The 72,089-nt window shown below is 39.3% G+C and overlaps 1 non-coding gene across 1 annotated transcript; it reads left to right on the forward strand.

Annotated features, from left to right (window-relative positions):
• Positions 1 to 22,421: 22,421 nt before the first annotated feature.
• On the forward strand, positions 22,422 to 22,585 carry LOC115509537. The gene has a single exon (XR_003967422.1). It is a non-coding gene; the product is annotated as a U1 spliceosomal RNA (small nuclear RNA).
• The last annotated feature ends 49,504 nt before the right edge of the window (positions 22,586 to 72,089 follow it).

Raw genomic sequence — 72,089 nt, forward strand, 5'->3', positions numbered from 1 at the left:
TACTTAAAAAATTAATGGAATCACACTGAGATTCCTTCACACTCCCTAAGATGGCTATAATAAAAAAGACAAACAATAACCAGTGTTGGCGAGGATGTAGAGAAATTGGAACCCTCATACGTTGCAGTTGAGAATAAAATGGTTGCAGCTGAGGATAAAATGGTACAGTCACTATAGAAAACAGTTTGGCAGTTCTTCAGCAAGTTAAACATAGAGTCACCATGTGACCCATAAATTTCATGTCTATACATATACCCAAAAGAATTGAGAACATACTTCCACACAAAAGTCATAAATAAATATTCATAGCAGTATTATTCATAATAGCCAAAAAGCCAAAACAAACCAAATGTCCATCAACTGATGAATGAAGGGTTAAATAAAGGGTAGTAAATCCGTACAATAGACTAATATTCAGCCGCAGAAAGGAATGAAGTACTGAGATATGTTATGATGTGGGTGAGCCTTAAAAATATGCTAAGTGAGGGATGCCTGGGTGGCTCAGTTGGTTAACCATCTCAGGTCATGATCTCATGGTTCCTGGGTTTGAGCCCCACATGGGGCTCTGTGCTGACAGCTTAGAGCCTGCTCAGATTCTATGTCTCCCTCTCTGCCCCTACCCCACTCGTGTGTTCTCTCTCTCTCAAAAATAAATAAACATTAGGGGCGCCTGGGTGGCTTAGTCGGTTGGCCGGCTGACTATAGCTCAGGTCATGATCTCGCGGTCTGTGAGTTCCAGCACCGCGTCAGGCTCTGTCCTGAGCGCTCGGAGCCTGGAGCCTGCTTCCGATTCTGTGTCTCCCTCTCTCTCTGCCCCTTCCCTGCTTGCTCTCAGTATCTCTCTCTCTCTGTCAAAAATAATAAAAAAATAAAAAATAAATTTAAAATACATAAATAAATAAACATTAAAAAGAAAACATGCTTTGAGGTGAGCACTGGGTGTTACATGTAGGGGATGAATCACTGGATTCTACTCTGAAATCATTATTGCACCATATGCTAACTAACTTGGATGTAAATTTAAAAAATAAATAATTTAAAAAACAAAAATAAATAAAAATAAAACATTTTCCTCTATTATTTTTTGCATACAATGAAAATAATGGGTCATTACTAATTTAAAAAAGAAAAATCTATATATTTTAAAAAGAAAATATATACTGCCAAAGTAAACTAGAGTGTTGTTTGCTAATCTATCCAACAAAATATTTTGTGTATCCAAAGAAATTCTGGGAATCCAGGTTCACATATGCATGTTACACATTTGAATTACAAATGTCATTTATAACACCAGAAAAAAAGGCCAGAATTTGCAGCTTTGGCTGGTAAAATATTGTAACACTCAGACACTGTTTCAAATGGGCATGTTAATATTTCTTCATTTATGCAAAATAAAAGCTATTTTCAAGTTCAAGAAAAAAAAATAAAGAAAACATACTAAGTGAAAGGAGCCAGATACAAAAGTCTAGATATTGCTTGATTCCTTTTATGTGAAATGTCCAGAACTAGTAAATCCATAGAAACAAATAAACAAAGATAAATGGCTGCCTAGGACTGGGGAGTTTGTAGATAAATGGAGAGTTTGTAGATAAATGGAGAGTGACTGCTAATGGTTTAGGGGTGTTTCTTTTATGGTTGATAAAAATGTACTGAAATTAGATAGTCATGATGTAGACACAACTTTGTAATATACTAAAAAAGTCATTGGACTGTACACTTCAAAAGGATGAATTTTAGGGGCACCTCGGTGGCTCAGTTGGTTAAGCGTCCAACTTCAGCTCAGTTTGTGGGTTCAAGCCCCGCGTAGGGCTCTGTGCGGACATCTCGGAGCCTACAGCCTGCTTCAGATTCTGTGTCCTAACCTCCTCATGCTCACTTGCTCTCTCTCTCTCTCTCTCTCTCTTTCTCTCCCAAAAATAAACATTAAAAACTTAAAAAAAAAAAAAAAAGATGGATTTTATGGCATATGAATTATATGTCAAAGTTATTTTTTAAATGTTTACCTTGGGGCGCCTGGGTGGCGCAGTCGGTTAAGCGTCCGACTTCAGCCAGGTCACGATCTCGCGGTCCGTGAGTTCGAGCCCCGCATCAGGCTCTGGGCTGATGGCTCAGAGCCTGGAGCCTGTTTCCGATTCTGTGTCTCCCTCTCTCTCTGCCCCTCCCCCATTCATGCTCTGTCTCTCTCTGTCCCAAAAATAAATAAACGTTGAAAAAAAAAATTAAAAAAAAAAAATGTTTACCTCAAGGACTTGAAATCTGATTGAAAATCATATATAAAGGGGTTATTGTTCATTTTTGATATGATAATACGTTTTTTTAATCTAATTAAAAAATTTTTAACACGAAATTTAATTTGGGGTATGACAGTACTGTAATAATGTTTTTAAAACAGATTGAACAAAGACAATCATGATATACATAAGAATAAATTTTTTTTAAATTAGTTGCCAGCACATATCACTGAGGTAATCCCGTTACTGGATTTCCATCACATGGTTGTGGACTCTAACTCCCAGATTAGCGCAGTGTTCTCAAGAAAAGTACTTAACTGCTACAAGACTTAGTTTCCTCTTCTGTAAAGCAGAAATTGTTGGAAGGACTGAAAACTCCCAGGGCAGTTGTGAAAGCAGGTAGACCACTGAGAAATCATAGTTGCTGTGGGTAGGGCAAAGGGGTGGAGAGAGTAGCGCTTATCTTCGTGACCTTGATCCTAACACACATTTTTTTTTTTTTTCCATTTTGGAAACTCTGAGATTGGGATGCATCAACTAACCAATGGCATATCATAGCTTAATTGGAAATATTTCTTAGTGGTACATAAAATGAGCATCTTATACTCGATACTCAATAGCTGCTTATACTCTGTGAATAACAGTATTTCTGGTACTATTATCACTACGCTTACTATTGAGACAGAGATGGTTTTCATATTCCGTCCTTTTGGCCAGATGCTCATCCTGACACATTTGGTCCTCAAATAATGTAATTAATTTCTTCTGTCTTTGCCTCTTTTGCTATTTCTTCTCTCTTGTTTCCCCATTTATTATTCCATGATCCAACAATTACAGTCAATGTGACTATAAGCAATCAATTCAAACTTCTTCAAAAGAGGTAAATATGAGGGATGATGGAGGTGTTAATCCTTGTACGATGTACACATACATATACATATCATCATGCCTTTACACTTTCAGTATCTTACAGTTTTGTCAGACCTCAATAAAGCTGTAAAAATTTTGCTTAAAACCACAAAAATAATAAATAAATAAAACTAGGGATAATAATTAAATGCAAAAAACAGATTTTTTTTAGAAAAGAAGCCATAGCTCAAAAAATGATCTTTCTCAGAAATATTTGTATATTTATACATGAAAATTTAAATGTGTAAGCTAGTCTTTATTTTCCAAGGAAAAAGAAACAAGGCAATTATATGTAATTCAAAAAAAATCCTGTCTACTTAAAAACTTCCATTGGTTTCCTTACTATCTGTAAAATGAGGATAGGAATAGCTCAACTCTAGTAAGTTTCTGTTGCATGCGGTGTTCTAGGCACTGGTAATATAGCAATCAACTGTGGAGGCCATACTTTCTCATGGGAAGCCTTCATTCTAGGTATGTGGGGAGAGAAGGACCCTATGTAAACATTTATGATGTCAAGCAGTTATATGTGTTACAGAAATAATTAAATTGAAGAAAGCATTTTGAGTGTAATGAGTTGCTATTTTTTTATGGATGTTCAGGGAAGCCTCTGATTAGGTGACATTTGAATAAAAAAATAATTAATCATTATGAAATTACTCTGTAAACTATAAAGATAAAGAAGAATTTTTCTCAACATGCTACCTGTTGAGAAAATCATCATGTTCTGGGTTAGGCCCTAAGAAAAAAAAAAAAAAAACAGCCCAATGTCTCTCTCATTATGATGTTCGTGGGCTTGTCTGAGAGACAGATACGGAAACAATGATTGCTATGCAGTTTGATAACTACTGATATAGAAAAGTCTGGCACTTCCATGGAAACATATAGGCAACAGACCATAACAGAAGGCTCCATGGATAAAATGCCATTTGAGTCAAATCTTTAAAAATATTTTTTCAGAGGAGTGCTTGGGTGGCTCAGTCAACAGGTTAAGCATCCAACTTAGGCTCAGGTCATGATCTCATGGTTCGTGGGTTCGAGCCCACGTCGAGCTCTGAGCCTGGAGCCTGCTTCAGATTCTGTTTCCTTTTCTCTCTGCCCCTCCCCCCCGCTCATGCTCTGTGTCTCTCTGTCTTTCAAAAATAAATAAATGTTAAAAATAATCTAAAACAAAAAAACATATAAATTTTTTTAGAGAAAGTCATGTAATACAGAAAAGCACACCAGAAAGAAAACAGCACCTCCGTCACATATTTTTAGTTTAGTTTTGTCCTTGAACATGTGAAAATACAAAAAGTCTCCCCCTTCTTACCTCTAGGATTGGCAAACATTGGTTAAAGGCAAGATCATAAATATTTTAGGCTTTGTGCTCCAGACATTCCCTGTCACAGCCACTCAACAATGCCAGTGTAGCACGAAAGCAGCCCCAGACAATACACAAACGAATGTGTGTGTCTGTGGCCCAATAAATTTTTATTTACCAAAATAGGCAGCCAGCTGGATTTGTTCATAGTTTGTCAACTCTTGCTTTAACCCAAACCCCAGAAATCTGTAATAAAGAGTGTTGTGCATGGCCAATTTTTTTTGTTTTGTTTTGTTTTAACTAAGAGTAAAAAGATGCATAGGACTTTTTTAGGATAGGGCGCCTGGGTGACTCAGTTGTTAAACATCTGACTTCAGTTCAGGTTATGATCTCACAGTTCATAAGTTCGTGTCCCACATCCGGTGAGCTCAAGCCCCGCTTGGGGTGAACACGAGCCCCACTTCAGGCGATCCCTGCTTCTCTCTCTCTCTCTCTTTCTCTCTCTCTCTCCTTCCCTCTCTCTTTGACTGTGCCCCTCCTGGGATTCTCTCTCTGTCTGCCCCTTGTTCACTTGCACCTTCTGTTTCTCTCAAGAATAAAGAAAGAAAATAAAGAAAGAAAGAATTTTTCAGGATAGTGGGTCAAGGGAGGACCAGTATGATCAAGACAAATTAAGTCATGTGCAAAGTTATAGCTATGAAAGAAACAAAAACTAACAATTCATGGACTATTCAGAGAACTGAATTAACTAGAGTTAATATGATTAGACCCGGTATTTCACAAGCTAAATCAAACTGCACCCGTGTAATAATAAATTAATGACAATCTTCCATCTTACCGAGGGGGTTTTGGGGTCATGAGATTGAATGACTAGCGATATCTCAATTTTAATTTTTCTGTCATTGTGCTTTTTGAGTCTAAGTTGCCTGTGGGAGGAAGAAATGTTCATACTTCCATTTACAGTCATTCCCTAGTGTTCAGATGTGAATAAAAATGAACATAATAACTTTAACATCTTCATTTCCCACTTGGCTCCAAGTATATTTCTTAAGATCTTCTCTTTAATTCCACCATATTTACTCCTGAAACTTAACATCCGTTAGCTTCTCTGACATCTGTTTGCAAGAGTTTTTTTTTACACATGAGCAAGACGATCTGGAACTTCTGAGTGATTCCTGTAGCCTTGCATATCTCTGCTAAGACTTTTTCTCCAACCACTCATAAATTTTTCTTCTATTTTGGCAAATTACATAAACAAAGACAAGTAATGATATATGCTGCTTAGCAGGAAAATCTCTCAATAGGAAAATGAACTAAATGTTTGCCTGATGTGTTTGGGCAAATGTGTGTATTTTCTTTTGGAGATTGGCCCCTGGTATGATGATAGCAGTTCAGGCATCAGAGACGGATGTAGGTTTGAGTTACATCCTTATAATTATGTAAGTTGAGTGAATCACTTCACTTCTCGGTGTCTCATGTATAAAATGGATATTCAGTTACTTCCTAGGATTGTGGTATCAAAAAAAAAAGAAAACTATTTGGGTGAAAGCTTGGACTGGTCTCCAGCAGGTCATAAGTGCTTACTTAATATTAACCCCCCTCATCCCCATTAATTTATATGTACATCTTTTTATAAGGTTAAATATAGCTTCATGAACTAAAATATGGGAAATCAGTCTTTATCCACAAGTGCAGAATTATTTGATACTGAAAGTAACTTAAATAGTTTGGGTTTTTAAAAATTAAAATATCATTTAAGTCATCTTGAAAAAAGGGGGGGGAGGAGATGAAGGAGAAATTAAAATAACATTCCTACCCTACCTTCTCTTGATTTAGTGCTTCATCTTAAGCTTTCACATGCCTCATAATTTCTAGTAATATATTATTTACTTCCAGCCCAACTTTGTTCTCACTCTTGTTTGTTCTCCCTTCTTTAATTCTGCCTTTAACTCATGTTACTTGTTGTATTTTATGTTCATCTGTAAGCTTCCTGAAATCCTTTTTGGAGCACAGTGGGGTATAAATAAAATAAAATACTGTGCGTTAGACATGGCAACTTCAGAAAAAGAGCCCATGGAAATCAATAATTCTTAACACTGCCTACAACAGTACAGTCCCAGCCTTCATCTGGGGCTCATTGGGCAACAAAGCCTGCGGTTTGCCTTTTCTTGAACCTGGTTTACTAATTAAGAAAATTAAAATGGCTAACATTTATCACATCCTTAGTATATTCTGAATATTAGTGTAAGAACTTTTACTGTGTTTTCTCATATAATTTCCCCGACAATTCCAAGATGCACGTGCTGTTCATTATCCCCAAAGTACAGCTGAGGAAATAGGTGACAAAGAAATTAAGTTTCTTAAGGTTGTACGTGTGGTAAGCGCCAAGCTGGGGTCCCCCTGGAGACGGCCTGACTCCCAAACCCTGACCCTTAGCCACCGTGTAATATGACCCACAGAGGATTTATAAAACACCTGTGAAGGACTTTTACAATTTCTTTCTCTATTTGGTTTTAGCCTCATGGATATTTATAAATCGTATCTAAAAGACCGTTCTCTTATAAACCAAATTATTGCCCTTGAGGTTTATTTCTTGGTCCTTTCTTCACTATATTTTTCAAAAATTTCCATACAAACTTTTCATTGCTAGGAAAGAGAGAGAATGAGTGAAAATAGCCTGCCCCTTGAAACAGTCAAATCAATTCAACAAAATATTCATAGAGACATCACCATACCAGACATAGTGTGAGATCCTCAGGCTACAGGGTTCTTTGGCTTCGTGTTTATTTAGTCCGTATTTCACCCAAATATGAAACATGAAGTAATAATACTGTGATGAGAGATAAGATTGTGGTAATACATGATGCTCTGAGAGCATGAAGGGTAGGTACCACACCCAAATGGATCATTTACAGAAGGCTTTCCCTGGAAAAATTGCCTCAGTAGAGATCTTTTGAAAGAGGAGAGAAGTGACAGTGTTCAGAATATGGTGTATCAGTCTGCTTGAGATAACATAACAAAGTACCACAGACTGAGTGGTTTAAGCAACAGACACTTATTTCTCAAAGTTCTGGAGGCTGAGAAGTCCAGGATCGAGGTACCAGTCAATTCGGTTTCGGCTGAGAGCTCTCTTCCTGGCTTATAGACAGCTGACTTCTTGTTGTGCCCTCATGTGGTGCATTGGCGAGTGGAGAGACACAAGAGAGCACCCTATGGTGTCTTTTCTTTTTTTTTTTTTTTTTTTTTTTCAACGTTTATTTATTTTGGGGGGGACAGAGAGAGACAGAGCATGAACGGAGGAGGAGAGAGGGAGACACAGAATCGAAACAGGCTCCAGGCTCCGAGCCACCAGCCCAGAGCCTGACGCGGGGCTCGAACTCACGGACCGCGAGATCGTGACCTGGCTGAAGTCGGACGCTTAACCGACTGCGCCACCCAGGCGCCCCCCTATGGTGTCTTTTCTTATAAAGACACTAATCCTATCTGATGAAGCCCCCCTCTTATGACCTCATTTAATCTTAATTACCTTCTAGAAGCCCTATCTGTAAATACAGTCCCATTGGCGGTTGAAGCTTCAACATATGAATTTAGGGGGACACATGAAAAGTATTTAAGGAAGACAATGTAGAACTGAGAGGCTGTTCCTTTGAAGGATCTGAACATAAGTCATTAGTTAGGGTGTTTGGACGCTAGAGACAGGCAGGGTACCAAGGTAAGCTGGAGTTTACATTTCATCCAAAGAGCAAGAGTATTGAGAAACCATTGAAAGACTTTCACCTCAGAAGGGATGGAGATGCATTCTTAAAAGACTCTCGTTGTGCTAGGAAGAATAGACTGGGGAGAGGCAAGAGAGAAGGCAATTCGTCAAGGAAAGTATAGTTTTAGGTTAGTGACAATAAGGACAGAAAGAAGTGGACAGTCAGAGAGGTTTAGGGAGTCAAAACAGCACGATTTAGAGAAAAATCAAACACTAGAAGAGGGAAAGAGAGGTGTCAAAGATGGCACCCAAGTCGCTGGCTTGGGCTTCCCCAGCACTTGGCACTGAAGGAAACAGTAGCTACATACAGAACACAAAGAGAGAGCTGTCACTGTGTCCCAGGCAGGGCAGTGTGAAAACTCTCTCTTAGTTGCTAACTGCCCCAAGCGTGGCTGGAGTCTATGACAGCCAGAGCTTTCTGTCACTGAGCCTGCCTTTGACAGCCACCTTTAAGCCCTAAAGTTTAGAGGCCAGTAACACCTCATTGGTGTTTGTTTATCAGCTTTTACCAATTTCCACATAGGCTTGTGTTCTGAATATCCCTTTTATCTTTGGTGTATTTTCTCAGAGTACATGCGGACTCGAGACCTAAGAGAAACCTCTGTGATCTTGTCAGTGTATGTCTAGATGAAGGAGACACAGTCAAATATTGTAGCAACAATGGCAATGATTAATGTTATTGAGTGTTACCGGGTACCAAGCGCTAGGTTAAGACACATGAATATACATCAAGTTTAATCCTGACAGCCACCCTCTGAAGTAGGTACTCATAGGTACCTCATAGGTAAAGACACTGAGATTTTGGATTTAAATGACTTGCTACCAGATCACCCAGCTTACGGTCAGTCCCAGATAGATTGTCTCCTGATGCTCTAACACTGATTTTAATACTGTTCTGTCTCTCCAGTTTCCTCCCTATGACGGTTTAACAATTGAAATATAATTTTAAAGCTTTTACTTATCAAATTGTTAGCATTTGTACTGTGATTTAAAATAACTTTCTAGCTATTATAATAATGGAGCCTTATTGCAAGAAGGTTGAAAAATAAGAAAGAAAATTAAAATAATCCATAATCCTACCACCTGGAGATAAATATTATTACAGTTTTGATGTATTTCATGCTAGTAGTTTTCAGTACATATTTTTTATAGTTCAGATTGGTATCTATACATTTTAAACATGTTTTTTCCATTTAAATTATCAATATAACCCTGTCTCCATGCAATTAAACATGATTTACAAATGTTATTTTCGATGGCTAAAAAATATTTCTTTCTATGGATATCTTATAATTGATGTAACCATTCAAGCATCTTGAACATTTAGTTTTTTCTCATTTTCCCACTACTATAAATAATATATTTGGTATTTCAATTTATTTCTTTTTAATATATTACCAGAAGTGTAATTATTGTTTCAAAAGGGTAGGCACATTTTTATGGCTCTTATTACTTTTGAAAAACAGTGAAACACTAGACACTCTCATCAGTAGGAAATGAGAATTCCTGCTTCCTCATACTCTCACCAGTACTGTTATTATCACTTTTAAATCTTTAGTAATAATTTAAATCTTTTTAATAATTTTATTTTAATTATGTTTTTATGTTGAGAGACACACAGAGTGTGAGTGGGGGAGGGGCAGAGAGAGAGGGAGACGCAGAATTTGAAGCAGGCTCCAGGCTCTGAGCTGTCAGCACACAGCCGGATATAGGTCTCGAACTCACAGACTGTGAGATCATGACCTGATCCAAAGTTGGATGCTTAACTGACTGAGCCACCTAGGCAACCCTGATACTTTAAAATGGCAGTAAACCAGAAAGCCAAGGTCTCTGATCCCATCATGCTAGCAGTCTAGGAAAGGTCATATGGTAAATGGGTTAAAAAAAATTTTTTTTTAACCTGATCATAAAAGACAATGCAAACTACATATTTAAAAGTGATAATATGGTAAAGCAATAGAACATAATTCTCAAAAGTTTTGGTCTCAGGAATTCTTTATATATTTTTTTAATTATTGAGGACTCCAACGTGAGTTATATCTATCGCTATATAGTGTATCAAAGACAAAAACTGAAAAAACTTTAACCCCACAAGGACACTCAAGCACCTATCTCATTAATAGCCATCAGAGAGATATAATCACCTACCATGGAGCTTCTGGAAAATTCCACCATGCACTCATAAGGAAATGAGAATAAAAAGACAAAGAATGACAGCATTATTTAAAAGCAGCTTGACCTCATAGAACCCTTACAAAGATCTCAAGGACCTTTGGAATCCCCACACCATACTTCAAGAATCACTCTGATGGAAAATGGCTTGATACTTTGCATTGGGAGATTAGAGGAGGTCTCTCTGAGGATATGACATTTAGCTCAGGATGCCAGTGATGAGAAAGTAGTGAGAATGTCAAAAGGAAAAGCATTCAGTTTGTAAGACTTCATCAAATCATCCATATATATGACCTGATGAAGCGTGTATATATATATGTGTATACATATACATATACATATTACATACACACAGTTGTATATACATATAGATATGCACCTTTATAAACATTCTATCCTTCAATTAAAATGTTTTTTCAGCAAGATTCAAAAGTACAGATACTAAAAAGGTTAATTTAAAAATAAGGGAAAACATGTATGCCAAGAATGGCTCTACTAGACTCAGCATTTTTATCAATATTAAAGACATGCAAGTCAAATATATGAAGATTTCAGATCATGTGCCTCACCCCTGGAAAAATAAAAATAGACTTGCTCTAAATTCTGAGAGTCTCTATCTCTGGAGGATAAGGTCTTCCTGAGACTCAAGTTCTATAGTGACTCGTGAATTGTTTTGGGCAGAGAAAAAATAAATATTCACAAATTTGGGCCCAGGAACATAATTTCTACCCTTGAATTTAGGGCACCAGATGGTCAAACAACAACTTCTTATTTATTTTCAGTCTCTCATCAAAAAATCGGTGCCCAACAAATGAATGGACTACTTTTCTTCAGTCTTTTCAAAAATCTAAATTTATTTTTACATTATCAAATTAAAATAATGTCAATGAAATTTTAGAATATATTAAAAATATAAAATCTTAAACCCTAATAAATTAAGGTTTTTTTCCTATTTCCTTTTTCTTAAATAGGCCTGATTTTTACCTGATATAATTACATCTCACAATATTATATCCTGCATTTTTTTATTAATAATTTGCTTATTCACTTTTTTAAGCTATAATTATGATTTATTCTATATATGATATATATATATTTATTCTATATATGATATATATATATATATATAGTGTATATATATGATATATTCTACTCCTACTAGAATATAAGTGTTACAAAAAGGGCAGGGGAGTGATGCTTGCTTTGTTCACTAATATTTTTCAAGAGCTTAAAACAATACTTGATACATTATAGGTGCTCAATAAATTCTTTTGTTGATTTAATGTTGAACATATCATATGTATCTTTTCATATTGCTCTAGTCTCCTAACTATTCCTTCAAATAGACTCTGTTCTTTACTCTTGAGGAAAGTAATCCAGAATAAAACCCTCCTCCTCAATATTCTATATTTCACATTTCAAGATACTATCTTGTCATTAATACTCTTCAGTTCATAACTAGCTGCAAACTCAGGTGCCTTTATGAGTTTAGGCAGTTAGGGGTCATGGAAAATCTGAGAGCACATCTCCTACCATATCCACAGGTGGGCCCAGCCATTCAACTCTAACGGATGATAGGTATGCAAGAATTAGAACCCAATGCTACTAGGTCATCTGATTTTTGAGGACAAGACAGATATTTGAAATTTTACCTCCATGCTGCGGATTTCCAGTGTTGCCAATTAAATCAAATTTCTATAAAGCACTGTGAAGCCTACCCATATAGCCAAACAAAATGAGTCCAAAGATATAATAATATGCCACTTCACACACAGTAGAGAAAGCTCTCGTTACCAGAAAACAAAGACACGGGCGCCTGGGTGGCTCAGTCGGTTAAGCATCCGACTTCAGCTCAGGTCATGATCTCACAGTCCGTGAATTCGAGCCCCGTGTCGGATTCTGTGCTGACAGCTCAGAGCCTGGAGCCTGCTTCAGATTCTGTGTCTTCCTCTCTCTCTGCCCCTCCCCTGCTCATGCTCTGTCGCTCTCTGTCTCAAAAATAAATAAAAACATTTAAAAAAAATTTTTTTTAAAGACAGAAAATAAACAAGTGATGGCAAGATTGTGGAGAAATTGGATCCCTTGCACATTGCCAGTGGGAATGCACAATGGCACAGCTACTGTAGAAAATGGTGTGGTTGGAGATGGATGGTGGAAATGCTTGCATAAAAACGTGATTGTAATGAATACCACTGAACTGGACGCTTAAAAATGGCTAAAATGGCAAATTTTATGGTGTGTACATTTTGACCAGGTTTTTTTTTTAAAAGTGAATCCACCTCCAGTTTGGGACCTCCAGTCCAGCTCTCTGTGTAGACCATGTGCCACAAACTGGGTTTTGTAGCCACTTGTGCTGGTACTCGTGCACATGTGCAGGTGACTGCAATGCTTTGATGTTTTGTTTTGTGAGTCACTGTATAGAATGGGCTGCTCCAGAAGGAAATATATCAGTAGAGATAAAACAAACACTAGGGGGCGCCTGGGTGGCGCAGTCGGTTAAGCGTCCGACTTCAGCCAGGTCAGGATCTCGCGGTCCGTGAGTTCGAGCCCCGCGTCGGGCTCTGGGCTGATGGCTCAGAGCCTGGAGCCTGTTTCTGATTCTGTGTCTCCCTCTCTCTCTGCCCCTCGCCCGTTCATGCTCTGTCTCTCTCTGTCCCAAAATAAATAAACGTTGAAAAAAAAAAAAACAAACAAACAAACAAACACTAGACCGGGATGTTTTAGAAAATATTAAATGCTGACTCAGTCTGGGCTTTTAACCATACATCATTTAAGAGCCTTTGAATCCTATTATTCTGAGTGTATTTGATGGCATACAGACTTTTAGAATAATTTGCCTTCCAAATTCCATTTCTGTGACTATTAGTGATTCTATTTGGAACCCTAGGAAAGATGCCTAACTTCTGTCATCATTAAAATGAAGACAATAGTACTTACAAACAAAAATAGCTAGAAAGTGCTTTAGGGTCCTTGAACTAATACTGTACAAGTAGAAAACCATTATTACTATAGCTAACATCTACTGCCCTTCACATGGCTAAATCATACTTAACACCATAATGTACAATAAAAGATGGTCAACAGGGTACAAACTGAAAAGAAAAAGTCATGAAGGAAGCAATAAAAAATTAATAAAACTTTTAAAAATTATGTAGAAGATAAATGTCTCAAACTCAGTTCAACTTTTGGTTTTGTTTTTTCTAGGGCTCCAACTGGATATTCCAAATTTACTGTTCCCATAAACAGGGCCACCATTTTGGCAAGAAGAGACAAATGGAAAGTAGTTTAAAGCAATAATATATAAAAATTGCCAATATCTGAGTCCAGTTGTTTTTTTCTTTAAGAAAGAAAAAGTAAAAGAAAAAATCTTACAGATTACAACAAATTGGAACAAGTTCCAAAAGGGATCTGAAATTTTATCTCGTTTTTCTCTCCTGTTTGCTTGCCCTCACCCCCCTCAGAAAAATCCTAATTTTAGCTGGCAGCAAAAAAAAAAAAAAAAGCTCCATGGCTTTAGCAAATCAAATGCTTTTTATTGAAGACAGTCTCTGGGGAGAATGGAGCTACCTAAAAGATTAGATGGAATTTAATTTTTAATCCAGAACTGTGTCCTTAACAGGAATCCTTAACATAGCAGATACCATGTTTTATTATTAATGTAAGTGTTAAGGGACCCCAATGCATGTAATCTCCTCCAAGAACTCTGCAATTCCGTTAACAAGGTGACACTAAGGGAAGCCTGCCTCCTTTTTCAGAGCAGGCCCACAGGGCATTTGCTGAGTTAAAAGAGATGAGAGAGAGAAATTTCTATATTCTGTAGTGGCAGAATATTCTGTACAGAGAGGAAAGAAAAACACAATTTATCTGGGTTGTCTTTTTAATCTATGATTGGCTTAATAGTTTAATATGCAGGTGAAAGTGGAGTATTTGCTTTCAGACATATTGGTATTCCTTTGTTTAGTGGATTTGAAGTCTGTCAAACATAGAAAGATGACCAATTCTAAGACTGAAAATACAAGTATTATAAAGCAGGTTTATGGTTTTTGTTTTTTTTTTTTTAGGTAGGAATTAGAAATGCACCCAAAACAGAATAAGGTTTGTCAAAAAAAAAAAAAATTTTTTTAAGTAATGATCTCTACCCCCAACGTGGGGCTTGAACTTACAACCCCGCAATCAAGAGTCACATGCACCACCAAGTGAGTCAGCCAGATGCCCCAGTTTGTCAAAAATTTTATTTGAGATAGGAAGAGTAAATATCTTCATGTTTAGAATCAATAATGTGATTCTGAACCAAACTGAACATTTCATACAATTTGTTGACATGGTCTCAATGAGTAATGGAAAAAAAAAAAAAAAGAATAAGCAAATGAACTCCCCTCTCTCCCTTGCTTCTCCCAAATTTTGAACAGTATTAGGTTGAATCATACATATTACCATTTTTTAAGTCAAACACACTTGAAACTAGCAAGTTCACATGGTTCAAACATCACATTCCTCTTTTTAAATCATGGAATTTTAGAATATCTGAGCTAAGATACTGCCCACATTGTATATAGATGACCAGGTGTCCCCTTTGTGTAAAGACCATGTCAACTGGACGGTTTTAGGCTCTGGGCTTTGTCAAGAACCACATGTGCTCTTGGAACAATGCATGTGTAGATGTATTTCCCGTTAAAAGAATGTATCATTGTCCTGCCTTAATGCAAAGACCAATTCCAGTAAGGCATGAAAAGTCAAGTGGAGTATCAAGACACAAAATAATCCTCCACGTTCCTTTTCGAAACATTCTGGCTTGTCGTGTGGCACGCTAGGAGCAACAGACCCACCAGGGCTCAGCCTTGTCCCCTCTCATTTATGTTTCAGTGAATCTTGGAGAATGCTGTTTTGCTCATAGCATATCAAAGGGAAGGATCAAGGCCTTGGTATTACTGTGAAATGTAATTTGCACACCACTTTATATGTTAGTAGAATCCAAGAGTGTGAAGTTCAATAAACTGAGCCTTCTATGAGGAACGCTATCTATGAGTTTCCAGGCCCTCACTTACACATGTTTTCAGCTGATAGTGATTTATTTTACTGATCCTTTCGATTTGTCAACCATTTGAGCATAGACTCTCAGTCTTCAGGATTCTCATACCAATCCCATAGCTAAAATTAGAACTCCTAATTATTTGCTGAGTGCCTTTAACTGCTGCAACTCTAGAAAATAAAAAGAATCCAAGATCATTAGTAGGGAGACTAGAGACCTCTTTACTGTTTAGATAGTGTCCCTCTAATAATTTATGGTTCCTGCTTCGAAGAACTAGAATAGCTTGGTCACTTATTTATTCTGCCTCTAATTCTGCCACTTGAGTGAAAATCCAAGTCACTCTTAATTTGTGTTATTTTAGCAACATATAATCTGGCTAATTTGTCCCTTGAAAATTAAGTTCCAAGTCAAACATCTCCCTTTAAGCCAAGGTCCATGTTGTGTCCAAATATCCGAGTAAGTTGAGGGAGGGGAAGGAAATCTACCAAGTATCTGGATGATTCATGTCAGAGAGCACAATATCTAAACAGGTGGAAGCGTTGCATGAATCAGAAGCACTAATCTGCGTGCTAATAGACCATTTATTTGCATTTCATTTTCCTTGGGAAAAAAAGTCCTATGTCAGTCTTTCTAATTTTGAGTGCAATATGCATGTCTGTTGATATTTAAAGAAAAGAGCTGTCCACATACAGGTATTCACATCCCTGAGCTGCATAATTGGTTTCTATTTCAAAATAGAAAGTTACCAGCTAGATGATTCCCATGAGGTATTTCCAAACACTCTTTTGATAAAGTGATTAATACTGTAAATATCTATTCAAGGCTTTTAATAAATGGATGGATTTTGCTAAACATTAAATGACAAGAAGAATCCAAAAGTTCACATTTCATAAAATGCAGAGTTGCTTTATTACAGGAGCAAACCTGTCCACATAGTCGATCCGCGTTGTAGGGGTCCAGGTACATGAATCAACAGTGTTCTGGTTCCAGCTATGCTTTTGTGCCACTTCTGCCTTAAATATCAATGAAAACAGTCCAGCTCCTTTGGCTGCCTGGAACTTTCAGGACTCAAGCATCATTCCAAGAATCTCCCCATTGGCTGGTGCCCAATGCATTTGTATGATTGGGGAGATGACACAAGAAAGAAATTGAAGTTATGGGGCTCTTCTTTTTTTCTGTCATTTACCGAGATTGAGTTGCCTGTTCTATCCATCCCAATTTGAGAATACAAGCCGGGCAGAGAATGAAAGCCAGATACCAACCACATAATCTCCTAATTCACATGCTCGTGGGATTTTACTCTATTATTATTTTCAGTATTGTTTTGATAGCTTTTAAGGCCTTTGGGTGTCCTACTTGTGCTCAGAAGTATATCCTTACCTTCATGTCAGTTTTGGTAGGCCAACAACCATTAAACACCCAGTTTTATGAAGAAAAAAAAAGCTAACATATTTGATTGCTTGCATGCATTACTTCAACCCTATGAGGTGGATAAATTTGTTATTCCTATTTTAAAGTTGAGAAACTAAATTGATTGAGATCACTGTATCACTTTCCTAGGACTGTTGTACTAAAGTCCTACAGATTGCTGGCTTAAAAAAACAAAAATTTATGGTTTCACAGTTCTGGGGGCTGGAAGTCTGTCAGCAGGGCCATGCTTTATCTGAAAACTATAGGGCAATGGTTTCTTGTCTCTCCCTTCTCTCAGCAGCCCCAGTCTTGTAGATATATCACTCCAATCCTCCCCCTTTCAATCCAACATTTTCATATAGTATTCTCCCTGTACGTCTCTGTGTTTTCACATGGCTATATTTTTTTAATTAAATGAGGTATAAGTGACATATAACATTATATTAGTTCCATGTACAGAACATAATGACTCGATGTTTGTATAGCAAAATGATCACAATAATTCTAGTTAACATCTATTGCCGTACAGTTACAGTTATGAGTGACTTTTCAGTTTTACAGTCATAGCAGCTTTCAAATACGCAATACAGTATTCATAACTCTAGTCGCTGTATACTAAGTCATGTCCCCATGACTTGTTTACTTTATAACTGGAAGTGTGTACCTTTGACCTCCTTCACCCGTCTCACCCATACTCTTCCCCCTGCCTCTGGCAACCACCAATCTGGTCTCTGTATCCTTGAGCTTGTGGTTTGTTTGTTTGCTTGTTTGTTTAATTTCATGTATAATTGAGATCATACAGTCTTTGTCTTTCCATGTCTTCCTTAGTTCACTTAGCATAATGCCCTCGACATCCAACAATGTTATCATACATGGTAAGATTTCCATTTTCTATGGCTAAATAGTATTCCATTGTGTACTTTTTTGTTCATTCATTCATTGAGGAACACTTAGGTGATTTCCATGTCTTGGCTCTTATAAAATAATGCTACAATCAATGTGAGGGTGCATATATCTTTTCAAATTAATGCTTTCATTTTCTTCAGATAAATATACAGAAGTAACATTTCTGAGTCATATGGTAGTTCTATTTTTAATTATTTGAGGAACCAACATACTGTTTTCCATCGTGGCTGCACCAATTTAGTCTCACCACCAGTGCCCAAGGGTTCCCTTCTCTCCACATCTTCACCAACACTTGTTGTTTCTTGTCTTTTTTATTATAGCTATTCTATGACAGAGAGGAGGTGTATCTCATTATGGCTTTTATTTGCATCTCCCTGATAATTAAGGATGTTGAGCACATTTTCATGTACCTGTAGGCCATCTATATGTCTTTTTTTTTCCCCCAGAAAAAATATGTGTATTCAGATCACTGCCCATTTTAAACTTGGATTGTTGTTTTGCTATTGAGTTGTATTGAGTTCTTCATATATTTTGGATATTAGCTCCTTATCTGTTACGTGATTTGCAAATACTTTCTTCCATTCAGTAGGTTGCCTTTTCATTTTGTTGGTGATTTCTTTTGCTGTGTAGAAGCTTTTTAGTTTAACATAGTCCCACTTGTTTATTTTTGCTTTTGTTGTCTTTGCTTTTGGAGTCAGGTTTTTAAAAATCATCACCAAGACCAATGTCAAAGAACTTACCACTTACATTTGCTTATAGGATTTTTATTGTTTCAGGTCTTATATTCAAGTCATTAGTTCATCTTGAGTTGATTTTTATGTAGGATGGTAGTCTAGTTTCATTCTTTTACATGTGACTGTCCAGTTTGCCCAATGCCACTTATTGAAGAGACTGTTCTTTCCCCATTGCATATTCTTGTCTCCTTTGTCATACATTAATTGACCATACATATGTGGTTTCATTTTTGGGTTCTCTGCTCTGTTTCATTGATCTATGTTTCTGTTTTTATGCCAATACCATATTGTGTTGATTACTATTGTTCTGTTGTATAGTTTTGAATTTAGGGAGTGTGGTGCCTCCAGCACCATTTTCTCTCAAGAATGCTTTGGCTTTTTTGTGATTACATACAAAGTTTAGGATTGTTTGTTCTATTTCTGTGGAAAATGCCATTGAAATTTTGATAGGAATTGCAATGAATCTATAGATTGCTTTGGGTAGTATGGACATTTATTTTTTTTTAATTTTTTTTTAATGTTTTTTATTTATTTTTGAGACAGAGAGAGACAGAGCATGAACGGGGGAGGGGTAGAGAGAGAGGGAGACACAGAAAAGGAAGCAGGCTCCAGGCTCTGAGCCATCAGCCCAGAGCCCGACCCAGGGCTCGAACTCACAGACCGTGAGATCGTGACCTGAGCCGAAGTCGGACGCTTAACCGACTGAGCCACCCAGGCGCCCCATGGACATTTAAAAAATATTAATTCTTGGGCACCTGGAGATTTTTATGGTTTCTGTGCTGACAGCTCAGAGCCTGGAGCCTGCTTCAGATTCTGTGTCTCCCTCTCTCTCTCTCTCTCTGCCCCTCCCCCACTCACATTCTCTCTCTCTCTCTCTCTCTCTCTCTCTCTCTCTTTTTTCTCTCTCAAGAATAAATAAACATTAAAAAAATTAATATTAATTTTTCTAATCCATGAGCACAGAATATCTTTCCATTTATTTGTGTCTTCTTCAATTTTATTCATCCATGTCTTGTAATTTTCATTGTATGGGTCTTTCATCTTCTTGGTGAAAGGAATTCCTAAGTATTTTGTTCTTTTTGATATAATTCCAAGTGCGAATGTTTTCTCAGTTTATCTTTCTCATAGCTTAATATTTATAAAGAAAGACAGCAAATTGTTGTTTATTGATTTTGCGTCCTGCAACGTCATTGAATTCATTTATTAGTTCTAACAGTTTTTTGGTAGGATCTTTAAGATTTTCACTACATAAAATCATGTCATCTGCAAATAGAGACAACTTTACTCTTTCCTTCCTGGTTTGGATTCATTTTATTTCTTTTTCTTGCCTAATTTCTTTGGCTAAGACTTCCAATATTATTTTGAATAAAAGTGCTGAGAGTTGATGTTCATGTCTTGCTCCTGATGTTAAAGGAAAAGCTTTTAGCTTTTCACCCCTGAGTATGATGTTAACTGTAAGCTTGTCATATATGGAATGGCTGTCTTCTTATAAGGACACCAGTCATGTTGGATCAGGAGCTCAGCCTACTCCAGTATGACCTCATCTTAACCAATTTCATCTACACGATGGTATTTCCAAATTAGATCACATTGTGAAGAACTGAGGGTTAGGATTTCAACATATCTGGGGAGAAGGGAGGAGATAAAATTCAACCCATAGCAGTCACATAGCTAGGAAATGGTATAGCAAGGATTAGAATGTTTGCATTCTTTTTTTTTTTTTTGTACGTTAAAGAAGACTTGTTTTATTTAGTGATTGTTTCCAGATTAAGTAATATATACCAAGAATTAGTGTTAGCTGCTTACACATGGATTATTTTTTTTTAATTTTTTTGTTACATAATTTACATCCAAATTAGTTAGCATGTAGTGCAACAATGATTTCAGGAGTAGATTCCTCAGTGCCCCTTACCCATTTAGCCCATCACCCCTCCCACAACCCCTCCCATAACCCTCAGTTTGTTCTCCATATGTATGAGTCTCTTCTGTTTTGTCCCCCTCCCTGTTTTTATATTATTTTTGTTTCCCTTCCTTTATGTTCATCTGTTTTGTCTCTTAAAGCCCTCATGCGAGTGAAGTCATATGATTTTTGTCTTTCTCTGACTGACTCATTTCACTTAGCATAATACCCTCCAGTTCCATCCATGTAGTTGCAAATGGCAAGATTTCATTCTTTTTGATTGTCAAGTAATACTCCATTGTATATATATACCACATCTTCTTTACCCATTCATCCCTGGATGGACATTTGGGCTCTTTCCATCCTTTGGCTATTGTCGATAGTGCTGCTAGAAACATTGGGGTGCATGTGTCCCTTCGAAACAGCACACCTGTATCCCTTGGATAAATACCTAATAGTGCAATTGCTGGGTTGTAGGGTAGTTCTATTTTTAGTTTTTTGAGGAACCTCCATACTGTTTACCAGGGTGGCTGCACCAGCTTGCATTCCCAAGAATGCTTGCATTCTTAACCTTCTTCTGAAATTTTGGAATATGGAGAAGATAGGTATGGCTGAATGTTAAATCACAGTACAGGAACTATCTAAAAGATTTTGGATAGTGATTTTTCTCAATTGAAAGACATGTTTTGAATATGCTTCCTCTGCCTTAACCTCCTCTAGAAGCAAATATTCTTTTGATGGGTCAATACTTTAGGTCAGTCCTATAACATTCTAGTGTATTCCTTTTCATAACTTTGAGACTAAAAAGAGATAATTAACATTAAAATACAGAAGACAAGTTAAAAGGCCATACAAATTAACACATATAATGATAAAACAGTCCTCCAAACATTTACTAATGCATACTTTTGTTTTCCTACTTTAATGATAATTTTTTTAAGTTTATTTACTTATTTATCTTGAGTAATCTCTACACCTAACATAGGGCTCAAACTCATGACCCTGAGATCAAAAGTCATATGATCTTCTGAGCCAGCCAGGCACCCTGATAATAATTAATCTTTAGCATTTACTATGTCCAGGCATTTTACTGAAACTCTAAAAGCCTTGGTCCATTTGATTATCACAGTAACCTCATAAAGCAGGGATAATCATTGCTCTCATTTTACAGATGTGGACACTGAAGTTTAGAGAAGCCAGTTGACTTGGTCAATATCATAAAATTGAGTTTGAGGTAACCTCTAGAGCTCCGGCTCTTAACTGTTCTTATCCTTGTTTCTCTCCTCCCAAGGTTAGAAATGTTGGTGACAATGTTATGGGACAATGCCTTCAGTAGTTAAAAACAAACAGGCAATAAAAACAAGACCTTAAATCCAATGTCCCAATATTTTGTTGGGGTTGAAGTGAAATTAGTGAAAACTCATTTCATCAAGATTTAACTCCCTCCCCAACACATTGTGTAGCTCTTGGCCATCAATAAGTAGTTTAGGTAGCATTTATCCTGGTCTTAGTCTTCTCCCTTTTCTTATTGAGCTTTCTCTGTACCACAATATAGACTCCTTCTGACGCCCTAGTTGATAATTTTCTTTTTCATCAGTACTAAAATACTAACTGACACATCTTTATTCTTTCTGCAGCTTCTTAAATTCCACTAATGAAATGCATGGGTATTCTGCCTTAATTATAAACTCACAGCTAGTGATCTTTTTTACCTATTATATCATTGCTGCTTTTGCGATTGCATTTATGCTATACATTTTCCTCTTGTCCTCTGTGCATTAGAATATGCTCCAAGGTGGGGTGCCTGGGTGGCTTAGTCAGTTAAGCATTCGACTTCAGCTCAGGTCATGATATCACAGTTCCATGAGTTTGAGCCCCACCTTGGGCTCTGTGCTGACAGCTCACAGCCTGAAGCCTGCTTTGAATTCTGTTTCCCTCTCTCTCTGCCCCTCTCCCATTCGCACTCTCTCTCTCTCTCTCAAAAATAAATAAACATTAAAAAAAAAACTTAAAAAGAATATGCTCCAGGGGTACTGTGTCTTTGTGGTCACTGCCATTGAAAGAAAAAACTCTATACTTACCTGGCAGGGGAGATACCATGATCAGGAAGGTGGTTTTCCCAGGGCGAGGCTTATCCATTGCACTCGGGATGTGCTGACCCCTGCGATTTCCCCAAATGTGGGAAACTCGACTGCATAATTTGTGGTAGTGGGGGACTGCGTTCGCGCTCTCCCCTGAAAAAAAAAAAAAAAAAAAAAGAAAGAAAAAACTCTAATTTGGCCACACAACCACCTTGGCCAAATTCTACTTATCTAAATGTCTTAGTCTACCAGTTCTCATCAGTTTATATGTGATGAAATATTTAAATATATATATACATATATATTTGTGTTAAATTACTTTTGCTGACTTTCTGATTGCTGGTTAAATTCAAGTTGAATCTCATTATGTAATCAGTTCTATTTATAAACATAATTAAGTTAGTTAAATATTTTAAACTGTATTTAGTTTGAACATTTTCTTTTTAAGTACTGCAAATATCTGACAAGATAAACCTCAAATTTAATGAGCAAAGGGGTGCCTTGCTGGCTCAGTCATTGGAGCATGCCACTGTTGATCTCAGGATTGTAGGCTCGAGCCCCACATTGGGTATACTTAAAAATAAAATCTTAAAAGCAAAAGCAAAAACAAAAAACATGGGGCACCTGGACGGCTCAGTAGGTTAAGCATCTGACTCGATTTTGGCTCAGGTCGTGGTCTCACAATTTGTGAGATTGATGCACTGTCAGCATGGAGCCCAGTTGGGACTCTATCTCTTACACACGCATGTGCTCTGTCACACACAATAAATAAATAAATATTTTTTTTAAAGAAAATAATGTTGGGGTGTCTGGGTGGCTCAGTTAAGCATCTGACTTCAGCTCAGGTCATGATCTCACAGTTCACGGGTTCAAGCCCTGGGTTGGGCTCTGTGCTGACAGCTCAGAGCCTGGAGCTTGCTTTGGATTCTGTCTCTCTCTCTTTCTGCCCCTCCCCTCTTTCTGCCCCTCCCTTGCTCCAGCACTCACTCACTCTCTCTCTCTCTCTCTTTCTTTCTCAAATATAAATAAACATTAAAAATTTTTTTTAAAAGAAAAGAATGTTATATGTCAATTATATCTCAAACAACCTTTTTGTAAATACAAAGAGGGTAAAAGTAAAAGGAGGAAAAAAACTATACCATTCAGATAGTAACCATATAAGCAGAACTATAATGTCATAAAAATAGACTTAAAGACAAGGAATATGACTAGAAACAAAGACATTTCAGAATGATAAATAATGTCTCAGAAAGATATAAAAATTATAAATGTATTTGTACCTAAAAATAGCCCTAAAATATGGAAAGTAAAAACTTACAGAATTAAAAGGAAAAATAGACAACTCAACAACTGTAGTTGAAGATTTTATTACTTATATATTCTTCTTTCCCCCCAGTTAGTCATACGTCTTTAAGTTTATTTATGGTGTCTGTTGACATGTGTAAGATGTGTAAGGTTCTATGTTGCTAAAACACTGGTATTTCCCCTTGGGGTTTCTTCCTTTGCATTTCTGTCTATACGGCCTTCTCCACCCTCAAGGCCACAAAATATTCAAATATTCACTTAATTTTCCTTTAAGTTTTATTATGCCTGCATCAAAATATAACTTTATGCTTGACTTAAATATTAAATATCGTGTCCTATGGTACTATCGGGTAAAATAGTTTATTGTTACTTGAACTCAAATAAGAATCCAATCTTATTACCCTGAAACAGTTATGCATATTTTTAAAACTTAAAATAGAACAATTTGTCATGCCTTCTAATGTCAAACTTTTCAATAGCTTATAATTTACCACCATATCTTGGGTCACAGTTTTTTTGCATCGCTCTTTCTTTGCCTTTTCTTCATACACATTTCATATGCCAGATTAACCTACAAATAGTGTTTCTCCTGTACTTAATCTTTACTCCTTGCTATTGCCATTTTAGATAAGTGCAAATAATTCACCAAGCTGAGGATTTAGTCTGCAACCCACATATGCTTGAGAAGCCTGTTCTTAAGTAAATTTTGTGACCATATTTCCGCATTCACTAGAAATAAGAAAATGAAAATGATGAGTAAAATATTCATATTTCTTCTGCCTACAGCTCTGTTCCTGTAATTTTTTTTAAAATTATCATCTGAGACAGTGATTTGAGAATTCCACTCTTCTCTGGGAACAGTGCTTTCCCTCATTTTTTTTTCTTTCTGGAAGCTTCCAAAATATTATGTAGTACTTCTTAGATCTCAAGAAAAAGCAGAAAGCTTCCACTGGCATTTTGAGTCCTTCTGGAAGGTCTAACAGCTTGGAGTTTACACTGATTCAATTCCACATCCAGGCACTGTTAAGTATCTTTCATCCTTAAAGTTAAAAATTGGGGGGGGGGGGGAGGTGGAGAAATGAAGGTAAAATGAGAATATAATTTTTTTAATCACTTGAAACCATACCTCAGGAGACTAAAAACAGAAAATAGCTCCCAAAGTGCCACTTAATTGTCATGCAAATGACTGTTTTCAGAAAGAAACTACAACTATATTATTTACAATATATTGTAAGTATATACCGTATATGCTACCATATATTATAGTGATGGATAAGCATGAAACTGCTGGACTTTTCTTTGCCAGCTCCAAGAGATAAGTATACCTAACTAACATGCTTTTACTCTTTGAAAAAAAAAAAACTTAGCCTTATGGAAGAATGAAATAATGGAAGAAACATGCTTCAATATTGCCAGAATGCATATTTTTATTTGCACAAGTTTTCTTCTCGTTCAGTTTCCAGAGAAGACAAAATTTACTGCTTGTTTCAGAAAATGGCAATTGTCATAATCCCCCTCCTCCTCACTGACCATAGACTTGCCTTTCTTGTAATACCTCTATCATTAAAAACTCATCTTTAAGATCCATTAGTAGCCAACAAAAAAAGGGTGGTGGTCAGTACCACCACTGACATAGTGGGAGAAGAGAAAATTGTATAAAATTTGGTTTCTCTGCCTATATACAATCAGGCTTAAATCACCTGATTCATGATAGGACAGCTGTCACTGTTTATACAACCCTTCTTTTCTCCCACTTTTTTTTACACCCTTTCAAACCAATTTTTAAGAGACAACCGTAACTCCTAATTTGTATCAACTATGAATAGTTTTAATTCTAAACGTATGGCAGATAAAGCAGGAACTTCATTAGACCACTGCTAGAAAATATTTGGTTCTTCCCAAATTCCTAACCGAATTTCCATAAATTTATAGTGTGTTTTGCTTTTCCCAAGAGTTGAAATCACGTCTTTTGAGTTAGCTCTACACATTGGAAAATGAAGTCTTTGGCTGATGATGCCTTCAAGATTTGTGCTGTAGGGAATGCTTTCTGAGGAATCAGAACAGCCAATGACACATTTCTGTGTTCTTTAATTCCATGTCTGACAATGTTTGCCAGTAAGATTTTATTGTAGTCTTGGCCTAATGATGTATTTTCCTAGCCTACCTAACTCAGAAACACATTGGAAGGATGCATATGGGAACAGTAAAATTTGAATCAAAGTAATTACATTTTAAAGATTTGGGATCTTTATTACAATTACAAAAAGCCAATAATATAGTTTATTATTCTCCTATTTCAAGTCTTTGACTTGTAATCCTATAGATTGCTGTACTGATTTATTCCACAGATTGCTTTAAAAAGGGCAGCATCAGTAATATTCATTTACAAATTACTGTGTCTTGTTGTCAGAATCTTCTAAAATATTATTCTCAGCATATGTGATTCATGAAGACAGGCAGATGGTAAATTTCCCTTTGGCAAAATGCATTAAAATTCTTTCATTCTGTCGTCCTTTTGCAAGTTCTTACTGTTGTAAGCTCTTACTGTTAACAAATTGGGTGAGATAATGCTTTTAGGAGTATGAAACTCGGAAGAGAGAAAATAAATTCTTTTCTTTTGGTTATAGCTCAGTTATGCTCACAGCAGCCATAAATCACGAAAATGTTAAAGGTCACATGAGAACCAGCTTGTAGCACATGCTCTCTGCATTTGTTCTCTGCAGCTACAGTTATGCATTTAGCTGACAAGTTAAATCACGCCCTTTTCTGTTAGGTCTCTAATAACATTAAGAGGAAGGAAGTCCCTCTGAGTCTTACCGATTCACAGACAATGGAACCAGAGACCAAAATCATCTGTGAGTCAAAACTAAAAAGATGAGCAGCAGGGTAGTCACCAAGTGAGAAATTTTAAGAAATCAACAGTGTAAATGTTAACAATCACAAGAAGCTCAAATGCCCCACATTTTTCTTTAGAAATGTACTTGGGAGGTGCACCTGGGTGGCTCAGTCAGTTAAGCACCAGACTTCAGATCAGGTCATGAACTCATGAGCTTGCGGATCCTGAATTTGAGCCCCGCTTTGGGCTCTCTGCTGTCAGAGTGGAACCTGTGTCAGATCCTCTGTCTCCCTCTCTTTCTGTCCCTCCGCCACTCTGTCTCTCTCAAAAATAAACATTCAAAATAAAAAAATAAATGTACTTGGGAATCATTGTTCCCTCATCACTTTTCCTGATTTTGTGTTAATCATCTAAAAGGGGAAGGATGTACATGTGTGTGAATGGCTATAGCTTACTCTATCTTGGGGCCAAGGAGATTCCACTGGTGGCTCCCCAGATTTATTCAAGCTTCAACAAAACCAAAATGGAAGGCTTAATGGCTTTGCAACAAGAGAGAACATGAACCCCCAACAATTTTGTTAATATTTCTGTTTGGTTCTGGACCAATTTCCTAAAATCCATTGACAGATGACTTATTTACCAATATTAGGTCTGAAGAATCTTTACAAATAAAAATTTACTAGTGAAAAATAGTTCCATAAGGATCCCTCTTGTCTCCCCTCCCTCTGCTCCACTTTTCTTTTCATTTCCCCTCAGTTTTCAGCTGCAGTCAAAAGCTAGGGCAGGACAAACTGAACATCCCTCAAAATTCTATTACGATTTTTGTACAAAAACAACTACAGTTGTTATGACAATGAAAAGCAGTCAGCTGAAACTAAATAATTAATGGAAACAAGTAAATTGGTTAAATGAGCTTTCACAGAATTAAACAGACTGTTTGCTGTGTGTTCATATCAATCCTCATAGGATGCAGCTATATTCAGGGACAGAGCTGGGTGAAATCTGTACCAGATAATAACTTCTGCAGTCACAAGATGGAAGCTTCCCTCAGTACAATCAGCAAGCGCCCAGCACTATCAGACATTGATGAGGCTTGGTGGTGTGCATAAAATGCAGTGAATGCAGTGAATCAGAGAGCCTACAAATTCGAATCATATGGCCAGGTCCCCAGAGACAGGTATGCTGCAAAGTGTGGAGCTCCAGTTCCTGCTGGGCAATTCCTCCTTAGGTCTAATCCTTCATTTTGTTTCTCTCCTCTCATTATATTGTTCTGGGCATCTGTATTGTACTTTTTGGTATACAAAGTGCTCTCAGAAGAATCCTGTGAGTTAGGTATTATGTTATCCCTAGAGAAGGAATTGAAGCTCAGTCAATTTTGCAACTTGCTCAGCCTCAAACACACAGTGATTGACGGGCCAGGGATTTGAACCTAGATTTTTGAATCTATATTGTACCCCATGTTGACCGCATCACACTACCTGTTACATGACCAGAGACACAAATAGATTCACCACCTTCCTGCACACAATATCTACAAAGCATCACAACAACATAAAACATCACTAGTCACATAAAATGTGGGAAATGCTTCATGCTGTCGTCCTTTAGGAGACTTACTATGTGTAGTCACTGATTAAAGGTTCTGAGAAGTCCTGAAGGAAAGGAACTCTGTTTTGACCTGGTTTTTACAGCTCTTCTCTATTTGTTCAGTCCATAGTAAAAATTTCCCCACTTAACATAGATCAGCATTTCAGAAAGGAATATTCCATAAAAGAATCTCGGGTAGACCGCCAGGTAAAATATAGGTCATCCACTTAGGTATGAACTTCAGATTAAAAAGAAACTTAATAAGTATATCCCAAATATGGCATGGGACGTATTTTTTTTTTTTAATTTTCAAGTGTTTATTTTTTAGAGAGAGTGCGCGCGTGAGTGGGGGAGGGGCAGAGAGAGAAGGAGACAGAATCTGAAGTGGGCTCCAGGCTCTGAGCCGTCAGCACAGAGCCTGACATGGGGCTTGAACCCACAAACCGCAAGATCATGACCTGAGCTGAAGTCAGATGCTTAACTGACTGAGCCACCCAGTTGCCCCTGGTATGGGACATATTTAAGCAGAGTAATTATTTGTTTTCTTAATCTGAAATTCAAATGTAGCTGTATTTTCACCAGCTCCATCTGGCAGCCCTAACCTTGGTCTTTACTGGTTACCATCTTTCCTTTTCTTTAGATACTCAATGAATAATTCAATGTAAGAAAAGAAATTCTAAGGCATATCTAAGATTTTATTTTTTGTACCATATAACTATTATAACAGGTAATATGTTGATTATGAGTGTTATATAGGAATGAGGAAAATTAGCCAGAATATAAGAACCGTAAAACAAATTAACTCTATACTTCTGAAACGTAAATTGGAGTCATTTCTCTTTTTTTAATGTTTATTTATTCTTAAGAGACAAGGGTAGAGAGCAAGCAGGGGAGGGACAGACAGAGAGGGAGGCAGAATCCCAGGCAGGCTCCACTCTGTCAGCACAGAGCCCAATGTGGGGCTCGCCCTCACAAACCATGAGGTCATGAGCTGAGCTGAAACCAAGAGTCGGATGTTCAACCAGCTGAGCCACCCAGGCGCCCTAAATTGGAGTCATAATGACGCCTTATTTCCCCACACATGGCCTTTGAGCATTTTGAGTCCTAGGATAGACTCATGGAGCAGGCACAGAACAAGAGCAGATGGCCGCAAAATGGGAAACTGACTGACTTGGGACCGTAACGTGTTCACGGCACCATCTTCGGTGCCTCCTGGTTCTCTCCAGCTGAATGACCTGCTAGGCCTCAATCCTGCAGCACCACCTTCCCAGGCCCATCATTGAGAAGTGCCGTTGTTGGGGCGCCTGGGCGTCTCAGTCGCTTGAGTGTCCCACTTCGGCTCAGGTGATGATCTCCCAGTTTGTGAATTTGAGGCCCACGTTGGGCTCTGTGCTGACAGCTCAGAGCCTGGAGCCTGCTTCGGATTCTGTGTCTCTCTGGTCTCTCTGTCTCTCCCCCGCTCGTACTCTGTCTCTCTCTCGTTCTCTCTCTCAAAACTAAATAAGCGTTAAAAACATTTTTTTAAATGGTGCCGCTGTGTTTCACTCAGTTTTCTCCGTAACCCTACTTATCTAATCACTTTCTAAGGTCCTATCAGTGCTTCCTCTTAGTAACTTGTGACTCCCCCCGGGGGTGACACCGTCTGCACTGCTTGTGTATCTTCCTTTTTACCTGCACCCTCCTGACAAGTCTCCCTGCCTCCAGTCTCTCCCTTCTGCGATCCCTTCTCTCTACCACTATCACAGTTGCTTTAAAAATCACAGTTCAAGCATCCTTGTTCTGCTCAAATCACACAGTGATTCCCACAGCCCAGATTTGCTTATTAAGGGCCCTTTGGCCAAAACAAGTCATGTGACGGAGCACAAATTCAAAGTGTTGGGAAAACAGGCTCTGTCTCTAACGGAAGGAGCTGCGCCAGAAGCACCTTGCAAAGGGGCACACGTATCGAGACAGAAAAAGTTTGTGACCGTTTGCACTCTCTACCCCATATAGATACTTGACTACAAAATACAGCTGGGACTTTTTGTCTTCCAATGTTCACACTTGTCCGTCATACCACACTGCCACTTCCAGATGAAGCACCCAAAAATACGAATTAGTTCAACTAACTCTTCTAGGAGACCATAAGAATACCAGTCAGCTGAGTTTCAACCGAGGCCTTCATTCCTTACGTCTTTCTTTCTTTCGTTTCTGCTGCTGCTGTGACTTCTTTTAAGTGGCACACATATTTCTGGCTGTTACTTGACTCTGGGATCTGCCTTTTTGCACATATTGAAATTTTGTCTCCGTAAATATTGGGTTTTTTAAGACCACCAAGACCCCAATTAATAAACATATAAAGACCATAATTTGTGAAGGAGTAGCCTCAACTAGTTAACAAATATATGAAAATGTTCAATTTCATTGGTAATTACAAAATTCAAATTAAATCAATGAAATACAATTATCTCTCCATCACCCTCTTCCACTCCCGGTGGTTTGGTTTGTTCCTTGGGGTTTTAGATCAAAAGACCTGGCACTTCAAGAGGAGTATAATTTAGAATAATTGTTTTAGAAAGCTTTTAGGGAATTCTAATCAAGAGATTCTACTAATTAGTACTCTGTGAACCTCTCCTAAGGAAAGAATCCTAAATATGAAAAACAGCTGCATGTACAAAGATGTTTGTTATGCAATTGTTTATATTACCATAAAACTGAAAACAACCCAAAGTTTGGTAATAGTTAATAGGAGAGTAAGAAACCATTGTATGCTAATTGGTAATATCATACACCCATAATATTATATGAATTACGTAAGGATAAAAAACAGTACACTTATAAAACTAAGTGAAAGAAACAGCTGCTAGGATTCTCATGTCCTTATTCTTTTTTTCTTCTTTTTTGAGAGAGAGAGAGAGAGCTTGCATGCATGGGGGAGGGGCAGAGGGGGAGAGAGAGAGAGAGAGAGAGAGAGAGAGAGAGAGAGAGAGAGAGAATCTTAAGCAGGCTCTACAGCCAGCACAGAGCCCAAGGAAGGTCTCGAACTCACAAACTGTGAGGTCATGACCTGAGCCAAAATCGAGAGTCAGCTGCTCAATTGGGCCACTGGGGCACCCCTCACATACTTATTCTTATATATAAAAATAAAATAAGCAAAAACTATCTATAGAATAAATATTAGAATTAAACATCCAGAGTTCACTATAACTCTCCATGTAATTTCCATATTATCGTTCATGGATTTTTTTTAAATCAAAAATTATCTAAGATTTATTCTACATAGTAAAGTTTTATGTTCATTTGTTCCTTTTTGTTTTCAATACTAATACTCATACCTAATCTTTATCAACTTTATAAATCGGTTCTTAAATGTTGACCACATATTGTTTTTCCATGTTGACTTTGCTTTCCGAGTTCAGTCAGAAATTAGAAATTTAGACAGCTCTAATTTTACAGTGAGCTACTGATGCCAGTATATTTTGGATTTAGGATCTTCAGACTATGTAAGTCTCAATATTAACCCCGTAATGTACATCCCAATTTATGTTGAGCATACGGACAGTGTCATGGAAGGGGATTTGTGATAAACAATATAAATAACACTGTTTAAAAGAAAATATATTTTGTAAAAGAAAGATTTAAAAATCTTGTCAAAATTTTGGAATATGTTTGGACATTTTGAATTTTTCTTTTTTTTTTTAATGTTTTTATTTATTTTTGAGACAGAGAGAGACAGAGCATGAGCAGGGGAGGAGCAGAGAGAGAGGGAGACACAGAATCTGAAGCAGGCTCCAGGCTCTGGGCCGTCAGCACAGAGCCGGACGCAGGGCTCGAACTCACAGAGTGTGAGATCATGACCCGAGCCGAAGTCGGACGCCCAACCGACTGAGCCACCCAGGCGCCCCTGAATTTTTCTTTTAATATAAGCACTTCCTTACCTTTTAGAGTTGAAGGGTTTAGTGTGTACAGTTCACTGTTGAATCTCTAATTTGTGTTAAAGTAATTTCTGCTTCTCCAGACATCTTTAACCATCACTTCCCTGAACTATGGCCCTAAGAATCTATTTAAGAATAAACACATAATATCAAAAACTATTTTGTACTTCACTCTGAAATACAGAAACACTGACACTTCACTAAACTTGATTTCCAGATATACATTAAGTTTATTGCCTTGATGAGCGTAGTTATGGGATTTCCAATAATATTTGTCAAGGTTATAAATGAGTAACAGATTAGATCCAGCTGACATCCTGAGAATTGGCAAATGTAATGAGCTAGGTTCTTAGGTGTGGATAACGGAATCTCTTCCTCTCTTGTTTCGATACAGGGATTTATTTTGGGATCTAGGTAGCTTATAGAATCACTGGAGGAGCTCTAGAAAGAAACTAGGGACTCCTGTTCCAGCACCGATATGCAGAGCCACAAAGCCCAAGTGCCCCTTCCCCCCTCCCCCAGTGTTGCTGCACCTGCCACGCTCAGGAAACTGCTGAATCCCAACGAGGAGCCGCCACGAATGCCAACTCGAGCGTCCTATTGCTGCTGCCACTGTCCACGCCAGCACAATGGAGGTTTTGCCCTGTGCTGTTTCCTCTACACAGCTCATTTTTTTGTCCAAATGTTCTGTGAGGCCGCAAGAATCTAAAATCACAAGGCTATTGCAGTATTGCAATTCTTCATGGAAACACTCATTTAAATTGAGAATATAAGGCTGAGGGGCGACTGGGTGACTCCGTCTGTAAGCGACCCAACCTTGATTTCGGCTCAGGTCATGATCTCACGGTGGTGACATAGAGCCCCATGTTAGGCTGAGCCCCATGTTAGCCTGCTTAAGCGTCTCTCTATCTTTCCCTCTGCCCTTCCCCTGCGCACTCACACACACTCTCACTCTCTTTCTCTCTCAAAAAAAAAAAAAAAAAAAAAAAAAGAAAGAAAAGGAAAAAGAAAAAATATATATAAGGCTGAAACATGCTGTTTGGTAGGAAAGGTGGTGACTTCAAATTTACCTTGCTGTTTTTAAGTCTCCTCTCTCCCCAGAGTTGTGAAGCAGAGTCCTTTGGGTTCCTTGAATGTTCATTAAGCCAGATGATATCTCTGCTAAGGGCTATTTCTCTGCCTCCCATTATAGTGCCTTTTTTCCTTGTCAATCATTTCATTAAGTAGGTATCTTTGGTTTACTACCATTTGTCTACATTTTATAAATGTAAGATAAACCTCATTATTTGAATGGACATACTTTGGGAGTTAACTTGTATTGGTTTTGTCCCAAAGACAATAACCACTTTATGCAGACTATCCTATAGTTGATTAAACCATTTTTAATGCATCACTAGCAAGCTATATTCCAAGACTGGTATGATGAGTTGGGTTTCTGGGCCCCTCTAGGGGATCTTCATATACATTTGGGGACACATCTATACTTCTTAATAACCTGCAGAATATGATGTCTGATTGTTATTATTTAAATCTTAAAGGGAAGGGTGACCCCTGAAGTTTAGAAAATTTGAAGACACTTGGGGTTTCAATTTTTAAACCAATGCAAGAGGCATACACTACAATGAACACAAGTGCTTGGTCATTGTTAACATATAACTAACCTGGCATATCTCATGCTGCATCCAGTTACAATAACTTCCAAAACTGATTTCATTATCTCCAGGTGGAATAGGTCATGGAGTTAGTATTTTTCCAGTAGTTTCAGAGGTATTTCAATTAGATGATACCCAGGTGTTTAGAGCAGTAAGTTGAAAGTGAAATCGTTCTCTACAATGCTAGCTTTGCAATCTGCAGATTGAAAAACTCTAAAGCAGTAGCAATGTTGGAATTCGGTAGTTTAAGATGGTTGTAGATTGGCATGTTGGGGAATGATCAAATGATGCAGAAGAATTTTCCTTATTATAGAAGCATTCACTCTTGACGATTACAATCTGGCTTCCTGACCAGTCCATTCAGAGCATTCAGTCACGAATGACTAGTCCTGTCAGTCTATTTAAGGCTGTCTGCTAAGGCTCAGCCAATTTCTATACAAATAGAAAATATGATCTCAAGAAACCAAGAGATCCCAGAAGAATAGTATACTTTATACTCTTGTTGTGATAGTCAAAAAGTTTTATATTTCAAACTGTAATGACCTAAAAATCAATGATCTATAATGGAGATAGTGCAGAACATAGCCAATAGTGAACTTTCCTGATAATTCCACATTGAAATTATCGTGTAGTAGACATTCCTATAAGGCCTATAATGCCAGACTCCAATGTACACATGAATGCCAGTCTTAATTCCCAGATATCTCTAAACAACTTAGAAAATTCTTCATCCTACAAATCCTCTTGCATGATGCCAGAATATATTATTTTTTTTTCATTGTTTGTACATAAAAGATGACCTATTTTCCATGCAGAGAATGAATTTAGAGCTCCTTGGTAGGCATATTTTTTTTCAGTGTTTATTTATTTTTGATAGAGAGACAGAGAGACAGAGTACAAGTGGGGAGAGAGCAGAGAGAGACACAGAATCCGAAGCAGGCTCCAGGCTCTGAGCTGTCAGCACAGAACCCTATGCAGGGCTCGAACTCATGAACCGTGAGATGATGACCTGAGCTGAAGCCAGACGCTTAACCAACTGAGCCACCCAGGCGCCCGGTAGGAATATTTCTAAAAATCAACCAACCAAATTTCTAGAACTGGTAAATTCAGTAATTGTGGTTGTAGAAATGATGCCATATTTTAAAATTTTTAACTGAATTTTCAAAAAAAATTAAGATGCTAGAAAGCATCCAAGAGCATATTGAAGTCATTGGATGATTTATTTTTTAAAAAACTGCAATTGGGGAAGATAATAATTGTCAGTTTGTGGCTTTCTGGATTGTGGGCACTTGTCAGCCCCCAAAGCTAAGATTGTGAAAAACAGAAGCAGTGGAAATTACAGTCCAAACCAGCTCAAGGTGTCAGAGATCAGAGTTCAGGCTAGAAAAGCAGGTAGAATTTTATAGGAGAAATCCAAGCAGCAAGACAACTAGAAAAGGATATAAGGCTCATTTTCTGCCAAAATCCCTGCTGACAGCTTAATTATGCATCATAAGAGTGTTTCAAATGGCCCAGGAAAAACAAAAAACAGAGAACAGAGAGGAATTGACTCTACCAAAATAGATCCACACAAGGTTTGATCTGGGAGTTTGCTACCTCCTTTTTTTATTTTTATTTTTTTAGTTTTTAACCAAGAGCATGAGTAAGGCAGTAGAAACCTTAAGCCTTACAGATTTGAAAGGTAGTACCAGACTCGAAGTGTCACAGGACAGAGCACAAGACCAGCACTGAAATTCCTTCCCTAGAAGCAAGGAAAACACAGCAAAGATGAGCCCATCTCGGCCCCATCCTTAACTGACTAGCAAATTATGTAGACACAGGGGAGACTCCATGAAGTCAGGCTGAAAAAGCAGTGGTGGAAACCAAAATGACAGAGCAGAGATGTCACTTGCTATGCACCATAGGGGAGACAGAGTTTGTAATTTGTATCCAGGCAAATTAACTTCTTACTGCAAGAAAAAATCAAGTTTTCAGGAGGATACAAAAGAATTAAGAATTGCTGTAACAGATTCTCTGTAATGTCCAGTTTTCGACAAAACACTAGTCATGCAAACAGATTGTGAAACCCGTAGTTCAGAAAAAAGCAGTCCACTCTCACCACTTTCATTCGTCATAGTACTGGAAGTCCTAGTCGCACCAGTAGACAACAAAAAGTTGGAAAAAGCATCCAAATCAGCCAGGAAGAAGTAAAACTTTCACCATTTGCAGATGACATGGTACTCTATATAGAAAACTTGAAAGACTCCACCAAAAAAATTGCTAGAACTAATAAATTCAGTAAAGTCACAGGATACAAAATCAACATACAGAAATCTGCTGCATTTCTACACACCAATAATGAAACAGCAGAAAGAGAAATCAAGGAATTAATCCCATTTACAATTGCATCAAAAATAATAAGATACTTAGAAATATAAATAACCAAAAAGGTAAAAGACCTCTACTCTGAAAACTATAAAACACTGATGAGGGGCGCCTGGGTGGCGCAGTCGGTTAAGCGTCCGACTTCAGCCAGGTCACGATCTCGTGGTCCAGGAGTTCGAGCCCCGCGTCAGGCTCTGGGCTGATGGCTCAGAGCCTGGAGTCTGTTTCCGATTCTGTGTCTCCCTCTCTCTCTGCCCCTCCCCCGTTCATGCTCTGTCTCTCTCTGTCCCAAAAATAAATAAACGTTGAAAAAAAAAATTTAAAAAAAAAAAACAAAAAAAAAACTGATGAAAGAAATTGAAGATGATACAGAGAAATGGAAAGACATTCCATTCTCATGGATTGGAAAACCAAATATTGTTAAAATGTCTAAACTGCCCACAGCAATCTGTACAGTTAATGCAATTCTTATCAAAACACCAACAACATTTTTACAGCACTGGAACAAACAATCCTAAAATTTGTATGGAACCAAAAAAGCCCCCACATGGTGAAAGCAATCTTGAAAAAGAAAAGCAAGGCTGAAGGCTTCACACTCTGGACTTCAGGTTATATTACAAAGCTGTAGTAATCAAAACAGTATGGTGCTGGCATAAAAATAGAGCAATAGAACAGAATAGAAAACCCAGCAATGAACCCACAATTATAAGGTCAATTAATCTTTGACAAAGCCAGAATGAATATCCAATGGGAGGCGCACCAGAGTGACTAAGTCATTTAAGCATCTGACTCTTGATTTTGGCTCAGGTCATGATATCACGGATCATGGGATTAAGCCCCATGTCCATCTCTGTACTGTAACCACAGATCCTGCTTGGAATTCTCTTTCTCTCCTCCTCTCTCTGCCTCTCACCTGCTCTCTCTCACTCTCTGTCTCTCAAAATAAACAAACATTAAAAAAAAATAATAATATCCATTGGGAAAAAGACTGTCTTTTCTACAAAAGGTGTTGGGAAAACCAGACAGAAACACGCAAAAGAATGGAACCAGACACCATACACAAAAACAAATTCAAAATGGATTAAAGATCTAAATGTGAGACCTGAAACCATAAAAATCCTAGAAGAGGGAGGCCTAGGTGACTCATTGGTTAAGTGTCTGACTTAAGCTCAGGTCATGATCTCACAGTGGGTTGCAGCCCTGCATCAAGTTCTGTGCTGACAGTGCAGAGCCTGCTTGGGATTCTCTCTCTCTCCTTCTCTCTCTGCCCCTCCCCCACCCTCTCTCAAAATAAATAAACAAACTTTAAAAATCATCCTAGAAGAGAACATAGGCAGTAACTTTTTGATATTAGCCATAGCAACTTCTTTCTAGATAGGTTTCCTGAGGCAAGGGAAACAAAAGCAAACTATTGGGACTACATCAAAATAAAAAGCTCTGCACAGTGAAGGAAACAATCAACAGAACTAAAAGGCAACCTACAGAATGGAAGAAGATATTTGCAAATGACATATTCAATAAAGGGTTTGTATCCAAAATATATAAAGAATTTATAAAACTCAACACCCCAAAAATGAATAATCTATTTTTAAAAATGGGCAGAAGACATGAATAGACATTTTTCCAAAGAACACTTACAGAAGATCAACAGACACATGAAAAGATGCTCAACATCACTGATTGCCAGGGAAATGTAAATCAAAATGACAATGAGATATCACTCATACCTTCAGAATGGCTAAAATGATCAACACAAGATACAATAAATGTTGGCAAGCATGCCGAGAAAGGGGAACCCTCTTACACTATTGGTAGGAATGCAAATTGGTACAGCCGCTGTAGAAAACAGTAGGGTGATTCCTCAAAAAGTTAAAAATAGAACTACCCTACAACCCAGCAATTGCACTAGTAGGTGTTTACTCAAAGCATACAAAAATACTAATTCAAAGGGACACATGCACCCTGATGTTTATAGCAGCATTATAAACAATAGTCACATTATGGAAACAACCTAAGGGTCCATTGGTTGATGAATGGAAGAAGTGGTATATATACATACAATAAAATATTACTCAGCCATAAAAAAGAATGAAATTTTCCCTTTTGCAACAGCATGGATGGAGCTAGCAATGTTACGCTAAGTGAAATAAGTCAGTCAGAGAAAGAAAATACCATATGATTTCACTTATATGTGGAATCTAAGAAACAAAACAAATGAGCAAAGGGGAGAAAAAGAGAGAGGGAGAGGTAAACCAAGAAACAGACTCAACTATAGAAAACAAACTGATGGTTATCAGGGGGAAGGTAGGTGGAGGGAGGTGGGTTAAATAGGTGATGGGGACTAATGAGGGCACTTGTGATGAGCACTGGGTGATGTATGGAAGTGTTGAATCACTATACTGTACACCTGAAACAAATATTACACTGCATGTTAAGTAACTGCATGTTAACTATTGTTAACAATAGAAAGTGACTTCAAGGGGGTCCAGATGTTGGACTTTGCAGTTAAAGACTTCTAGCAGCATCAACATCTGTATGGGTATCCAAAGAATTAAAGTAAAAGATATTCAAAGAATTAATAACATAATATCAAGGAAAAAAACAGAAATCTCAGGAGAAAACAAATTTTATAGCTGAAAATTGTAACACATGAAAAACATGTATTACCTGTTACCAATAGTAGATTAAAAATGAAAAACAGGGTTTTTTTCATTAAAAACAGTTTTTAAAAAACAGATTAACAGAAAAAAAGAATCTCTTATTTAAAGTTAATAGAAAGTATCCTATTTGAAGAAGAGAAAGAAAAGAGATTGAAAAACAATGAACAGAGCCCTAGAACCTATAAGAGAAGAGCAAGTGATGGCACATGAACAACTGGAATCCCATTGGGAGAGGAGAGGGAAAATACTTGAAGAAATCATGGCTGACGACCTCTTGACTTTCATAGGAAATTCTAACTTACTGGTCAAAGAAACTTAACCAAAATGTAATAACCATGGAACCACTCCTAAAAACGTTGTAGTCAAACTTCTGAAAGCAAGTAATAAAGAAAATCTTGAAAGTAGTCAGGGAAATGCAGTCCATTCCATTAGAGAAACAAGGATAGACTAATGACTCATGTATCATTTGAAGCCAGGAGGCCATGAAGGGATGTATTCAAAGTGAAAGGAAAATACTTCCTACTATGAATTCTACATTCAGCAAAAATATTCTTCCACAATGAAGATGAAATAAAGATAGTGTCAAATAAACAAAAACCCAAATTCATCACCAGCAGATCAGCACTAAAAAACACGAAAGCAAATTTTCGTGCTCCAGGGAATTGACACAGCCTATGTGCAGGGAAGGCAAATCTGTACCCAGAATAAGTGTTTACTCCAGTAAAGACAAAACACTGCCTCTTTCAAGATGGAAGTGGTCCAATGTAATCAACCTGCCGCTGGGTAGCTGGCTGATCACCCCAGGGAATGGTGCCATCTTAGGAACTCAGTGTTGGTCTCTGCTACTGGCAGATTGTTCAATCAGCAGTGGCTATAGCCAGATCAGACTTAATGAGTAGAAGTCCATGTTGCTAAGCTCATGCATAACCTCATCTCTCCCACCATGGACGCTTTGTTCATGAACCTATTGGACAATGACATGTGTGACTGGGGAAATAGAATTCCTGGTATCAGAATGGGTCATCCTATACACTTGATTATTAAAATCCTCTTCTGCTGAGGTCACCCTTTGGTGAGCATTCACCCAGAACACAGATATCTTCATGCTTTTTTGTCCAAAGAGGCTTATCCACAGACCTCTCCTCCAAATTTTCTTATCACCAATTTTCTAATCATGTTCCTTCTAAGTCCCCAACCGTCCATCCAAATTATTGGCCACAACCCATGAATTGGCATATAATTACATGTCAGGCCACTTCTCCTTCCAGAAAGTGAACAACCAGGTGCACTTCCTAAAGTTCCACCCACTGGGAGGATTTTCTTTCATCACTGCTCTTCAAGGATGTCCCAGAAAAGGACTACAGTGCTGCCGCCATCCACTTTCAAGTGGTGCCAACATATCATGTTGATTCAGCTATAAACCAGGCTTGAGTTTTCACATCTTCTGTCAACTGATCATAGGGAACTCTCCATGAGGCCATAAGTGCAGGCTGGGAGAGAGACAGGAGTAGGGACCATGAGCATTTGGTCTTCATGTAACTAACTTGTGTTTTTAGGGCCTGCTTGGGTCCAATCACATATACACCACTTCTATTTGACAATGGAGTGCTGCTGAGTACACCCAACTTTAAGACTTGCTCAGACAGACAATGCCCATAACACCCAGTTCATGATGGGAAGTGCAGGTTGCATGGTAACTTGGTGGTCCATGGGTAAGTAGTGTTAAGTCTCTGCTGAGGCCCAGTATCTTGCCAAGAGCTGTTTTTCAAAAGGAAAGGAATTATCTGTGGAGACTCGTGTCACGGTTGACCTGGTTAAAACCTCAAAACAGTATTCCCACCTGTCACTTACACTTCAAGCACCATTGGATCTGCTGGATCATATGGTCCGAGTGGCAGAGCAGCCTGTAAGAAACCTGGATCTGTTGAAGACTGTTCTCATGTTTGGGCCATACTCAAAACTAGAAGCTTTTCAAGTCGATCAGTAAGTGAGCTGGAGTAACACACATGAGGAATGAATGAGGAATGTGTTGCCTCCAAAATCTGGAGAAGCCTACTGGCATTATTTCTCTTTCTTGGTTGTAGAAGGGGCCAAATGTAACAACTTATCCTTCACATTAGGGATCTTGACACGTCCCACACCACTGGATTCTCTACAAATTTTACTGAGGTAGAAGGCTCCCGAATTTGTATGGATTTATTTACCACCCAATGACATGCAAATGTCTTACCAAAAGTCTAGAATATTTGCTCCTTCTTGTTCACTGGGTCCAATCAGCATAATGTCATCAATGTAATAGACCAGTGAGATGTTTTGGGAAGAGGAAAAGTGCTCAGTATCTCTGTGAAGTAAATTATGGCTTAGGGCTGGAGAGTTCACATACCTCTGAGGTAATGTAGGTGTATTTCTGGCCCCTGTCTGCTGAAAGCAAGCTACTTATGGTGATCTTTATTAACAGGTATGGAGGAAAAACATGAATTTGCTAGATTAGTCGCTGCATACCAGTTACCATTGGATGTGTTAATTAGCTCAAGCAATGAAACCACACCTAATACAACAGTGCATTTGGAGTCAGTAGCTGCTTAAGCTTAGGACAATACATTGTCATTCTCCAAGATCCATCTGTCTTCTGCGCAGGCCCAATAGGTGAGTTAAATGGGGATGTGGTAGGAATCACCACCCCTGCATCGTTTGAGTCTTCGATGATGGCAATAATCTGTGTGGTCCCTGTAGGAGTTTAGTGTTGTTTTTGGTTTAGTATTTTCCTGGTGATAGCTTCATTCTACAGGTCTTAATAGCCCTACCAAAATAGACCTCATCCCACAGGTCAGGGAACCAATGAAGGAAGGGATTCTTCAATCCCTTCTCCAATTATGCATTCCAGAATTGGGGAAAGGATGGGTTCAGAGGTCCACTGTGTCCACTGAGAGATATACCTGTGCTAAAACTCCATGGATCATCTGACCTCTATAAGCCCCTACTCTGACTGGTGGGCCACACTGACTGTTTGGGTTTCCTAGAATTAGTGTCAGCTCAGAGCTTGTGTCCAGGAGTCCCCTAAAGCTCTGATTATTTTCTTTTCCTTTCCTTCCTTTTCCTTCCTTTTTCTTCCTTTCCCTTCCCTTCCCTTCCCTTCTTTTGCTTTCCACTCTCATCTTGCCTTTGGCAGTTGAGCTCTGCCACTTGGCCCCTGCATCTCCATCACCCCATTGCATTTAGATTTCCCAATTCGGTGACCACAATTTGCACTGTAAGATTTTGCCTATAAAGAAGAGCTATCACAGGACCCTTCAGGAATGCCAGGATTCCCCTCAATAATTTATTTCTTGGGGTACATGGGTGGCTCAGTCAGTTGAGCATCCAACTGACCCATTCCAGGCTCAGGTCATGATCTCATGGTTCCTAGGATTGAGCCCCATGTGGAACTCAGCATGGAGCCTGCTTAGGATTTTCTCTTCCTCTCTCCCTGCCACTCCCCCACTTACCCTCACTCTCTCTCTCTCAAAATAAATAAACATTTTTTTTAATTAACTGCTTTATAAAAAAAACTTTTTCCTTACAATAATGATGAAAGGTATGTTTTCCGGCCCCTCCCAGTGTGGGTGAGTAGGTCTTAAATGACAAATTCACTCTGACATTCCAATCTTCTGCAGGCTTTGAATTCTTTTCTTTTCAGTAAACCTAGGCACGTCTGGCATTGCTCACTCACATGCATATTTCAGCCAGCCAACCAAACTGTTAGAGCCCTTCCCAACTCTTCAAGCTCCAACATTAATTCAGCATCTCTGCTAAGTTCACTCATGTCAGTAACTTTTTGTCCAGCAGTATCCACATCCTGAGAGCCCAGAACCATACCTTTACTATGTTTTAAAAGTGTCCTAGGCCATCAAAAGGAGTGGCCCCATACAGTGGTAGAATAGGGACTAAACAAGGTCAAGGACCAAATGTCCAGTATGGGAGGCCAATGAGATGTGCACGCCTGTCAATGAAATGTTCTCTTTCCGCTAACCGGCAGGGGGGGTCATCAAAGGAGCCTTCTCAAGCTTGTCAGTTGAGCGGATGCCAGTTGGTCTGGGCCACTAATTTATCCCCTTTGGCTTCCTAGCCCCGGTTCCCAGGGGGTCCTGCTGGAATGGAGGCTGGACAGTCTCTGGGTGCTGACTCAACTCAGTCCGGGTGGTCCTTTCAAATCCTGGCTCCACCCTAAGTTCACCTTGTCACTCCTGTCTCCTCCCCACACCTACCATCTGACAAATTTATGTTGTCTTCCTGTAGCAAGGACCATAAAATAAGCACTCTACCTGTCATGCAGATTTTCAAAACTTTTTTTTTTCCACACCTTAACCTTGGTGTTTGAAATTCAATAACCAACGATTTGATTACTTTTTTCTGTGGTTCTCTGTGCCAGCATACCATGAGGCAGTAAGTACTCAAGTATAGCTCTCAGCAGGGGTGATCACTCACCAAATACCGGGGTGGGGGGGGGGGAAGACATCTCTTCACGTACCAAAATAGCATCTTACTGAAGTAAGAGAACAAGGCCAAGGATGGAGCCCTGAGAAACATCAGCATTTAAAGAAAAGGAGTAGAAATGAAGACAATGGACCCACAGAGCACCAGAGAGTTAATATCTTCAGGAACAAGGTCAGCAGGATTCATGCCATAAAGGAATAAAGTAAGACAAAGGTTTTAAAATGCCCATTGGCTTTAGGTCCCTACCAACCTTGATACCTAGGGAGGCCGCAGGGGATATGGAGTCAGAGAGATGTGAGTTGCAGTCTGAGCTCCACTCCCTAGCCAGGACGTGTGTGGCCTCAGACAAGTGAGACAACCTCTCATCCACCGCTTCCTCTTTAAGATGACATCTGGAATGCTTTAGTGGTTTTCAACGTGCAGTCCCCCGAACACCTATTAGAAACGTACATCTGGAGCCTCAGCCCGACCCTACGGATTCAGAGACTTCGGGGGAGGTCCCACAGTCTGTGTTGTATCACACCTCCCCCGTGGCCGCCATACACACTCACATCCCAAGGAGCACGGCAGTGAGGAAAAGACATAGACACGAGGACAGTGCCGCTAACACGTACGTGGTGGATTCAAATAGACTCTGCCAGTCACCCTTATACCTTCTCCCATCTCTCGGGTCTCCCTCAGGCAACCTAGTCCTTCCTATTGTTTGTCAGCAGTTTTATCCCTCCTTCCCTCCCCCACCCCCCATCCCAAACAACTACTCCAATGCACTTAACTCTCCCAGGCTGATCACTGAGAGTATGGTCCATGTGGTGAAGAAAGAGACAATTAGTCCAAATGCATTTTCCTTTTAATGAACAAAAAAGGAGCTAACTGGCTATTTAAAGTCATGTAGGAACCTCCACACACAAAGCCCAATAATTGGCTGAATTTTTCACTTTCCAATTGCTTATGTTGGTGCTGCATAGACAAAACCTAAGCTAATTACTCTGTAGGTTTCTGGCTCTAACAGTATCAACAGAATGTGGAAGTCACATATTGGAAGACTCAGCCAAATGGGGTTCCCGGGAAGAGGAAATAGGCAGCGGCTTTTCCCTAAATTGGGGTCCGTATTTATTTCTAGTAAAAGCTCATAATGAAAATTGCTATGTGCACTTGCTGACAAACGCATTGAGATGAACAGAGTATCATTACTTGGCACAATACAGTTTTTCCTCCATAGCTGTTGTTTGTATAGTATTTTCATCATTTACCAGAACTTTGTTTTTCTAATCACTAGATTGATAGAAGCAAGTGCGGAGTATCAAGAAGAAAGAAAAAGCTTGAAAACAAATAGCCAAGTGTTGCATTTCTATCGCTCCCATCGCTTCATTGATAATCAGCGCGTTTCCATTCAGTTTAAAACCAATTATTGTGATTTAGCTGTACAAAAGAAAACTCTCCGTTTCAGCTACGTGAGGTACTACAAATAATTTCTAAAACGTCAGTTTAATTAAATTTTATGAGGCAGATTACGAATAAGCAAGTATCAATTCTATTTGAGCCATTGTCCAGGAGCCTCAAAACTATGGTCAGGAGAATTTGGTGCCGGGGTCCACAGAGTCGTTTCATCCCTGTCAGTGTCCGTCTGGTTTAAAATGTCTTTAGCACTGATGGACTTATCAATCTTCGTCTCATTTCTGTTAGGTCTGTTTTCTGACTCCCCTCAGCGGCGCTGACTTTTCTTCCTGAAGGGTCATCTGCCGCATCTCCTCTGTCATTCTTGACACAAGGCAAAGAGGATTTAAACAGCCTCTCGTCCCTATACTGAATTCTGGGCCCCTCCGGCTCTCCCAAATTAAAATTCTGGCTTCGGGGAAACAGGAGAGGGCTTTTCTCTAAATGTGGGCCCATATTTATGAAGTCAGGCCTGGACTCCTGATAAATTTTTTCTCTCTTCCTTTTTTCTTACATGGTTATTACCATTACCATTGTAGGCTTGTTAACGCTTTGCAATATTTCGGGTACCATTGAGTAAATCCCCACTGGAAGATTATAAGTGGGAGTCCCCAAAATTCAACCACATAAAATGTGAGTTGCTTTACTGCAAGGCTGATAAAATGGTTAGAGGCAGCCCACCCCAGAGCCAGGCAGGTGGGGTCCCAGCACCCAGGAGAAAATTGCCAAGTGCGTTACATCTGAAATTTGCATTATTGTGGGACATTCTTATGTTTTTACATATATTATTATCTCGCTTAATCTTTTGCGAAACCGTATGAGAAGATATGACTATTATTCCCATTTGACAGATGAGAATGTCGCAATGCGAAGAAGTTAGCTACTTTGCCCCTGGACACAGATCACTGTCGTTTTCACCTCCAGCCCAGATGTGGCTCACTCAAGAGCCCTAGCTTTTATCTACCAGCCTGTAATTTCCTGTCTTTGTCACTCTCCTTGAAGACTCAAAGCCCTCTGAATCCCAGCCCAATACAAACTGAAGATAGACTTCCCTAACACCGGGAGCTACCCAAAAGACTCCAGAACACTGCCTGTCTCTCTACCCTACTGTCAAGATCTGTCTGCCTGGCTGAGACAGCACAGCCAGTTCGAGGAGCCACCAGCCTCCCATGCTGAGTGGCCTGAGTCACACAGGGTGGTGTTGGCACTAAACCATGTGACCTTAGCCGAGTAACTTGGCCTCTCTGCAAATGAATATTATGGTAATGACCGTGCACTTTGTCATGTAGACGACGTATAGGAAAAGCCCCTGCCCTAGTGCCTAAGTCCCTAGGTACTCAGTCAGCGAGTGGTAACATCCTTATTTTTGCCAGTGCAGTTACCGGCTACTCATCCACAGTTCACAGGGATTATCTCCCAGCAATCAGGCTGTATATCATGCCTGCCTCCAGCTTTTTCTTTGATTGTGTTTATTCTCTGCTACTAGAAAAAGGAAGGCATCATTCAGGTTCTGAAACCCTGAGATATAATAGGCAGTAATTGCTGAGCCTGGTTTCTGTTCTCTGAATATCGTAACATTAACATTTTTTAAATATTCTGGGGTTTTTCGGTTTTGATTTCGTTTGGTGGGGGAGGAATAAAAAAGCCAATACTCTGTGAAATACTTGACAGTTTTAATGTACATGATGTAAACATTAGCAGTCTTAAGTTTTAACTTAAAAAAAAGTCTTCTGTCCTCCCCTCCCCCTCCCCATACCTCTCTGGTTTCTTCTTTCTTTCTTTCTTTTTTTTTTTCATGTTTATTCATTTTAGAGAGACAGACAGAATGGGAGTGGTGGAGGGACAGAGAAGGAGACACAGAATCCAAAGCAGGCTCCAGGCTCCGAGCTGTCAGCACAGAGCCCAACGAGGAGCTTGAACCCACGAACCGTGAGATCATGGCCTGAACCAAGTCAGATGCTCAACCAACTGAGCCACCCAGGCACCCCTGGTTTCTTCTTTCTTTTTGTTGTTTTGCTACAGCTGACTCAGTTGGAACCTCCCAGACTCAAATGGGGTAGGAAGAGTCCAAGATGCTAAGGGTCAGTTCTCCCAGATGGCCGGAAGGGTCCATTTGGTTCCCTGTGGATCAATCCAGGATACTTTTTATTTCAAAAAAAAATGCCCTGTTAGAGTTCATTTATGGGCTCTATTCTTATAGAGATACTGGTATATACTGGTATAGTGATATGAATGAAAAGATGTTTCTCTGTAGTTCTCACGTGCCTCAGAAAGCCTTCAGCTTCCAGAATGCATTTCACTAAGCTCAGAAACAGAGAACTGACTGTCTGTAGAGAGTGGGGCTCTGAGCTCGTGAGGGAGACAACATTGGATGAGAAGAAGTCAGGAGACCTGGAGTCCAAACCTAGTTCACTATCTGCTAGTGTCCCCAGATTGAGCCCCATATTTCTTACTTGTATTGTAAGAGATTTGAAATGGAATTTCTCTAAGGTCCTCTAGAACCCTTATAGTTTGTGATTCTGTGGCTTCAGTCCCTCTGGGGGAAGAAGGAAAAGAGGCTCAGGAAAAAGGAGATAGAAGTCCAAAATTGGGGGCATTGATACAGAGAGGGTGCATATACTAAGCATTCAGTTACTGGAATGTTGCCCCAGGACAAAGCATGAATCTTACAGCGAGGCAGTGTGATGTATCAGAAGGAGGCTCTGAAGTCAAATACAGGTATAAATCCTATTTGTACCCCAAATTTGCTTGGCAGCCCTGCACAAGCTGCTTAACCTTCTGATGGTTGGAACTACAATCCATGTAGACTAAGAACACTACTGCTTACCTCATAGGGCTATTGCAAAAATTACAAGAGAAACTCATGTGAGGTGCTCATCAGATAGCTTTCTAGTGTTCAAAATACATGTCGGGGCTCCTGGTCGGCTCAGTTGGTTAAGCATCCCACTTCGGCTCAGGTCACGCTCTCACAGTTTGTGAGTATGAGTCCCGCATCGGACTCAATGCTGACAGCTCGGAGCCTGGAGCCTGCTTTGGATTCTGTGTCTCCCTCTCTGTCTGCCCCTCCCCTGCTCACACTCTGTCTCTCTCTCTCTCTCTCTCTCTCTCAAAAATAAATAAACGTTAAAGAAATTAAAAAAAAAAAAAAAGTAAAGTACATGTGGCTCCTTTCCTTCCCTTCATTCCTGGTCACAAGAAGTGTAGAACAGGACAACCCGAAAGAACATCCAATGGCCAAAACTGGAACAGTTTGAGCCACAAAATAAGTAACTAGGGTGTTGGATCATAACTCACAGAATACAACAGATACCCCTAAGTCCATACTAATGCAAATGAATAATTGAATGTGTAGATAAATTAAGAAGGGCAGCTCTTCTTTACAGAAGCATTCAAATCAATAATATGTAATAATTGTTCTAGACAGGACCCTCTGAAGGATTCTAAATTTAGTTAGCAAATTTGAGGAGCAAGAGGATATTTGTGTAGCCTTAAAATAAATGACATGTATTAATTACAAAATAAAAAATAGTAACTTTATAGTGAAGAAGCCAGCAGGCACTACCTTAACCAAGTAATTAAGGGTAACATCACTAGAATTAAGACATACTGACATCACGTGCCCCTGAAGTGCACTAAGAAGGAAAACCTCTTGTTAGATCCTTCCTCAAACTACATAACCCCACTCTATTCATGAGAAAACATCAGATAAACCCAGATTGTGAGGCATTCTACAAAATCACTGGTTCTTCAAAAATACCCAGATCATGAATGACAAGGAAAGACTGAGGAACCATCACGGATTGGAGGAGATCAAGGGGTCATGACAATAAAATGCAACATGGGACCCTCAACTGCATCAAGGACAGAAAAAGGACATTAGATGGAAAACAGAAAATCCAAATAAAGTCTGTAGTTTACTTAACAGTATTATACCAATGTTACTTTCTTAGTTTTGATCATTGTGCTATGGTTTTATAGGATGCTAACATTAGAGGAAGCTGGGTGAAAGTCTTATAGAAAATCCATACTATTTTTGCAATTTGGGAAAATTTTAAATTCTTCTAAAATGAAAGTCTTTTGATTGGGGCGCCTGGGTGGCTCAGTCGGTTGAGCATCCGACTTCGGCTCAGATCATGATCTCGCGGTTCATGAGTTCGAGCCCCGCGTTGGGCTCTAGGCTGACAGCTTGGAGCCTGGAGCCTGCTTTGGATTCTGTGTCTCCCTCTCTCTCTGCCCCTACCCTGCTCATGCTCTGTCTCCCTCTCTCTCCCAAAAGTAAACATTAAAAAAATAAGAAAGAAAGCCTTTTGATCTCATGGCTTGAGTATTCCAGCCCAGTGTCAGACTCTGGACTGAGAGTTCAGAACCTGGAGCCTACTTTGAATTCTGTGTGTCTGTCTGTCTCTCTCTCTCTGCCCCTCCCCTGCTTGCACTCGGTCTGTCTGTCTCTCTCAAAAATAAATATTTTTTAAAAAGTAAAAAAAAAAAATTATAAATCATGTTCCCCCAACCCCCAGTGTTATTAAGGTATAATTGACAAATTTGATGTTTATTTTTCACAGCGACGGAATGATGACCACATCTAGCTAAAGGAAAACAGGAACCTCTTTGGGCATGTAACCAAAGAGTCCAGAAGAGTGCAGATTTCAAAAAGAGATGAAAGGCCCTTGTGTCAATATTCACTGATATTGTGTCCTGTTCTTTCTTCCTCACTGTTTCTTTCTCTGTTCTTTCATTCTTCCTTCATCCCCCAACCTCTCCAAACTCCCCTCTTTCCATAAAGAATCTGCTTTATTCTCTGTGCTGGCTTTAATTTCTGAGTTTTGTGTTTTGTTTGGTTTTGTTTTTTACCTTGGTAGAAGAGATGGTTTCCTACCGTGCTCCAGGGATACCTTCTGCTTTATAGCCTGTAATTTCACAGAGAAAGGATGCAGTACAAGTACCGGGAATGACTCTAGTTGGCCAGGGTTTGATGACTGACATCCCCATCCCTAAACAGGGAGATTGGTTTCCTGTTCGCCATATGAGAGAAAGGTTCTCTTACCCTTAGAGGAGGGGAAAGGAAACTGTTTTATGCAGATGAATCTCAACTTTCACAGTCTAATTTCTAGGCTCTACCTGGATTCGTGGGATGAATCAATGCTTCATTTCTTTATAGCAGAGAGCAAAGTTTCTACTTCATACCAATGTTATATTCTTTCAACATTTCTATAGCAGAGATGGAAGAGGATAAGGAGGCTGGGGGTGGGGGGGGGAGGCAGGGGAGGAAGCCAAACTGAACATTTATTGTTGTCTCTTCTAAGAACACAATGGCTGAATCCTTGTCCTTCAAATTATGAAAAAAAATTTTCAAAAATAGAGACGTACGTTGTTTGATGAAGTGGGAGTTCCAAATCCCAATTTGACTCCCATATTTTCAGAATTAAAAGGTAGTAACATCTTGGGGCACCTGGGTGGCTCAGTTGGTTAAGCAACCAACTTCAGCTCAGGTCATGATCTCGCAGTTTGTGAGTTCGAGCCTCGCATCAGGCTCTATGCTGACAGCTCAGATCCTGGAGCCTACTTCAGATTCTATGTCTCCCCCTCTCTCTACCCCTCCCCTTCTCACGCTCTGTGTCTCCCTCTCTCTCAATAATAAATAAACGTTAAAAAAATTTTTTAAAGGTAGTAACATCTTGTCAAGAATTAAGTTCTGAAATAAGATTTTTAAAACAAAATGAAGAGTTTTAGGTTTGGATCTGACTTCAAGTCTTTAAGAGATCTCTGTTGCTTACCTTTTTTTTTCAAATAAAAAAATATAAAAATATTGGTGACCATTTGTAGGATTAAGGAAGATCAAATAACTACGTGAATAAAGCTAATATTATAATGCTCCTAATGCAGAAGAAAAATGGATTTGGGTCTTACCTTTTTCTATTTCAAAGTGCTTTGTGTGGACTTGTTGAGGGATGTGTTTGGTAGACAAATATGTAAGTACAAATATGTAAGTAGAGAGAGGGCAGGGCTGTTCTCAGGGAGGTTGAAATAAAGGCAAATCTCCCAGAGAAGACAACACTTCCCACCCTTCCATAGTTGTCCTTTTTAAAAAGCAGCTCCAATTAAAAAAAAAATTTTCTTAAACCAATAGACCTGAAACTCCTGCTAAAAGAGCTCCTAAGTGTTTCCTCTCACATATTTAAAGTAGTACTGACAAAGAGCATTGCCCTCTCATTTTAAAAAGACTTTCACTTTGGGAAACTCTCTTGCATTGTTGGTGGGATGCAGCCCACCAAGTAGTGCAGAGTGGCAGCTGGTGCAGCTGCTCTGGAAAACAGTGTGGAGCTTCCTTAAAAAAGTAAAGATAGAGGTACCCTACGATCCAGCAATAGCACTGCTGGGAATTACCCAAAGGATACAGGAGTGCTGATGCATAGGGGCACATGGACACCAATGTTTACAGCAGCACTATTGACAGTATACATATTATGGAAAGAGCCCAAATGTCCATCAACTGATGAGTGGGTAAAGAAGGTGTGGTATGTGTGTGTGTGTACACACACACACACACACACACACACACACACACAATGGAATACTACTCGGCAATGAAAAAGAATGAAATCTTGCCATTTGCAACAATGTGGATGGAACCGGAGGGTATTATGCTGAGTGAGATAAGTCAGTCAGAGTAAGACAGGTAGACAGGTATCATATGATTTCACTCATATGTGGAATTTGAGAAACTTAACAGAAAACCATGGGGGAAGGGAAGGGAAAAAAATTAGTTACAAACTGAGAGGAAGCCAAACCGTAAGAGACTTTTAAATACGAGAACAAACTGAGGGTGATGGGGTGGGAGGGGGCTGGAGTATGGGCGATGGGCATTGAGGAGGGCACTTGGGATGAGCACTAGATGTTTATGTAAGTGATGAATCATGGGAATCTACTCTCGAAACCAAGAGCACACTATATACACTGTATGTTAGCTAACTTGACAATAAATTATATTATAGATAAATAAATAGACTTAATTTAAGAAGTTTCTTTTTTAAATATTTATTTTTGAATGAGAAACAGAGCGTGAGTATAAGAGTGGCCGAGAGAGAGGGAGACACAGAATTTAAAGCAGTGTCCAGACTCTGAGCTGTCAGCACAGAGCCTGATGCGGAGCTTGAACCCACAAACTGTGAGATCACTACCTGAGCCAAAGCTAGATGTTTAACCCCGACTGAGCCACCCAGGAGCCCCTCATTTACAATTTTTAATAAGGAAATTAAAGATGGTATTGATGGTAAAAAAAAAATATTTTCTAATAAACATCCTGATGAGCATCATCACTTTATTTTTTTAATATGAAATTTATTGTCAAATTGGTTTCCACACAACACCCAAGCATCATCACTTTATATTTCTAATCAGAAAAAAGAAGCAGCTAAGCTCTACAGCAGCCTTCCTTGCCTTGACATTTGAACATGACTTTGACCACGCAGTAGATGGGGTTTCAAAATCAAAATGGAACTCAGTTACAATCCTTCCATCGAGGGCTTGTGTTACAGAGAATTCCAAAAAAGTGAAGTTGACTTTGATGCTAGTTTCTCTTCAGTGTTCCCACCCCCGGACCTCTAAAAACAAGTTTCTCATTGCTCATATGCAAGGGAGAGAAAAGTCAGCTTATATATGTTATTAATGTTTAAAGGTTAATGAACTTACATTTTACTCCTTCTAGTAATGTAGCTGTATTTCATAAGGGCTAACATCAATTTGTAATCTAAAGAAACGGTTGTCTAATAGTGAAATTACAAGGACTATGGTGTGTGGATGAGGAAGACATTTTGTGTCAAGGAAATTATCCTCCTATTTACATGAGAAGCTATAAAAGTGACATTTTAGATATCAGAAGCTTGTGCGTCTCTTCACATTATTTAAAATCCAGATATGTGGTCACGCAAGGGATCAACTCGTTCTTTGTTTCTTAGAGTAGAACAAGCCATATAATTTCACAAAAATAACTTACAATTATTTCTGCCAAGTTCCTTCAAAATCCAGACACATTAATGTCCCAATTCCCCTTGACTTACTCCCCTCAGGGACTTTCACCAGCAGGCCATTCCTTACTATGTGGGCGCATACAAGATCAGAAAATGAATGTTCAAGCCTTAAATCTGCACTGTTCTTAATTAAAATAAAATCATGTTGATGATTTCTGTTCATCCAAGTCACAAGTCATGCCAGCGGGACACCACACAAATGGTTGATTTACCCTATTGAGTAATCAAAACATCTACTAAAAATAAGAACAGCATTGACAAATGTGAATTTCTGGAGAAGGTGAAGAATAATCCAGGTAACTTGGGCAAGTACTTCCATCAGGCACTTTTCAGTGGAGACCCCGTTTCAAATGCTCTCTCCCAGGCTTGATCGCTCTCTTTTTTCTTCTTCCCCCTCCATTTTCCATTCTGTTTTCAATTTTCCTTCCTCTTCTCTTCCTTCCTTCATCTCCACTTCCCACCTCCTTCAGTTAATTGTTTGGTTAGCATTTGATGAGAAGCCAATGGATTCCAGGCACTGAGCGAAACACTAGCGATTAAAGGAAAGGCAGAGAGCTGCTATAGCAGTTTTCTGTTGCTCAGGATCAAATTGTCACAAATTCAGTAGTTTAACCACAACTCTCTTGTGAGCCCCCAGCTCTGTGTGTCACAAGTCCAGCACGGCATGGCAGGAACTTCTGTTCAGAGTTTGACACAGCCAAAATCAAGTTATCAGCGAGGCTGGGATCTCAGGTAGAGGTTCTGAGAACAAATCCATTTCCAAGTTCATTCATGTCTTTGGCAGAATTCAGCTTCTTGCAGTTACGGGACTGAGGTCCAGGTTTCTTTGCTGTCTATCATCCAGGGCCTCTCTCACTTCTAAAAGCCACCTGCTTTCCTGTTCACATGGCCCTTTCCTTCAAGCCAGCAATGGTGTGTCAGTGCTCTGTACCTCCCTGCCCTCCTTAGCCACCATCCAGAGAAAACTCTCTGCTTTTAAGGGCTTATGTGATTACAGTAGACCTCTCCAGCGAATCCAGATTAATCTTCCTATATAACAAAACATGATCTCAGGAATGAGAGCTCCTGATTCACAGATATTCACAGATCCCACGGACTCAGGCAGGCCATTTGTGGGGGTCCACTGCAGAAATTCTACCTACTACATCTGTCATCAAGGTGCTCACAATCTAGTGGGGACAGACCGACAGCAGCATTACAATAAGATGTGATATGTACGTACAATAGAATATTACTCGGTCATAAAAGTGAAGGAAATTTTGATACGTGTTACAACATGGATGAACTTCGAAAACATGTAAGTGAAATAAGCCAGACACAGAAGGGCAAATAGTATATGATTCTACTCATATGAGATACTTAGAATAGGCAAATTCATTGAGACAGAAAGTAGAGCAGAGGTTGCCAGGGGAAGGGGAAAAGGAGGAGTAATCATTTAATGGGTACAGAGTTTCTGTTTTGGACGATGAAATTGGTCTGGAAATCCATATTGGTGATAGCTGCGTAGCGTTGTTAATGGACTTAATAGCACCGAATTGTACACTTAAAAATGGTTTAAATGGTAAGTTTCATGTTATGTCTATTTTACCACAATAAAAGACATTAAGATGTTGAAAAAAAATAGAGTGGGAGCATAAGAAAAAAACAGCATGTGCTGCCTTCTGAAAGATCAAAGTGTCAGCTGGGGCAGGAGATAAGATCGGAGTGTGGGCAAGGAGGAGGGTGTGGACCGTGTGGTGGGGACAGGCGGTGGCATAATTTCACTTCTCTTTTTGGTCAACTCGAGCCTAGAGTAATGTGCTCCTTTTGTTCAGATATGACAAGGCCTCGCTTTCTCACGCAGGCTGCCTGGAAAGCAAGCTTTATTTAGCAACCGTTGGTAGCCCTAGAACTTCAAGTGTAGTGGGTAGAGGTGTCAGTGAAGTAGCTGCCGTTCAGTAAATGTCATGTCGGTGACCCCAAGTTCACCTTGTGTCTAGGAAATCAGGCAGATGGAAACACAGGGGCTGAACAAGACTGCTGGGCACGATGCTTCCTCCCAGAGCATCGAAGTCTCACAGTATCTCTGCCGGTGGGGTACCATAACGGTAACTGAGATTCTGAGAGTTTAGATAATTTTTCCCATGTCCAGTAGCTAGGAAGGCAAAGCACCTTCCCATGCCCGAGTCTGTAGTATGTTGTTCCCTCTCCATCAAATATCTATCTTCTTTGTCAACACTATCACCATTACCCTTACACACAGTTACACAGCTACTTAACATTCTTCATCTAACTCCTGTCTCTTATTTTTTTTAAGTTTATTTATTTTGAGAGCAAGAGAGAATGAGAGCACGCACATGTTGGGGAGGGGCAGAAAGGAAGGGAAAGAGAGAGAATTCCCACACAGGCTCCTCATTGCCAGTGCAGAGCCTGATGTGGGGCTCAGTCTTATGAACCATGAGATCATGACCTGAGGTGAGATCAAGAGTCGGACGCTTAACCAACTGAGCCTCTCAGGTGCCCCTAGTTCCTATCCATTATTAAGCAGGACTACCATGTTCATAGACAGTGCTCTGCACAGGACCCAGGAATGCCATTCACATAGGTTACAATGTAAAAGATGGCCCTGGCGTTGTACAGTGTCCAACCCAAACAAACACACATGGCAAACTTCTCTTAAGCTTTTGGCTTAGGCATGAATTCCTTGGTGGGGGTGGACAGGGGGCGCTGGTTATAGTTCAACTGACATTGCACCTGTATTCTCCTTCAGAGTACCTATTATAAGCCTACTTAAATGGTTATTTGCATAATTAATGTTTGATACCTGACTTCCCTGCTAAAGGGTAAGTTCAATAAAGGGTAGATCGCATCCGCCTTAAATCTTTTTGAACAAATGAATGATTTATGTGAGCTGAAAGCAAAGCTCTTTTAGTTGTACCTTACTGGTGTCTGTGACTGAAGCACAGAAGGATCTGGGACTCCAAGAATAGCCTACTAGCTCTCTAAACCTTAAATTTTGCATTATTCATCTTTTTTCCATAACGTGTTAGATTAACATTTTTTTGCAATTTTACTAAAGATGTTGATCATAATGCTTAACGTGCCTATATTCTTCTGCCAAACAGGCACTCTGCAGAGCCACATTTTGTACTATGTGACTGTCCTGGGTTGAATGGTGTCCCCTCAAAATTCATGTCCACTTGGCACCTCAGAATGTGACCTTATTTGGGAAGAGGGTCTTTGTAAGCATAACTACTTTGGTCAAGGTTATAGTGGATGAAGTTAGGCCCCCAAATTCAATGACTGGTGTCTTCCTAGGAGAAAGGAGGGAGAGATTCAGGAAAGAGGGCATGTGACAGTGGAGGCAGAGATAGGGGCGATATAGCTGCAAGCCAAGGGACACCAGACACTAGGAGGAGGCAAGGAAGGGCTCCTCCCAAGAGCCTCTGAAAGCAGAATGGCCCTGCAGACACTTTGATTTCAAACCTCTCGATTCCATAGCTATGAATGAATGTTTTAAGCCATTCAGTTTCTAGGCTCCTGGGTGGCTCAGTGGATTAAGACATCCAACTCTTGGTTTTGATCTCACAGTTTGTGGGTTCGAGTCCCGCATCAGGCTCTGTGCTGACAGTGTGGAGCCTGCTTGGGATTCTCTCTCTCCTTCTCTCTCTGCCCCTCCTCTGCTCTCTCTCTCTCTCAAAAATAAATCAATAAAAACTTAAAAAAAAATTTTTTTTTAAATAAAAAATAAACCATTCAGTTTCTGGTACTTTGTTACAGCACTCTTAGGAAACTAATATAATGACCCTTCTACAACTACTTAGGGTTGAGATAGTGTAAGGTGCTCTAACAGATTTTTAGTAGCTGACTAATAGAAGTTTGAGACTCAGTAGCGATAGTCTACGTAGATGTTTCAGGTTTATTGCTGTCCGTCCTCTACATGGTGATTTTGGTGATGCAGATTCTTTTTATCTTGTGTCTCCACTGGTTGTCTGTGGACAGAGATAGAGTATAGGACACATACCTAGTTTCTAAGTGCCTAAAGTGACACAAATTTCTGCTAGTATTCTGTTGGTAAGAATGGTTACATGGTGGGGCACCTGGGTGGCTCAATCAGTTAAGCATCTGGCTCTTGATACTGGCTCAGGTCATGGTCTCACGGTTCATGAGTTCGAGCCCTATGGCGGGCTCTATGCTGTCTCTCTCCCTGTCTCTCCGGTTCAGAAAACTAAGCAGTTTTCTATTGTTTAAAAAATAACACATTTCTAACACTTGGAGCCCTCCACACACTGGGGCCAAGCTAGTTTTCCAGTTTATATGAATTTTATATTTTGTGGTGAAGCCGGTCTCTTGCTTGTCCCCCCAAGTGCATGATAATTGCCCAACCTCTGTATGTTTGCTCATGTTGCTTTGTTTTTGAAATCATCTCTTTCACAGCTGTATTTTTTCTACAGCGTCTGCACTCCCACCACCAACTTCGTCTGTGAGCTTTCCTGGACCCCCCACACTAGCCCCCCACAGAGCTACCTCTGCATCTCTGATAATCTCAGAAGCTCTCCTAAGGCATTCCCACGTGTTCTCTTATGTTACTGTGTTGGTATGTATGTTGTTTTAGCTCTTGCCACAACTTCTTCCCAAGCTCTTGGAGTCAAACACTATATCTGATTGAGGTTTATATCCTGCAAATTTTCTTGTCCAGTGATTTACACACAGTAGGTATTTATTACATACGAGCTGTATGCGTGCCCATATGTATGAATGAAGTAGGAAGCACTAAGAGTAAAGAGTTATAGTGTTCATAATTTGAACATAGGTGACCCAACTGACCATATTCAACTGTCATTTAAAAACATTTTTAAGGGGGCGCCTGGGTGGCGCAGTCGGTTGGGCATCCGACTTCAGCCAGGTCACGATCTCGCGGTCCGTGAGTTTGAGCCCCGCGTCAGGCTCTGGGCTGATGGCTCAGAGCCTGGAGCCTGTTTCCGATTCTGTGTCTCCCTCTCTCTCTGCCCCTCCCCCGTTCATGCTCTGTCTCTCTCTGTCCCAAAAATAAATAAACGTTGAAAAAAAAAAAAAAACAAAAACATTTTTAAGGAAGCGACGCCTGAGTGGCTTAGTCGGTTAAGTGTCCGACTTCTGCTCAGGTCATGATCTCACAGTTCGCGAGTCCAAGCCCCGCATCAGGCTGTATGCTGACAGCTCAGGGCCTGGAGCCTGCTTCGGATTCTGTCTTCCTCTCTCTGCCCCTCCCCTGCGCGTACTCTGTCTCTCTCTCAAAAATAAATAAACATTTAAAACATATATATTTTTATGGAAAAAACATATTTTTATGGAATTCATACAGTGATATTTCTCTATTTGCAAAGGAATCAGTCACCTGATCCCAATTTTCAGAGTTTGCCGTGTTCCACGTTTAACGTGTAGTAGGGATATGTGTCAGAGGAAATGATGGCTCTCTGGTTACACAGGATTTTGCACAATTGTTTGCTATTTTTCAATGCTAACATACTTCTCAGCAAAAAAAAAAAAAAAAAAAAAAAAAAACCACATCAGATGAATTATGGTTTCCTTCTCATTCTCAGAGCAGCAGTAACCCATGGCCAAATCTAGTTAGAGCACAGAGTTGTTAACCATCATTACAAGAGACTCAGCCTCGTCACTCTTTGGGGGAAGGCTGAAATATCTGGCTTACTTAGTGTCTGATTCATTTTGTGCACTTCTGTGAGACTGCTTAAAGCAAAGTGAAGTTACTGGGGCCTTCAAGGTGTAGTAAATTGACTCCTAGGAAAAACTCCTTCAATGTCAGGCGACTGGATATGTGTGCTATGAAATTTTTTAAATATACATGTATATATGGTTGTAAATCAAGGTGTATTCTTAGCGAGATTGAAGTCTGCTCACGGATCTGCTCTTTTCCCCACAAGAGATGTTGAACTTTGTTTTTCTCCCCTGAGGAACAGCACCTTAAGATGCCACATAATTCCAAGAGATATCAGGAAGTAATCTCCTCTGTTCCCTCATGAGTTTCAAGAGCTAATCCCTGGGGGGAAAGGAAAGAATTTTGTGATTTATCAGCTGCCTTGTTTAAACACTTCACAAGTGAATTATTGCCATCTGCATGAGGGACTCAAAATAACAACTCTCTCTAAACACTAACCGTCACTCAATCACTGAAGAAGAGGACAGGAAAATATGACCCGCGTAAAATGGCAATCCTTTTCTTGAAGTCAGGAAGAGATTCATAAAGTCACTAAATTCTGCCACAAGTCACTATATTAAACGTGAAAAACTTGATCAAAGAAGGGACCCAGATAAATGGAAGCAATTGACATATATTATTTTGACCGGTAGCATTGACAAATTTTAATAGGATCCGATGGTTGAGATGTCTTACAGTAAGGAGGTCGCTTTGAACAGGGAAGTGAAAATGTTCACTTGTCATTCTTAGATACTTTTTGTCCCTGCCTTTATACTTTATACCCAAGATGAACCTAAAATACAATTTAAAATGCTCCTTAGTGAAACAATCCTGGTTGTCTATTGTTCTATACTAAGTAGAGGGAATACAATTTGCTTCTACCTGACCAATAGAAATAAAATCAAAATGAAAATGAAAAAATCCAGCCTGCTTCAGTGCCACTAGAGGAAGGAAAAAGAAAAAAAAAATACTATAAAAACGGTAAATTGTACTCGTGATAACTTGTCTTGGAACTATCACCTGTACTCAATGGAGAAAAAAATATGAAAAATGACAATTATTTTTCCCTACTGATTCCTAGGAGGGGAGAAAATAGTACCTTCAAACAAAAAAATAATAATGAGTTTTGTAATAATACCGGAAGCCTTCAGAGACTTCTAAAGACAACATTGCTTATTGAGTATTATGAATGTATCAGACACTACCCTAGATACTTCTCATAAACTGTCACCAATAATAACTACCAACTCATAATAAGTATTACTATATTTCTATTTTCTTTCTACAGAAGAGGCAAGTGTTGTTGTGTGAGGGTGGGAATGTATCCAAGAGCATACAGCTAGTAATTTTAAAGCCAGTTTTCCATGAGGGGCACCTGGGTGGCTCAGTCAGTTAAGCGTCCCGCTTCCGCTCAGGTCATGATCTCATGGCTCATGAGTTCGAGCCCGGCGTCAGGCTCTGTGCTGACAGCTCAGAGCCTGGAGCCTGCTTCAGATTCTGTGTCTCCCTCTGTCCCTCTGCCCCTCCCCTGCTCACACTTTCTCCGTGTCTCAAAAATAATAAACATTTAAAAAAAATTGTTTTAAATAAAGCCAGATTCATGATAGTAAAACCTGTGCCCTCTCTGCCATATTATGGTGATTCCCAGCACAGTGGCCCCAGCATCAGAGAAGCAATCTCAGTATTTCTTAGCAATACCATACAGAGCTACACGGTATATGAAGGGAATTTCTAGACATGGTTTTCCATTTTGTATGGGGTTTGGAGTTTAAGAACCACCCCGTAGGGAGACCTGGATGGCTCAGTCGGTTACACATCTGACTTCAGCTCAGGTTTGAGCCCCCTGTCCGTGCTGACAGCTCAGAGCCTGGAGCCTGTTTCAGATTCTGTGTCTCCCTCTCTCTTTGCCCCTCCCCACCTTGCACTCAGTCTCTCTGTCTCTCAAAAATAAATAAAACATTTAAAAAAATTTTAAAGAACCACCCGGAAATCAACACGTGAAAGACTGTATTTATGTAATTGACTTATATGCAAATTATTAATAAATAGGCAGGTATCCCCAGTCAAAAGACTCCCTCCCCATCATTATACTTCCTCCCAGGAAATACAAACTTTTCCTTTTCAAGCTATCCTTTGTTTTTCTGTGTTAGCATTTACCTGTTGGCTCTCAGCATATATCACCTTCTCTCATTGCTGGTGTCCAGCTGTATGGGGCATAAACTATGTACTCAACTTGCAAGGGTGCAATCTCATTTACCTTTTCTGCTTCTTGATGCTTTACACACCTCTTTTTTCTCTTCCTGTTGGCCACTGGTGACTCTACTAACCGTGAAAGTTGAGTATCCTTGAGAATTTCTCATGGGGCTCTGGATCCATTCTGTCATCTAAGCCAAAATGGCTCTGCCAGGCAAAAGTACCCTCACAGCTGCACATAATTTGGAGAGTACAACTTTTGCCACGTTAGTGTCACTCTGCCATGAAAAAGTTCCCAAACAGTCCAGTGAAAAATCCACGTTTTTCTCCCTGATTTTTATTTTTAATTCACAGACTTTGGTGTTGCCCAGAGCCTTTGCTGGAAGCATCCCTCATGTTGACTCTGATCACATACCAGGCCCCCAGTGACCCCCACTTTGGCTTCCTGGCTGGCAGAATTTGGTGTACCTGTCAACTAAAGCGTCTTCTTCCAACTGCCCAAAACTAAGCGGGCTTGTTTTCATAAAGGTCGCTAGATAAGGATAAAAATCTTCTTCTTCCTCTTCCATCCTTTCCTCCCCACTCCTTTCCTTACTTTATATACCGTTTATGTGATCCACAAAATATCTAATATCTACCCCATTGTGTTATGTGCTCCTTTTTATGTGTGAGTTTCATGTGCCAACCAGATATAAGATTCCCACAGAGCAGAAAACTTATTCTGTATCTAGCACAATAAGCAACAGATTCTCAAAAACTGTTCTTTAATTTTCATTTGTTCTGCAGATGGACCTGAATTATTTATAGCATTATTAGGTACTTTTGATAATTTAAGGAGAAAGAGATTCTGCACAACCTAAAGCCTTTTTTCATAAAACAGAATTTATTTTAAGGAAAAGAAAAACAAAGATATGTCTGGAAACTTTGAGAAGAAATAGCATTTAAACTTCATGTACTGGCCCCAGGATTGGCACCAAGCTAAAATTTCGTTCCTGGAACTCCTAATTTCACTTGGGTTCCAATTATTCTCTCTCTTTCATCAAAAATGTGAGTTCCCTTGTAGAATCAGGTGGAACAGACACTTAATATTCACTCATCATTTTCCTAATTAGTTTCCTGAGCAGCAGTCACCATAGTTGAAAATTGTCATTGCTGCATCTTAGAAAACAAAGATCATATGGAGCTAAAACTATGTAAACACCAAGGTCACCACCGTAAAATGCGTCCTTTATGTACATGCAATAAATTTAACAAATACTAAAGGGTGTGGTCTGAATGTCTGTGTCCCCCTAAAATTCATGTTAGAATCCTTACACCAATGTGATGGTTGTTAGAAGGTGGGGCCTTTGAGAAGTCATTAGGTCACGAGGAGGGAGCCCTCGTTAGTAGAATTAGTATTTTTATAAAAGAGACCTCACAAAGCTCCTAAGACCCCTTTCCATGATGTGAGGATACTTGAAGTCTATAACCCTGAAGAGGGTCCTCACCCAACCAACCTGGAATCTTGATCATGGACTTCTAGCCTCCAGGACTAAAAGTAAATTTCTGTTCCTTATATGCTACCCAGTCTGTGGTATTTTGTTACGACAGCCCAAGAGGACTTTGTTGTCATTTTTTTTTTTTAATTTTTTTTATGTGTATTTATTTTTGAAGGAGAGGGAAAGACAGAGCATGAATGGGGGAGGAGCAGAGAGGGGAGACACAGAACTCGAAGCGGGTTCCAGGCTCTGAGCCATCAGCACAGAGCCTGATGCAGGGCTTGCACTCACGAACCATGAGATCATGACCTGATCTGAAGTCGGTCCCCCAACCGACTGAGCCACCCAGGTGCCCCAGACTTTGTTGTCATCTTAATTTATAATGACCATATTCTAATCTGCTCACCAAATAATTCGGGCTCCTGAATAACATAATTTCAAAATAGCTAAAATCTATAAAATTAACCCAATTTTGCTTTGAATTTATTTTTTAATTGAAGGTGTCCTCTTTAATAACTTTTATTTTCACTGGCTGTCCCACCCTCTGTAATTAAGAATCGATACTATTGGGGCGCCTGGGTGGCGCAGTCGGTTAAGCGTCCGACTTCAGCCAGGTCACGATCTCGCGGTCCGGGAGTTCGAGCCCCGCGTCAGGCTCTGGGCTGATGGCTCAGAGCCTGGAGCCTGTTTCCGATTCTGTGTCTCCCTCTCTCTCTGCCCCTCCCCCGTTCATGCTCTGTCTCTCTCTGTCCCAAAAATAAATAAACGTTGAAAAAAAAAAAATTTAAAAAAAAAAAGAATCGATACTATTATAAAATTTCCATACTTTATACCACACATTGTATATTCCAGTCCACTGAATGGAAAGTAATGTTCTTTTGTTTTAAAGTAATTGTTTTCAAAAACAGAAAATTGTCTTTCTCCCCTCCCCTATCATACTCTGTCCCTAAACTCAACTCTATGATTATAACACAGGAAATATCTTTGCAGTTTTCCTCTTCTCAGAAGTTCCCTGTATTTAACTTCTCAAGAGCACCTTTAAAAAAATTTTTTTAATGTTTACTTATTTTTGAAAGAGAGGGAGAGACAGAGTGCCAGCAGGGAGGAGCACAAAGAGAGGGAGACACAGAATCCAAAGCAGGCTCCAGGCTCTGAACGGTCAGCACAAAGCCCGACAGAGGACTCTAACTCACGAACTACAAGATTATGACCTGTGTCAAAGTCGGACACTTAATGGACTGAGCCAACCAGGCACCCCCCCAAGAGGTCCTTTCAAATAGGTGTATTATGGGCCTATTTTCTGAATGTAGGTAATTTATACCAAGTGTTCCCTTTAACATCTTTTTCTGACTTTTTCCATACAAATGGACCTCACAATCAGTACTTAAAGCACATTATATCCAGCTGCTCTCTATGCATTAATGTAGTGTGTCCAATTCCATTTCTTAAATTCCAGTAAGTCATCATTTAAAATTCTTTAATACCTTGAGTTCATGGTATGGAGCAAATTTCTCCTAGCAAATGTAATCCCAACATTATACTCAGAATGTTAGTTTCTTACAGATGAATGAATCTACTAGACAGTCATACTAATTGATGACAATTCATCCCATTTATGTATCCAACTACTAATAATTGAGCACCTACGATGGGCCAAGTACTGTGCTAGATATTGAGCACACAAAGTTACGAAAAGACAGCAAACTAATAAACTCAGGAGGAAAAAAGGACGGGCATCTAACTGAACCTTGTTTGCGGGCAGGCCGGCAGGAGGGGAGAGTAGGGTGTTGGTTAAGAGCACATTCTCTTATGGGATGCCTGGGGGACTCAGTCGGTTAAGCTCAGGTCATGATCTCATGGGTTTGTGGGATCGAGCTCCAAGTCGGGCTCTGCACTGACAGCACAGAACCTGCTCGGGATTCTCTCTCTCCTCCTCTCTCTGTCCTTCCCCTGCTCACCTGCACCCACACTCTCAAAATAAATAAATAAACCTTAATTTTTATTTAATTTATATAAATAAATTTTTCTCATTTGAAAAAAAAAAAAAAAAAAACATGAGCGAGAAAAATTCTCTTAAAGGAAAAAGGCCAAAGCTGAAATCTAGAGACTGAGCAGGAATTATCCTGGGAAGGGGAAAGAGGAAGTAATAATAATTAACACTAACAGTGCTTCCTCTAGGCACACCGATCTTTACGTGTAGCAACTCACTTAAACTTCCAAATAACTGGGCAGTGCAAGTACTACTAGAACATAGAGACAAGGAAGCTTTAGCACCCCGAGGTGAAATAATGCTTGAGGTCACACAGCTGGGAAGTGCAGAATCAGATTTCAAGTCCAAGCATCTGAGCCCTACCTGTTGTGTCTTTTCCAGCAGAGATAACACAGCCCCAGGGGCAGCAGTAAGAATACAGTTTACATTTGCTGAGCACTTGAGTTGGGTCAAGTCCCAAGTATGCATGACCTCATTGATCCCTCATATTGTCCTATGAATTAAGTTCTGTTATTTGCCTCATCATCACAGATGTATATTCAAAAGTGCAAAAAAGTTGAGTAACCCCAGTAGACACCACTTTATACCCACTAGGAAAGCTATTAAAAAACACAAAAATTACAAGTGTTGATAAGGGTGTGGAGAAATTGGGATCCTCGTACGTTTTTGTTGCGAATGTAAAATGGTACAGCCACTATGGAAAACAACTTGGTGGTTCCTCAATAAGTTAAACATAGAATTACCAAATGACCCGGCAATTTCACTCTTGGGTATGCACCCAAAGGAATTGAATACAGGTGTTCAAATAAAACATTACACATGAATATTAATAGCAGCACTGTTCACAATAGCTAAAAGGTGGAAACAACCCAAATGTCTGTCAACTGAGGAATGGATAAACAAAATGTGGTACATCCATACAAATGGAATATTATTCAGCCATAAAAAGGAATGATGCGCTAACACAGGCTGCAACCTAGATGAACCTTAAGAACATTATGCTAAGTAAAAGAAGCCGGACACAAAAGGCGACATACTGTATGATTCCATTCATACGAAATATCCAAAGTTGGTAAAACCATAGAGACAGAAAACAGATTATAATGGTTGCCAGGGATTATGGAGTTTGTGGGGGAAGGAGAAATGATTGCTTAATGGGTATTGGTATTTCCTTTTGGTGGAAAGGAAAATGTCTGGAACCAGCTAATGGTGATGGTTGTACAACATTCTGAAGGCACTAAATTTTATGTTACTTATATTTTACAAAAAGATTTTAAAAGGGAAAAAAGAGGATAAAAAAGAAAAAAGTTAAGTTGCTCAGGGTTCTACAACACATCAAGGAAAATCTGCTTTTGGAATCAGGTAGTGTGTTGTCTCTCCAGATCAGACAGGGGCCTCCAAATGTGGGGTGATGATTGAGTGGAAGCCAGGATCACGGGTGGTGAAAAGATTCACCCCGGCAGAACAAGAAGATAGAAGTTTACTGAATATACCACAAGGGAGCAGCCAGCAGGACAGCAAAGGAGAGACTGTCTGCAAGGAGACAGTGGGTGGGAGCTGTTTTTAAAGGGAGAAGGTGAGGGAGTCTGCGTGGCTCAGACAGTTAAGTATGCAGCTCTTGCTTTTGGCTCGGGTCATGATCTCCTGGTTCGCGGAATGGAGCCCCACTTGGGCTCAGCACTAGCAGCCCAGAGCCTGCTTGGGATTCTGTCTCTTCCTCTCTCTCCGCCCCTCCCCAACTCACGCTCTTGCGCATGCTCTCTCTCCAAATAAATAAACATTTTAAAAAACAAGATAAAATAAAGGGAAGGTGAGGAGGTATGGGATGTATGGAATTTTCTCTTTTTTGGTACCTGTGCCTTGCTGTAAGTAGCCCATTGGTCGGTTAGGACTGATGGATATTTTGAGGTGGTCACCTGATGACCCTGTCTGTATTCAGTCAGGTGGTCACTGTGAGCCCTTTTGCTTTGCTCTACATTCCATTGCTCAAGCCTTTTGTTTAAAAGCGGCCTCTACAGGTAGGAAAGACACAACCCAGGAATTCCAAATTGTTTGATGTGACTGCAGTGAAGTACAAGTGTCAAGAAGAAAGAGAAGGGCAAAAGATGAGGCAGAAGGAGGGATCAGAGTCTCCATCAGGAAGGCATCATGTGAGGTTGATGGAGACAACCCTAGAGACACGGACACAGGCATGGGGACCCTCAGGAGGAGAGAAGGGTCACCAACCCATCGCTTTCATCAGGATCTTCCCCTGTGACATGCCCCTCCCTATAAGGACTGTGTCCTCTGGGTTTCTGGTTTGAGAAAGTGATCTCTAAAACAGAACAGACACAGCAGTTGGCCAGTGGCCATCCTCTACCGCCAACTGAACAGGAAAGTTAGAAATATTCACTTCTGAACCTCAAATACTTCATCTGCAAAATGCAGATAATAATAATAATTCCTATTTCATAGGTTTGCCTAAGGACCAAATGAGATGACATATGCAAAGTCCTTGGTATAGTGCCTGGCACAGTCTATTATTGTTTTGTTATTATTACCTACATGGTTTCCATGAAGTGTCCCTGAGATCTTTTATGTTTATCATGCAGGATAAAACTGGGCGCTGTCTTATCTGGAATATTACCCACAGCACACTACATTTTGCTTTAACCTGGGACTGATCATTGAAAGCTGTTCTCATGGGAAATAGCATTATCTACTATTTCATCAGGTTTTTTTACAACTACAATATAAATTTCCTTCCTGGTTACTCTGGTAACAGAGAAAAAAAATGTTCTTCTCAGGTTAGTCCATACTTGTCAACATATAATTTAGTGGCACTAATTAGGAGACTCCTAAAAATGTTTAATATAATACAATAAAATAATGAACTATACCAAATAGTTCAGGTAGAAGATGATTTTTCAGACTTTCAAGCAAAAATATATGCTTTTTATCATTACATGTCACATAAACATTGTGATCTTTCATACAAATGCACAATTAAAAAGGACAAAGGCATTGAAACATTAAGCACTTTTGCTTCTGCGACTGTCCATCATGTTTTAGAACTTCCTGCACCAAGAGTCACTAATCAGCTCTCTCTCACACATCCTCATGTAACACATGCATCAGTAAAATGCGAAAATGAGCCCTCTGCATTGTAACCAGGACTGAGGAAAGGAAAATTTAAATCTTGACATTTGAACCTGTTTATTAATGACAACAGTGTGATAAACAGTTCATTAATCCTATTTATAAGACTGTGAAATAAGCTAAAATCACCATAGGCAAATAACAGTATAAACAGGCTTTTAAAAAACGAGGAAGTGTTTATGGTTCTTTAATCTAAACCAGAGGTTTAGGCTTTGTCTGTAAAGGGTCCATAGTAAACATCTTAGGCTTTGCAGGTCTTGAAATCTCCGTCACAACTACTCAACTCTGCCACCGTAATGTAAAAATGGCCATAAACAATGTGTAAATGAATGGACCTGGCTGGGTTCAAATAAAGCTTTATTTACACAGGCTACTACATGGATGAAACTTGACAACATGGTAAGTAAACCAGACACAGAAGAACAAATATTGTACGGTTCCACTTATTTGAGGTATCTAGAATACACAAAGTCATAGAGACAGAAAATAGAATAGTGGTTACCAGGGGCTCTGAGGAAGAAAGAATGGGGACTTAGTGCTTAATGGGTACAGTTTCAGTTTGGGACGATGAAAAGTTCTGGAAATGGATAGTGGTAATGAACATCGTGCATATATTTAATGCCACTGGACTGTATACTTCAAAATCGTTAAAATGGCAAATTTTATGTTACCTATATTTTACTACAATTAAAAAGAAAACTTCAGTTCACAGAAACAGGCACCTGGCCCTTGGGTCGTAGTTTGCCAAGTCCCTGATGCAAACTCCCCTTTGTCTTACCGACTGTGCTCCTTTCTTTGCCTCATACATACGTCTTTGCTATTGTTTCTGCTGCTGCACCTGCTCTTTATTTCATCCCTTGACTAACCTGTACAGTCAAAATGTTGCCTAATGTACAAAGGAAAAGAGAGCCATTTGCCTTCGTTGGGGGCTATTGTTCTTTCTAGAGGCCGTCCATCCTGAAACCCACAGCTTTAGCAGAGGCAGATCTAGAAGTATAAATATGAAGGTTCTGCTCTGTGAATACGAAAATGACCATCTTGACCCAAAAACATCAATGTGGGCTGGTTTCCACTTTTTCTGGTGAATCCACAAAGGCTTTACGTTCCCTGTTCCCCAGTTTCCCTAGGTTCTCAGTGGTCAAGGCATGGATTTGAATGCTAGTGTTAAAGCACGTGGCTGTGGTTCTTTGTGAAGGTGATTGGCTGTAGCGCAGGCTGTCACTTCAGCCTTGACTTGTCACTCTGATCTAACTAATTAAGTCAAGTGACCTAGAGCTAATCATGTCCAGAAGACAATGATGATTGTTGACCTCTGAGGACAGACTTGATTCTCCAAAGTAGAAACCCAGGAAAGCAAAAAAGTTCAGATTTTTAAGGGGAACCTTTTAGAAATAAATATTTGAAAATATACATGTCATTATAGGAAGACACTTGTAAGTGGACCCGCCTAGTGTATTGGGACCTCTTAAAAACTAGAATCTCTAGTTAACTACAGAGTCTAGTCCATGAAAATTGATGACCCAATAGCTGACCAGGGTAAGCTACCTTTGACAAAGGTAGCTAATGAAGTATTTAACTAATGAAGTGAAAATTATTTTTACTGCTCTGAGAGAAAACAAAGCTCCTGATTCCCAAAGCATTTTTACACAAAGGGAAAAACCTATTACTTTTTACTACATTACTTACTTTGCAACGTCTTTAGACCACCCTCTGTCCCTGCTTAAGAGACTAAAACTTATGACTTGTACACTTCAATAATTCTTAGTGTCTTTCTTTTTCCTCTAATTTTTATAATAAATCTATGCACGTCAACATAGAAAGACATTGTATTTAGAGTTTCAAAAGTGCAGACATCAGATAACAATGTCATTTGATACCAAAATAGATTGTTTTAAATGTTTAATGTCATTCTTTTTTTTTTCTTTCAACACTTGGCCCTGCTACCAATAAGACACAAATTGATTGAAAACAACTTATTGGACTTTGTGAGGATAAATATTATTTTCAAATCACAAAGATGAATATATCTATAGTCAAATCTCCACTTTCAATCCCTTTAATCTGCATATAGTAAAAATTGTGTTAAAAGATTTAATAAGATGAAAACGCTAAAGCGTGACTTTGATAGTCTACTTTAGCTGGAAACCTACTGTAGCCTCCACGTCGTGCAGATTCTCAGATATAAGAGGGAAGACAGAGAGCATTGATGTCTGAAAATTTATAGTCACCAAAATGATTAGGTTACAACATTCATTTCTAAGCACATGAAGTATTTACAGATCACTTGAAAAATCACTCTAGTTTCCGGGATGTTACCTGTTGACCTTTGAAAGGGGAAGCAAGTGAATTTTGCCATCAGTATCCTTCTTTCATTTTGAAGTTTAATATAGTGTCATTGGTTCTCCAATATCCATGCTGCCAATTTCCCACTGATGTCTTATATCTTGAGTTTCTTTTCCCCCGTTAGAAACGTATAGTGATAAAATAGGTGAAGTAACTTTGAGCACAGAAAGCCCATGTAATTACATAGTGTTCCCAGCACAATTCACAATGTTCTGACACTGGATATCAGTGCAGTGGTAAGTAAGAGCAAAAGAGCTTGTCAGAAAAGTTTAGCAATGAATGTGGCCTCAGGTGAAGTGCAGGAGGATTTGAAGCAAAGGTGGATGTGAACACTTGGAAAGCGGAATGTATGTGTGGAAAATAAGTTGGCTTTTGATCATTTCTAGGAGGTCAATCTGTGAGGCTCATTTTTCTTTTAAGAAAACAGGATGTCTTGTACATAAAGTGAAATGCTCCTCTTCTGAGAAGAAACATTCCCAGAAAGCGTTGTTTCCAACCATATAACGGGACCTGGACTGTATGTAATCCTGTTAGGATCACATAAATAATCTCTTTCTAAAAACTGCTTACACTTCTGCATTTGGACAAGACTTGACTAGCTACACTAGTTGGACTCACACAAATACAGCCTCCAATGTCCCTATTGAAAACTGAGGGCCACCTGTTAGTATCTTCCCTTCATAACTCTTGCTCTCCAGGGTCCTAATTGCCTGCTGAATTTCCCAAGTACTCGTCTTTGTCCTTTTTTAAAAGTTTTATCTCTCACTGTGCATAGAAGGAGTCGGAACAAATACTTTTATATAAGTCCGGGTGTTATAACCCTGCCTGACCTTTTTTTTTTCCTCTGGTTTGTTTCTTGATTTTGAATCTCTTGCTTTGAGTTAGGCTGTGGTCCTCCTTGCATAGCTATTAGAGCACACTCTGAACTTCTGGCAATCATGCTGAGTGGCTCTGGCTAGTTATGTGGGAACTTGACAGAACAAAGAATCCTTCCTTGTCTCGCCTATTCCTTAGCCTCAGAGGCAGCTTACGTCACAAATTTAGCCAAACATCACTACTGACCCTAATCTCTAGGATTCTAAGCATAAAGAGAACTGTAATTGTTGCGTATCAGTTGCTACCCTATGTACTTTAGATACAGATACTTCTTTTCTCCAACAAGACAACCAGGCAGTCATCTTCACAGGTATGGAAACTGAGGCTAAGGATGTTAAGGAACTTGTCCAAAGTCTTTCTGCCTCATAAACAGTGAAATCGCTATTTAACTCCCTTTCCAACACCAAATCCTAACCCTCCCTCCATCGCACGGCATCCAGTGTCACCCAAGCCCCCTGGCTCGCTCTTCTTGATGTATAAAATCTGCAAACCATTGCCGTTGTGAAAAGTTAACGTTCTAAAAGCAACATACGAAAAGCCACATGTATAGTATGTACTGCAGGCTGCTAAGTTACTTTAATTAATGCCTAAAATATGTAAAAAGGCTGAGCACTAATATACCAACATATTAGCGGTGATTATCTTTTGGCAGATTACTGGTAATGTTTATTTGTTTCTTATACATTTTTTTATCTTACAAATTTTCTATAATAAATATGATACTTTTTAATTTAAATTTCTTTAAAATGCAAGCAATGTCACTATTTAAATGCAAATGGTATAATGGAATGGGTTTTCCACAGTGACTTAAGCGTTTGTCATGTTGTCACGTTCAATTGACAGTTATCATTGGGCTTAGCATGTCAGTGAATATTTTAATGTCCAAGGGAGGGCTTTTATATGCAAAACGAACCACTTAGAGCTGTCTAAATATGCAATTTGTAACTGTAGTTAATTAAAAGACTGAATTTTGCTTAAACCTCTGAATTCAACTTAGAATTTTTGCTAGGTGATTTATGAATTAAATAACTTTATCAAAAATAAGCACACTTTGGGGTGCCTGGGTGGCTAAGTCGGTTAAGCATCCAACTTCCGCTGAGGTCATGATCTCACAGTCCACGAGTTGGAGCCCCGCGTTGGGTTCCGTGCTGAGAGCTCAGAGCCTGGAACCTGCTTTGGATTCTGTGTCTCTGTCTCTCTCTGCTCCTCCCCCGCTCATGCTCTGTCTCTCTCTCTCAAAACTAAATAAACATTAAAAAAAATAAAGCACAGTTTTACTTATTTTTTATTCATATATTTTGATTCTATATATTAATTAACCTAATATATTAAATGATCTCATGTCATTATTAAAACCATGCAAGAAAACTTATTTCACTGAATTTCCTTAAACATTTTAACTTACATATGCAAATTTATTTTTTTTTTTTCTCAAATACATCACATTCCTAATAAGGCCAGCGTACAAACTAAAGCAATCTTCACAAGTTCTTAAGTAGCTTTTAAAAATATAACACATTGGGGGCGCCTGGGTGGCTCAGTCTGTTAAGCGTCTGACTTTGGCTCAAGTCATGGTCTGAGGTTTTTGAGTTGGAGCCCCCCCCCACCCCTCGAGCTCTGTGCTGACAGCTCAGAGCCTGGAGCCTACTTCAGATTGTGTCTCCGGCTCTCCCTGCCCCTCCCCCACTTGTGCTGTGTCTGTCTATCAAAAAT

This window comes from Lynx canadensis, chromosome A2, assembly GCF_007474595.2.
Source record: "Lynx canadensis isolate LIC74 chromosome A2, mLynCan4.pri.v2, whole genome shotgun sequence".
Lineage (NCBI taxonomy): Eukaryota > Metazoa > Chordata > Mammalia > Carnivora > Felidae > Lynx > Lynx canadensis.